The 52980-nt window shown below is 39.6% G+C and overlaps 1 protein-coding gene across 1 annotated transcript; it reads left to right on the top strand.

Moving 5' to 3' along the window:
• Positions 1 to 209: 209 nt before the first annotated feature.
• Positions 210 to 47097, top strand: LOC122889388 (alpha-fetoprotein-like). The gene is made up of 14 exons (XM_044224484.1): positions 210 to 294; positions 1452 to 1503; positions 1643 to 1784; positions 3343 to 3554; positions 9205 to 9337; positions 13195 to 13292; positions 14311 to 14440; positions 20234 to 20448; positions 23990 to 24122; positions 25712 to 25809; positions 28203 to 28341; positions 31194 to 31417; positions 40142 to 40274; positions 47050 to 47097. The coding sequence occupies exons 1-14, from the start codon at positions 210 to 212 to the stop codon at positions 47095 to 47097; spliced, it is 1842 nt and encodes a 613-aa protein (XP_044080419.1).
• The last annotated feature ends 5883 nt before the right edge of the window (positions 47098 to 52980 follow it).

The raw sequence follows: 52980 nt of genomic DNA, 5'->3' as shown, positions 1-52980 counted from the left end.
AACCCAGTATTCATTAATGAATGCCATCCAGTAATGATATTTCTCCATTGTCATGAATTTTTTCAATTTCATCAGGGTCATACTGGCCCAGAAAAAATATTCACCAGGAAAAGGTTAATTATTAATAGTTGTTACTTGAAAAGAGTATAAAAAGGATTCTTCAGTTCTTTGAGATGATAGAACACCTTCTTTAAAGTTTCATCTGGAACATGAAGACTCTTAGACCCATATGTTTTCTTGTTTTCTTCAGCTATGTTCAGTGTCAAACTCTTCAGAGAAGTTTACTAGCTGCAGGTAGGGAACCTATTTATAATCTACACATCCCCTGTGCCAGGACATAAGGCATAATGACTACTAAAATGTAGACTAAAATATAGGGAGTGGCTTGTCTTCCTCAATGCTTATCACTGTCAGCAGAGTCATTGGAAATTGCTAGAAATTGGTTTGTGGAAGGGATGCAGAAAGAGAGCTAATATATTGAGGCAACGCACACAGGAAGATCTCACTTTAGCCTTATTTCCACTCTAGTGAGGGAACGATACATTTCAAACTTGTGTTTAAAACTGGGTAAATGATTTTGGATAAAGCAACTGTGTTCGTAGTAGCAAGAATAATACTACGAGCTGCATTCTTCAGTACCCATTCGGTGCTAGATGCTGTGTTCAGTGCTACACTCATATGTTTCCATTTAATCCGAGCAACTATCCATCGTGGTAGAGTTTATTTATTTTTTCTAGGTAGAGAAACTAAAACTTTGAGAGCTTAAGCTGTTTTCCTAAGGCCACGCTCAGAATCAGAGTTAGAAGTTGAACTCAGAGTAACTGGCTCCAAAGCCTTTCCCTGTAACAGATATGATGATGGTTTCTTTATTTAACAGAAAGCTGCTCAGTTCTTCAGAAGCGGTTAATTTAAGAAGATACTGTTTTCAATAGAGAACTTGTGTGTGTGTGTGTGTGTGTGTGTGTGTGGTGAGTGGAGGTGATAAGAAAGATAAAGTTGATGAGTAAATCCAAAATGCGAGAGATACTGTCTTTGTTGAATGAAGCCTGGCAATGTGCTAATGATTATATGTTTGCTTCCAATGCTTTATTACATGAATTACCCTAATTTTCTTAGTATTCCTTGGATATGCTAGTAACTTCTAATATAAAGAATTAAATAACCAAATCATGTTAATTAATTCAGGTGTGTCAACACAAGTACATGCAACTATTTGTGGGCTAATGACAGATTTCAAGGACACAATATATTTGAACAGAAGAAAGTCATTCACAGAAGGCAGTTGAAACACAAGTGAAGATATAGTCTGGCGATTCATTTTAATTCTTGATGGTAAATAAAATAGATGTGGAAATTTTTAAGTGAATAAATATGTATAACAGAATTATAAAGGGTGATTTCAAATTTGAAAATATCTTCTCATGCAAATAAAATCTCTTTTTGTTTTTCAGCCTTGCGCCACATTAATAGCCAGAATTACCTGCAGGAGAACTTAAGAGACATGTGAGTTCTGTTATCAATATTCTCTTCTCTGAAATTTGAAATCGCAATCATTTTGGAAGGGAGAGGGGGCAGTGATCTAGCTATGGGGTAGGAAGAGTTTGATTTCACCTTTAACAGTCTCACAAGTGTTATGTTTCAGCACCAGCATCATGGTGGCTCAGTTTCTCCAGAAATTAACTTTTGAAGAGGTACAAACCATAGTCGAAGCAGTGGTAGATCTTGCAGACAAGTGCAAGATCCTCAAGGCACACTGGTCACCATCAGAATGCTCTCACCAGTTGGTAGGTGAATCATGTTCTGTCTTTCTCTCTCTTTTTTTAAGCTAAAATTCCAAACAAAAGGTGTTGTTATGAAGTGAGATGTTGAAGAATTAGGTAGAGGAGTTTAAGGCAACAATACGGACATCAACCACACTCAAAATAAAATCTTTGTAAGTTTATAAGCCCAAATTCTTCATGTCATCTCTGGGAGATCAGACTCAGAGAACCAAATGCTCAAGAGAATGGATTACAACCTAGAGGCCAATTTGTTCATTTTGGTTGGTTGCTCTGCCTCTGCCACTGGAGTACCACTGTCTGACATCCTCATATAAAGGTTCCTGGAAACCAGAATACTAATTTTAAAATGTTTCTAAGAGTATCTGAGACAGAAGAAAGAAGTGAATATTATTATGGGCTCTTTCCCTAGTTAGTAAAAAATCTTGGGGATTACTTCTGTCTCATAAAGTATGTGTATCTTACCATGAACCAATTATTCATGAACGCTAACATATTTGTGCAATCTACATATTTTTTGGATCACTTGTCTCATACCAAACATTTTAAACTACAAATTAATAGTTTTCTTCTTTATTGGTAAGTTTATTATTATTATTACTATTCCTTCTTCTTGGGGCTAAACCTACCTATCTTTTACTAGACTCTTAGTAGACATAGAAAAACCATGAGTCTAATTAGAAACACATTTTATTAAATTTTTAAAGATATATTTATTTGAGAGAGAGAGAGAGAGAGAGAGTGGGGGAAGGGGCAGAGGTAGAGGGAGACAGACTCCTCTAGCAGATTTCCTGGCTGAGTGTGGAATCTCATGTGAGGCTCCATCCCAGGATCCTGAGGTCATGACCTGAGCCAAAATCCAGAGTCAGATGTTTTAACTGACTGTACCACCCAGATGTTCCTAGAAACACATTGGAAATGAAGTGCTTCTGCCAGTCACTAATCTTAGTTGTTTTATAGTGATCCCTTTTTATTTCTACCTCAAATGATGTACTTTTTCCTGCCTTTATTCCCTAAATCTGGACATGTATTTTATTTGAGGTTTACCGCATCCCACACACTTACTGCCACTCCGAGGTACTTGAAAACTAACTGAGTTATTACATTTTCATTTGAACATTTGACACTGAATATACACTGCCTGAGAGTTCAGTTCTTAAAATAACTTCCTATGGAAACCAAACTAAAAACAAATAGTGAGCAAGGAAATTAAACTTCATTTATTTCTTGGTGGGTAGTTACCCAAAAAACCTTGATTTCATTAGGCTCTGGAATTTTGGCTTATGTTTACTGTCTCTCAACAGCTGTATGAAAATGAATTTGAAATCACAATTATTTTGGAAAGGAGAGAACAATAAATTCCATTTGGTCCATGTCTAGCATGTGGGAATTTAGACTTAAAAACCTAAAAAAACTTGTGGTCAAAAGAACTATGTCCAGGGATTATTAAATACAGACTATAAGAGCATGTCCTCAGTGGCCTTTTCTTGATAATAATTCTTTAACTTTCCTAGGAAAGTAGATCACACATGCTTCCCCTTTAAAGTATTATTTCCTCCTCCAGATGACTACCTTCCTAGAGCACATTTGTAATAACCAAGGAAAGGCTGACAAAGAAGAGTTTTCTGACTGTTGCAATATAAATAACAAAGCAAGACTCAAGTGCTTCCTATTATACAAAAAAGATGACGCAGGTTACAGTGATATATCCCAAATTCTAAATCCTGAGCAGATCTGTGAGATGGATGAAGAGAATCAAGTGTCAGTGAAGGAGAGGTGAGTCATTTCTCCTTGCCATAGGCTCTGCAGAAGAGTGTTTTCCGATTTTGAAGACAGATCTTTATATATGGGTCTCTAAGAACACCATGCTTTATTACATGAATTTAAGGTAAAAATTTGAGCTACAATATATATTTTGCTCCCTCAGAATGACAATTACAATCTCAGTGAACCTGACAGGACATGGAAATGTCTATGTGTAGAAACATTAAAAGTGACTAGGACAAAAAAAATTAAAAATAAACTTAATGGTTTCACTTATTTGTGGAACATAACAAATAGCATGGAGGACAAGGGGAGATGGAGAGGAGAAGGGAGTTGGGGGAAATTGGAAGGGGAGGTGAACCATGAGAGACTATGGACTCTGAGAAACAATCTGAGGGTTTTGAAGGGGCGGGGGGGGGGGTCGGGGTACCAGGTGGTGGGTATTAGAGAGGGCACGGATTGCATGGAGCACTGGGTGTGGTGCAAAAACAATGAATACTATTACGCTGAAAATAAATTTAAAAAATTAAAAAAAATTAAAAAATAAAAATAAAAATAAACTTAAAAAACGATTAGGACAGTGTTAAGGACCCATCTCCTTAATGTTAGGTTAGTCAGACCAGCAGCAAGTGATGTTGAAAGGTTCAGCAAGTAAGCAGAGCATAATAAACAGAGTATCGGGGACAGAGAGCAGGTAATAGCTCCGACAAGGGCTGGCATTTGGGAGACTCATCAAGGGATAGCAGAGAAGGTATCTGATAGGGCATGGAGAGAGTCGGTCATTGAGAACATAGGAAGAGGTAACACCTGCAGATTTGACAGAGATGAGTTTTCTGCTCATAAATTCTGATTCTATAATTCCCATCTGGAGTGGATAGCATTATAGCAAATGGGTAGGCAAGCTTCTGTTTTGTTTTCCTGGGGAGCACAGAGGTTTATTTGTAAAGAGGTGCAAGCAAGCGGCTTAGGTTTAGAGGCAGGAAACCAATGCCTAGAGAGGTAGAAATGAGAAGAGAAACAAAAAGCTTCAGTTCTCAAGAAAAGCAATTCTAGCCATCTTATCAAGACAGGCTCAGACAATGGGGATAAGGCAAAGATCTGATTGCTGGTTCTAGAGGGCAAGGAGCATGGTAGTGATTTGATTTCAGGTTTTAGACATGAAACTTTAAACCAGAGATGAGTGAGCAGAGAGGGTGACTTGATGCAAAATATGTAAACGCCTTTCATTCACCGATGTGGGGGCAGAATTGCCCCAGACATTACTGAGCCTTCAAGAGGAAATTAATTGGCCCTTACCACTTGGGTAGAAAGGACTGGGGTACCTGCTAGCAGAGTCGATTAAGAGTCCAACTCTTGGTTTCAGCTCAGGTCATGATCTCAGGGTCTGAAGATCAAGCCCAGTGTTGGGTTCTGTGGTCAGAGTGGAGTCTGCTTAAGACTCTCTGCCCCTCCCCCTTGCTTGTGCATACATGCATGTGTGTGTGTGCGTGCACATGTGCATGCCTTCTCCCTTCCCCTCTCTCTCTCTGTCTCAAATAAATAAATACATCTTAAAAAAAAAGAAAAGAGAGGACTAAGGGATGGGAATTGGGCAGGTTCTAATTTGCCTGACATCAGGGGCAACCAAATGGGAACGGAAATAGGACCCAGCTACCTATTTGCTATATTGCTGCTCTAAAGGAGAATTATAAAATCAGGTTTCGACTGAACATTCAGAGATTATAGAATCTAACCAATACTCAGGCAGTGAATCTAATCTCTTCGGGAACATTTACAATGAAGTCAATATTAGGGAGTTATTTTAAATGCTAATCTTAACTTACATGCAGACAACTATAAACATTTTATCATTACTTGTCTCATAATTATAAGGTAACAACTTCATTTAATTCTCAACCAAGGAAACAGTAACATATATCAGAGCTGGGAGGAGAGAGGTCAGCTCTTTCAGATATTTCAAAAGAAAGCATAGTCTATAAATACATAAAACCATGGTTACTGGGGTGCCTGGGTGGCTCAGTGGGTTGGGGCCTTTTCCTTCAGCTCAGGTCATGATCCTGGGATCCTTGGATCGAGCCCCACATTGGGGTCTCTGCTTGGCAGGGAGACTGCCTCCCTCCTTATTTCAGCCTGCCTCTCTGCCTACTTGTGATTTCTGTCTGTCAAATAAATAAATAAAATCTTTAAAAAAAATATATATATAGTTACTGTACCTTTGGATTATCTAAGGAATCTCTAATAGCAGTTTTAATTATTGTAAGCTTCTATTGTATGTCTGACTATAGAACCTGACTTTCAATCAAGCATGACCCTATGTTACCTTACAATAGGGATAGTCCATTTTTTAAATGGCTCTAATTATCAGAAAGCTTTTCCTTATACAAAGTTAAACTTTCGAGATTTGAAATTAGATTGGCTCATATTGAATATCTTCTAAGGGAACTGTTACTGTAGCACAAAAATGAACTCTTAATTCAGCATACACAATAAAGAGCAGAGGTATTGAATGACTTTGGGGAAATTTCATATTGACCAAGAATTTTGCCTTATGTTGGGAGGCAGGTGTATGTTGATAGTATCAGTTCTGTTGTTCTGTTCCGTTTCTACAAGTTGGACTTGAGAAACTCTGCCGATAAAAGCCTACTCACTAAAGTTCCAGGGGTTTGGGGCCCCTTGGTGAGAATGAAGAGCGGCTTTTTTTTGAGAAGCACAGACCTACTTTTCTAAGTCGTGTTAATGAATGATGTTCAGTTCCATTATTTGGTCTGTTCTTTTCCCTCCATCAATTGTGGATGATTTTTTCCTTTATAGGTTTTAATTTAAAAATTTCTTTTTCCCATTCTATCTTATTCCTTTATAGGTTTTTAAAAAGCAAAAGCAATAATCCCAGGATAAGCGAACTTTAGTGTGATGGCAAATAACCTCTAATTTAAGCAGCTCAATATAACAAAAGTTTTTTTTTTTTTTTTTCCTTCTCCCGCTTGTGCTATCTGTCCAGCATAGACTGTAGTCTAGGAGGTCTCCTTATCATGGTCACTTAGGGACTTAGGGACTTAGGTTGACAAAGACACCATCTCAACCCTTGCTTCTTTGATTACTATGGCAAGGGAAGGGGACACTAGTAAATCACGCACTCTTCTTAAGCTTGTTTAGAAACAACATTCGTCATATCTTCTCACACATCATTAACCAGCAAGTCACACTGTCATACCTCACCTCATGGGGTAGGGTGTGAATGCGCAATCCTACCATTTGCCTGAAGGGAAGGGAGTTGGAAATCTCTGATAAACAACTCTAGTGGCCACCACCTCAGTGGTCATCCACCCACAAGAAAAGATTTTGTACTTTTAACTGAAAGGAAATGTTACCACAGGATTGCTACACACCAGTTGTTAAATAAAGTCTCTGTTAATGTTTGGTTAGTGCTTCAGGTCTCCTGCAAATCTCTTGTCTTTCGTTATGACACCACCATTCCCTATCTGGTCAGAGAGCAGCAAGAAATACTCTTCAGATGAAGTCACATATGGGTATTGACCCTAGAAACTCTAGTCATCTTTGTGGACGGGATTTTCTCTTTTAGACTCTGCAGTGCAAGGGGTTTCTATTAAAATATTTTTAATATTTCCTTGGCTATTCATCATGAGATATAATTTAATTGTTCCAGGGAAGGCGATAGTAGCCATTTTTCTTTTGAATTCAGTGGTTTCTGCACCTGTATCCTTCTCTGGGATCCCAAAAGGACTTGGAGTTAGGTCCCAAAGGAGCAGGCATACAGATATGTATTGTATGTATTATCCAAGGAACAGGGGGGGTGGGGAAAGTTAAAACAGGAACCAAGTCCCTATTCTATCAATTCCTCCATTATCTTTTCAGTGTTGAAAACCTGATTTTCTGAGGTCACCATTTTGCTGGTAATATTGGCCTACTTTACAAACACTACATATTAAACTTGCATTAGGGATAGTACTATTATCATTAGGATGGACTAAGCTATGCTGTGGTCATAAGGAAATCCTAAATTTATGAATAAATTCTAAAATCCTAAATTTTGGCTGAGTTCAGTAAAGATTTATTTCTTTTTCATATCATAGTCTAAATTGGGTCATTCCCTTCCGCGACTCTTAAAGAGTCTGGCTTCTGGTTGAATCCTGGGCATGATTTTTTTTTTTCCAGGCCTGACAATAAACAGTTATGGATGACAGGCCTCCGTGGGGCAAGCTGCCCTTGCCACAGCAGAATGGGGCAAAACACATGTTGGTCTCTAAGGAGCTTCAGTCAAGGACTCAGTCCTTCCCTGATACCCACCATGTTTTCGTGCATAGTTTCATTCCTAGCCCAGGGGCCTCTGCAGAGACTTCCTAATTGGGGGAATGGAGGGAGAAACTTTGACAGACTTCTGTGCACTTTGGCTCAGCACTCAGGGCTTTCCCACTCCTGGCCTTTTCTCCTCTCCTTCACCCTGCCCCAGGGTCCTTGAAACCACAGGAGCCTTTTGTTTGGGAAGCCCTCAGGAGGAAGCCGTCCCCAAGTCTCTAGTGCTCTCCTGGGTCCTCAGCTGGTCAGGACCCTGGCGGGCAAGTGTACAGGGGGAGAGGGTGGACAGTAGACACTGTCTCCGGTTTAACCTCTTGCTCATATTATCCCAGTAAGTGACCAAAGTCTCGAGTGTTACTTTCATTTTGTTTTCATTGGCTACTCTGACACTTGGCCTCTCATCGCTCTCTAACTGGCCCCAGCTCCTGACATTCTCCTCCAAGGGGTAACTCAAGATCGCAAGATGTTTCCATCTCTGTATTATCTGAAGCCTGTGTTTCCCAGGTCACTGTGAAACAGAAAAAGAGCAGGAAATGTGCAGAGACATTAATAGCCACACCTCAAAGTAGTGCAGAGGACATTCATTCATTCTTTCAGGACATTTCATCATCCAGAGCTCAGTTACATGTTCTCAACCTAACTGCAAGGGAGTCTGGAAAAGGAGTGTCCCTGTGCCCACAGGAAAAGAAAATGGGTTTCTGTGAGCCTTGAGCCAGTTTTTGCCTGTAATGTCATCTTGTTGAGTATTTTTGCATGTGGGTCTGTGGGGTCTTTTGAGCAAGCTTTGCAAAAGTAGGAGGAGATATGTATTATAAGTGAAAGGTAGACCTGATGTCAGGCTCTATGAGTGCGAGGAATGAATGAACTAGAGAGGAAAAGAAAGACAGAGGACTTAGACTCAGACCAAAATATTGAGGGGCACATCTTGGAGAACAACGACAGAAGTTCTAGAAAGAACTTCTGGATGATCTTGAAAGGAGATCATCCTCTCCCCTAATAGTTTCTAAATTTTATCTTCCTGCACCCGCTGCACAATCGTGGGTTTATAATTCAGATTGGGCTACTGAACTTCCTTTCTTACGTAGAAAGGACAAATTTTAGTTACTTTTTCTTTCCCCACCATCCTGGAAGTTACAGTTGTTCATTTCATGGGCATTCAGTGAACGTCTGACTACACAGTGATCTGTTCAGAGTGACATGAACGTGAGATGTGTTTATGTATCGAACTACCCCATCTCTTTTACCACGAGATTCTAGAAGTTCAGGTCCACAAAACTGGATGAAGAAACTATCTTGGCACATGTTCTTGAATTCTAAATTACACAACTACGTATTTGCCGACTTACAGGTACATTTATGAAACGTCTCGAAAGCATCCGTTTTTGTATGGGCCCACAATTCTGACCATGTCTGCTTGCTATGAAACAGCTATCCAGTCATGCTGTCAAGAAAGAAATAAAACTGAATGCTTCCAGATAAAGGTAAAATATCTATATGTCAACTGTTATTTAGAATCCTGCTCTGCAGAGTGTGGACTGTGGACCAACAGCACAGGCCATGGGCAGCGCGTTGGAAATGCAGAATCTGAAGCTCTTCTCCAGACCTACTAAATAAGACATTATTGTAATGAGATACTGAGGCAATTCATATTGTTACTATAATTCGAAAAGTGAGATTTAGGATAGATATTACTTCATCATATATATCTAATATTCAAGTTATTATTGTTGCATATCAAAACACCCCAAAATGTATTAATTCAAGCCAACAACAATCATTTCACTATCTTTCCATGATTTCTGTGGGTCAGTTCAGGAAGGGCTCATCTGGGCAGTTCTGGCCAATGTGCTTTCTTGTGGTTGCAGTCAGACAATGGCTAGCTCTAGGACTCTGGGGGGCTGAAGCTCCTGGGGGCTAGTTCAACATCGCTTTCTTCTCATAGAATCTCAGGGCCTCTCCATGTGGTCTCTCTGCCTTGGCTATAGCTTGGGTTTCCTCACAGCATGTAGCTTCAGGGCAGCTGGATTGCTTACATATGGCCAAAGTCTTCAAGAATGCATATTCTAGTTTTATGGCCTTTCTATGAGCTAGTCTCAGAAGTTACTTCTGTCACAGGCTGTTGGTTGAAACACTATAAAGCTACAGGGCACCTGGGTGGCTCAGTGGGTTAAAGCCTCTGCCTTCGGCTCAGGTCATGATCCCAGGGTCCTCGGATCAAGCCCTGCATCGGGCTGTCTGCTCAGCAGGGAGCCTTCTTCCTCCTCTCTCTCTCTGACTGCCCCTCTGCCTCCTTGTGATCTCTGTCTGTCAAATAAATAAATAAAATCTTAAAAAAAACCAACACTATAAAACCTCACTGGTTGGAAAGGGTTAGTATATATACTATGTTTCTTGATAGGAAGATTGTCGAAGTCTCATTGTAAGAAGAGCCCGGGATAGAAGCTATCACTATAGCCATCTTTGGAAAATACAATCTATCACATTTAACTTTAACCATGTAGCCTTTTCTCTTTCACTGAAGAGACATAAATCAGTGATTAGTTCTATGATTAAAGTACTTGTCCTGCATGTTCATTAAAGGTTTTAAATGCCAACATAAAACGACTATTTTTAGAGAGGGCACCAGGTGAATTTTCCAAAGGTTGTCCTGAAATGAGTAGTAGTTTGATGAGCATTTTGATGAATCCCTCAAGACTAAACGCAGAGCCGTTTTATTCTCACTGTTTTCTTTGATCTTCTCAGTGCAGATTTATCTCATATTCTCCAAAACCACTATTTCTCTATTCTTCCAAACCTATTTTCCTATTGAGCTCCTTAGCATCTACCTTGAGTAAGAAATTAATGTATCTAAAGAGCTTCTGACATATGCTCAGTACTCAATAATTATAGCTATTATCATTAAAGATATTATCATTATCATATATGTGTGTGTATATATATAGATATATAACCTCCCTCTCCATCTGTCCCCTGGTGACTGCTTCAGAAATCAATTCTGAATTCCTAAGCAGGAGAGTCTTTTTTTTTTTTTTTTTCCCTTTTAGGTTTGTGTTAATTAAAAACAGAAAAACAAATGATCATGCTGACTTATATCTCATTACTTCAAACTTCTAAAGAATGAAACCTTTTGTGAAGGTTAAGCTTTTTTTTTAAATTAACTTGTGCTTACTCTTTTAAGTTAAAAGTTTTCTTAATTTCAACCCTTCTCAGTGGAGAATTTCCCTTAATGTATAATATGCCCTTATAAAGTTAGCCAAGAGTTCTTCCCTCTCCTACCCAACTTTATGATCTCTACAGTATTGCTGCCTCCAGGATACCTATTCCTAATAGTTCTTGCTTCTTTCTCAGAGAAAATGACATAACCAAGTGTGTAAAAATTGTGCCTATGATCAGAGAATGTGGTTTATGAGTTAAATCTTCAAAGGCTCTTGAAGTAGACAACTTGTTTGTACTAGATTTTGAATGAGTGTGCTATAACAAAATCAGGATTAAAGTAATAATTATGTTTAAAATTATAAAATATAATTAGTTATATTTCATAATAATTACTAAATTAAAATTTAATTATTGTGCTCGTTTTGTGGTTTGAATATTGCCTTTGTATATATTTTTTTACTTATTCTTAAAAATAGCACTGTAAGGTACAATTAGCCAAGGTAAAACTAACCTATGGTCATTATAGAGTTTTAAGTCAAAATATAGAGCTGTTCTGAAATTTTAAAATATTACTAGTATTCCTAGTACATAGATACCAATTTTAGTGTATTTCCTTTTATTCATTTTTACATTCACAGATTTTATTTTGTACATTGTTGTGATCACACTGAATATATGGGTTTTTTTTTCCAATTTATTTATTTTCAGAAAAACATTATTCATTATTTTTTCACCACACCCAGTGCTCCATGCAATCCGTGCCCTCTATAATACCCACCACCTGGTACCCCTACCTCCCACCCCCCCGCCACTTCAAACCCTTCAGACTGTTTTTCAGAGTCCATAGTCTCTTATGGTTCACCTCCCCTTCCAATTTACCCAAATTCCCTACTCCTCTCTAATGCCCCTTGTCCTCCATGCTATTTGTTATGCTCCACAAATAAGTGAAACCATAGGATAATTGACTCTCTCTGCTTGACATATTTCACTCAGCATAATCTCTTCCAGTCCCATCCATGTTGCTACAAAAGTTGGGTATTCGTCCTTTCTGATGGAGGCATAATACTCCATAGTGTATATGGACCACATCTTCCTTATCCATTCATCCGTTGAAGGGCACCTTGGTTCTTTCCATAGTTTGGCGACTGTGGCCATTGCTGCTATAAACATTGGGGTACAGATGGCCCTTCTTTTCACGACATCTGTGTCTTTGGGGTAAATACCCAGGAGTGCAATTGCAGGGTCATAGGGAAGCTCTATTTTTAATTTCTTGAGGAATCTCCACACTGTTCTCCAAAGAGGCTGCACCAACTTGCATTCCCACCAACAGTGTAAGAGGGTTCCCCTTTCTCCACATCCTCTCCAACACATGTTGTTTCCTGTTTTGTTAATTTTGGCCATTCTAACTGGTGTAAGGTGATATCTCAATGTGGTTTTAATTTGAATCTCCCTGAGGGCTAATGATGATGAATATATAGTTTTGATTCGAGATTTAAACACGCCTCCTTTTTACTGGAAGTATACTACTTGTCAAAATTAATGTGCTAAAAAAAAAAAAGAAAAATTAATGTGCTATTATCTATTTTACCATCACTCTGTTGAAACATTTTATTTGTCTCCAAAATTTTGCCATCATAACAAAACATGCATGTTCTTCTTTTTGCATAATTATGTTTTTATTTATGTAGAAGAATTTATTTGCAATAATTTCCAAAGTAAAAATCCTGGATTAAAAACTATGAATATATTGGGGGAGGGTGACTTCATTAATGTATTTCACAAAACTGGAGCATATATTGTAGATAAGCAATAGGAAACATGTCCAAGATGACAGAGCTAGTAACTTGAATAAAAACAAATACAACTTTAAGACATCATTGAAATTTATTCTTGTGGTTCTCTGGACCTTTGTTTCCTTGATTTCATGTCTTCTTTTATTCCAAATGTTTGAGGTTTTAGAAGATGTGATCTCTGGGAAATACGATGCTATTTTATAAAACAAAGAAACAAACAAAACAAACCACATTTTGCTTTTGCATTTGGTCTCTTTTAAATAAGAAATAAAGATTTTCTAATTTTGAGGGGATAGACAATTTTTATTTTTCTTTCTTGTTTACTAATGACAAGAATGATTTTTCTGTTACAACCACATTTCTTTGATGAGTTGTTTTTCTAATTACAGCTAGAACCCATCAAAAAATACGTTAAAGAAATATCTTTGAGGCATCACCATTTGTGTGAAATTGGGATTAAGTTCAAGCACCAAGTAGCAAAAGCAGTGTAAGTTACTGATTGAGATATGTGGACCCTGTGGCTGTTGGGTCACCCCATTTGATCAAACTCATTTGAAAAATCATTTTTCTTACATTTAATTATATCTCTCAATGCAAACCTGGTTCTTTTCTGCACACTAATGCTACTTGCCTGTCAACAGGGCACGCAGAGCTGGGCTTGAAACCGCACAATCCTCATCTCTACCCAATGTCTTCTGCCTCAGTTTCTTCTATCTGGTCAGATCTCTTATCTCTGTGTTAGTGCACAGAAGATTCTGTACATGAATATGTAAGCACTTAATTGTTCCACATAACAAAGGCTGGCAGACCAAGTGTATTTGTTTCTCTGGGAGGGTAGGAAAGGTTTTGGCTCCCCGGGTCATGCAGAACAGAAAAACCTAGTGGTGTTTTTTGGGTAGGGATGGAAGAATGTGGAATGAGGAGAATCTGATGTTATTCAGTGTACCTCTTTCCTGGCCCAGATTGTATTTCTGTCCAAGTTTGCCTGTGAAGGGATGTATCCTTCCTTCTGTTACCTTCTTGCCCAGGATGGGACAGCGCTGGGCTGGATGGAAGCTTCGTACTGTTTATAAGGCAGGCCCACTTTCCCTATTGTCGGAGAAATTTGGAGGATGTTGTTCGGTTGTCAATGGGAGAAGCGAGGGAGACCCAAGACTCTTAGAATTATTGTCTTTATGATGAAGAATTTTACTTGGAGAGTCAGGTCAGATAAATTTTCAAATTACCCATTAAAACAACTCAGCTTCATTAAGTGATCATTTCAATGGTGAAAATTTTGAATATTTTGCATGATTATGAATTGAATGGCATTCGTTTTGTGATTTAGATCTTTGTGTGGCTCTGAGTGTTATCCTCGAAGGAACAGGAGGCATTTAACATATACTCTCTTTCTCCTACATCTGCAAATGCGTTTCTATTATTTTGGTTACCCAATGAACTAGAACTGATTTTAGAAAGGATTGAATTCAAAATATGGTTAAAGAAGTACTTACTTTTCTTTTCAGGGAATTGGTTCTGCTGACTAAAAAACTACCAGAAGGTAACTTCTCTGAAATTGCCAGGCTGGCCGTGGATACACAAAATCTACATCAGGCCTGTTGCGAAGGAGACGTCCTCACATGTGTACTCGGCAGGGTGAGAGCCTCTCCTTTCTTAAAACTCACTTCAGCCTTGAAAACACTTGCGATTGCGATTCTTTTTTTTTTTTTTAAGATTTTATGTATTTGACAAAGGGGGGCAGCACAAGCAGGGGGAGGGGAAGAGGGAGAAGCAGGCTCCCCGCTGAGCAGGGATTCCCAACATGGGGCTCAATTCCAGGAACCTGGGATCATGACCTCAGCTAAAGACAGATGCTTAACCGGCTGAGTCACCCAGGTGTCCCCAAACTTGGAATTCTTAAAGAAAGGTGACCATGGTACAGAATGAATCTAAAATAAAGTCATGAGCATTTCTTAATCTTACCAGTAGAATAATCAGTCATGTCTCCCCTCTTGTCTTGTCCCAGCTCAGGCAATGATTTTCTTCTTCCTCCTTCTCCCCCACCTCCCTATTTTTCTCCCTCCATCCCTCCTTTCTTTTCTTTCTTCCTTACTTATCCTGTCTTTCTTCACTTTACTCTGTTATTCTTTTAGAGTTGATCTCTAATTTCCTTCCAAGTTTATATTTCACTCACCTTTGAATCCCAAGCAAGTCCCAAAACTGCAACCCAGATCCCCAGGCCACTTCAGCCTGGAGGAAGAAAAGAAGTGTGAAGACAAAGATGTGGGCCTGGGGTTTGGGAGCGTGAACACCACAGAATTCACCTTCCCCTCATTCAAGTGTAAGTTCTCTAAGTTCCAGAGAAGGAAAAATTCTAACTGTCAAAAACCTGATGAGGCTTTAGTAAATCACAGGTTACAAGTCATGTTCCTACCCATTCTGCAAGTTAGAAAATTGAATAATTGTCATCATGATAAATAAAACCCAGGGACAAAGAAGGACTAGTATCATCATTTCATGGGGATGTCCATGACTCTTATGGACAGAAGCCTCCACTTTCAGCCGTTTTAGCCTCATTCCATGAAAGATTAAGGGATATGAGTAACTATGGGAATGAAAATAAAAAGTCATCACACAGACACTCAATCTAGATGGATTCTATGTCCCCAACTATTTACTTTGCTGGAACAGAGTTGGGGGCAGACTCACAGCTCTTCTTTGGTCACTCTTATGGTTGTCAAGTCAGTGACACAGTCAGCCCCACCATTGAGAGGGGTGGGCACAGCCAGTGGCCCTTCCTACCCGGAGATGGACAGTATAATGTCCTTGAGCTTCTCTCTGTATGGCAGGAATCCCAACCAGTGCTGGAAGGAGCAGTCCCCTGCCTACTTAGAAGAAGTCTTGGCTTTTCAGGACAGGCTATTAGAATGTGATTTGTGTGAAGATTAGGTAAACTTGGGGAAAAGTAAAGAGAAAATGGGGGCCTGACTGACTCAATCATAATTGAAACAAAACAAAGCAAAATCTCTAATATTCTTTAGCACATAAATAATACCTATGCCAGCAACTCCATATAAAATCCTACACTGTATCAGGAACCCCAGAACAATCATTAATGATTTCATTGTGTTGGCTAGTATTCACAAACAACATAAAATAACTATAAATGGTTCTACCATTCCCGTCTTGGTCCAGACTTTCATGGGAACAGGTTTAAAGTTTTTGACTTGAGAAAGATACTGTGTATGTGTTAAGAGATTTTTCAATCTTATTTTAGAGTTTTTTTTTTAAAGATTTTATTTATTTATTTATTTATTTATTTATTTATTTGAGAGAGAGCATGCACATGAAGTGGGGTATAGAGGGAGAAGCTCAAGCAGACTCTGTGGTGAGCACTGAGCCCGGTAAGAGGTTGGATCTCATGACCCTGAGATCATGAGCTGCGCCGAAATCAAGAGTCCCACACTTAATCAGCTGAGCCACCCAGGTGTCCTGAGGTGGTTTTGTTTTTAATTAGGATGGATTCTTTACATTAGTAAATGTTCTTCCGTTTTCTCAGGCTCACCATTGACTTCATATAACTTATTCATTAGTGAATCACATGAAAAGATTTCTTAATTTTTAACCATCTTTAGACTGCTTACACCCATCTCATTTTTCTATATTTCTGGATTTTTATATACATATAATTTTCAAATTTTTGCATTTGTGTTTACATGAACTTTCAGGTTTTGCTATTCAGTTATGCTACCTTCCAAAAATTGCACTGTTTTTCCTTTCAAAATCTTTGAAATAATGTAACAGTATTGAGAATGGCCTGTTTTGTGAAGGTTTGAAAGAGCTTGTCCATGAAACTGGAGCAGGGATTGAGACAGAAACCAGTGGGACAGTTCTCCATTTCTTTGGCTATAGATTTATCTTGACATTTTTCAGTCCATCCTCACTACTTATTAATTCAGCGCTTGTGAATTCACCTGTTTCCAACATTTATCCGTAACCCCCAAGTCAATTCTCATGGCACTTTAGGGGTTGCCCGCAGACTTGGGCACGCTCAGAACAGTGAAGAATTCGGGTTGCTTGACACCCATATTCCCAGCTGGGAAGGAACACGACAAGGCTCTGCCTTCTTGTTTTAGCTCTCGTACTGTAAATAAGTATCCTTTCTGCAGTCTAGGGCCACGTTTTCCACATTTTTGTGTTTTTTTTTGTTGGTGAGTTAGCTGTTTGAAATGGCCCCCGAGATAGTGCTAGGGTGCTGGGAGAAAATAATGTGTTAGACGTATTAGTTCAACATTAATAAATCAATAATATATATTAAATAAGGGGTCTTTAAAAAGAAACACACATAGCACAAGGTTAGGTCTTGATCTGTTGATGACAGAAATGTGACCAGAAACTTGCAAGGAACTAATCCTGGATTCCCCTAGGGCTGATAAGTCAGTATTCACAAATTCAGTGAATTTATAACTATTGTGACTAATGAGCATCAACTGCACCATTTTTGGGTCAGCTTTTATAATACACATTTTTTAAATAAAGTCTCCTTTATCAGCATTTTCTCATTTAGGTATTGAGTTCTAAATAATAATATTATTATTTGATAATTAAAAACATAAAGTATGTAATTATGCTTCCTTTTCTCCTTATATTTTCATGCTCTCCTTTATTTAATTAGCCTTGGAAAGATCCTATTTAATGTCTTGGTCTTCTCCAAGGCAAAGTTCTTAGATTTATTTATTAATTCTACTAGGTTTCTACTTTTAATTTTATTAGTTCTCTTAGGTCTGTTTAACTCTTTGTTGTTGTTGTTGTTGTTATAAACGTAATTGTTTAGTGGACATCCATGAATTTAATACCCAACACAAGGACTAAAACATTCCCAGTCATTTGTATTATGATTGTAAATTTCCATTATTGTTCGTGCTTTCTGTTCAGCTGTTTTTATTTCAGTTGTTTGGGTTGACTTCTTAGTTTTTTGTACTATTTCTTTTTTTAATAACATTGTTAACCAGAATGGTTTCAGTTGAACTATCATTTCTTTAATACACTGTATTCTACTGTTTATTTATTTATGCATTAAAAAAAGTTTTAATTCCTGTATAGTTAACATAGTGTTATGTTAGTTTCAATGTACTGATACAGCAGTTCTGTGCATTGCTCAGTGCTCATCATGAGAAGCACATCCTTTCTACTGTTTATTTTTCATATTGGATTAATTCTCTTATTATTAGAGTATTCCTCCTCATGCTTTTATGAATGGTGTATGGATTATATGCCTTTGAATTGTGTGTCCTGGAAAGTCTTTTAAACACTTATCAGTGCTTATATCATTCCATGTGATGCTTCACAATATCACACCCAATTCAAGAAGCACACAATCTTTATAATAGATGTCAATTTTTAATACCAAATGTACAAATTAATAGGGCTTATCAGTCTGTTATATCACTCAGTCAACATCATTCAATTTTATGTTGTAGGGTTCTCTTTTTTTTTTTTTTACTTCAAGACACTATTAGACCAACATTCTGGGGTTGTATAATAATTGTTATAGTACAAAACTTGAAAATGATTTCTATATGTTAGCCACTAATTCTAAGCATTTCGCTTTTATTCAATACTTTTATAGTACTTAAGCTGGGCCAGGCTCTTTTCTTTGTTCCTAATAATTATTAATATGCTTTGTTCCCACAACCTTAGGAAGTATTCCTTTAACTCTATGTTATGGATGAGGAAAATCGAGTCATCAAGAGACAAAGCAGCTTGCCTAGGTCACAAAGGTGGGAAGCAGCAAAGTCAAGATTAGAACTCAGGAAGTCTGACTTCAGAGCCAAAGCTGTCAACCACTGCACTCGTTTATTTTTCCAGTGATGATGGCAAAGGGGTGTCTAGAAGATGATAGTGGTGGGAGAAGTTTTTCATCTACTTGGAATATCTGTATTCTCACAATTTCTTTCATCAGTTTTCTTCCCGTCTTCTACTATCCTTTAAAAATTGATATTCCCAATTGATCTGTTCTTGGCCTTTTGCTTTTTTATTTTACACATATACTCTGAGATGAATGGCCTTCGGTTTCAGGAGTAGAATTCAGTGGTTCATCACTTATGCTCATCACAAGTGCCTTCTTTAATAACCCTTCACCCTCCTCGCCCATTCTCCACCCATCTCCCCTCCATCAACCCTCAAAAGAAGTTTGTTTTTTGGTTTGCCTCTCTTCCCCTCCTCCTGTTTATCTGTTTCATTTCTTCAATTCCACACATGAGTGAAATCATGTGGTACTTGTCTTTCTCCGACTGACTAATTTCTTTTAGCTTAATACCCTCTAGCTCCATCCATGTCGTTACAAATGCCGAGATTTCATTCCTTCGATGGCTGAGTGATATTCCGTTGCATATATGCCATCCCCTCTTTAGCCATTCATCAGTCAGTGGACACTGGGCTGCTTCCACAGTTTGGCTGTAGTAAATAATGCTGCTGTGAATGTTGGGGTGCATGAGCCCCTCTGAGTTAGTATTTTCGTATTCTTGGGTAAATACATAGAAGTGCACTTGCCGGATGGTAGGGTGGTGCTATTTTTAACTTTCTGAAGAAGCTCCACACTGTTTTGCAGAGTAAGCCCCATCCATCATTTCTCAACTACAGTTTCTCAGTAACCCCCAAATATCCTATATGCCATTTCCTCAAATACATCATAGAGTCTCACTTCCAGGATTTTCTTACATATAAAGATGAATAATTTTGGAATGTTCTTCTTCATTAGTTTCCAAGTAACTTTTATTTGTCCTTCAGGACTAAACTGTGTAACATCTTCACTCCAACCTCCAGCCACCCTGGATTGCCCATCTTTTTTCTTCCAAAGCATCACATATGCACGTCTCCTACAACTTCTGTTATACTGCATTACAATCGTTAATTATTTTATTCTCCAATTAGATTGTGAGTTTCTTAAGTGTAGCGATTAATTTTTTCACACACATGTAATTATTTGTGTATGTGTGTATCAGTAAATATGTTAAATATGTAAGCATAATAGTAATATTATAGCAATATATGTGGTAAATGGCAGAGAAAAAATGTTTTCCACACTGGAATCCTAAAACAGTAACAACAAGAGCAAGACAATAAAACTCTGCATTATATCTTGCGGGGCTAACCATGGAAACAATACTATAGTCTGTCTCCCCTTCAGTTCCTTAAGAGATGAGAAAGGAGCTTGTGACCCTTGAGTGAGGTCAAATAGAGAAGCCTTCTTTATTAGAGCGAATCACTAGATACATGACGTTTTTGGTCTCTCACTCACCAATTGACATTGGTCTCTCACGCAAAGTGTGCCAAAGATAAAGCGATAGAAGATGTCAAGTTTTTCTCTGGTTTTCTGGTAATAACAATAAAAATAAACAAGTTCAGAATGAATTCATCAAACACCAAACTCTTTTCGATGTTTCATAGAGCCAGCTTATGAACTATACCTGCTCCAAACAGTTGAGCCTCTCCAGCAAAATCAGTCCGTGCTGTGCACAGCCAGTGCCGTTCCGAGGGGAGTGCGTGATCAGCTCAGAAAACGAGCAGAAGCCTCATCTTGCATCCTTGCCACTTGGCAGATTTACAGAAGACCGATCTGTGTGTGAACAATTCTCCCACGAGCCAGATGATTTCCTGCAAGAGTAATATAGATTTTTGTAAAATCTTCACAATGGAATACTGTATTTATGAATTTGGTGGGAGGGTTGTAGACTTGAATGATGACAGAGGGGCCCATAATGTAAATGGTGACTCAGATTGTTCAAGAGGAGATTCTTGGTGGGGTCGAAGGTGGCAGCTGCTTACATGGCCTCAGCCACTGGTTAGCATATGGGGATGCAGGCTTGGGCTGGCTGGGTCTGCTGCATTTTTATTTTATTTTATTTTTAAATTTAAATTCAATTAATTAACATATAAATATACTTTTAGTTTCAGAGGTAGAGGTCAGTGATTCATCGGTCTTATATAATACCCAGTGCTCATCACATCACATGTCCTCCTTAATGTCCCTCACCCAATTAACCCATCCCCCCATGGCCCTCCCCTCCAGCAACCCTCAGTATGTTTCCTATGATTAAGAGTCTCTTATGGTTTGTCTCCCTTTCTGATTTCATCTTAAGAGAATATTTTTCTCTCTCTTCTCCTATGATCCTCTGTTTTTTTTTCTTAAATTCCACATAAGAATGAGATCATATGATAATTGTCTTTCTCTGATTGACTTATTTCGCTTAGAAGAATACCTGCTAGTTCCATCCATGTTGTTGCAAATGGAAAGTAGTATTCGATTGTGTGTGTGTCTGTGTGTGTGTCTGTGTGTGTGTGTGTATCACATATATATCCATTCATCTGTTGATGGACAGCTGGGCTCTTTCCACAGTTTGGCTATTGTGGACATCGATGCTGTAAACATTGGGGTGCACGTGCCCCTTGGGGTCACTATGTTTGTATGCTTGGAGTAAATACTTAGTAGGGCAATTGCTGGGTCGTAAGGTCTATTGCATTTTTTCCCCCTATTTTGTAAATATATGTTTTTATTTAGGCATAGAAAAACACTAGAAATAAGTATACCAAGATACTACTACTAATTATCTCTACATGGTGATTTTATGGACAATTTCTATTTTTTAATTTTTATTTATTATTTTTTTAAATTTTTAAAAATTTATTTATTTTCAGCATAACAGTATCATTATTTTTTCACCACACCCAGTGCTCCATGCAATCCGTGCCCTCTAGAATACCCACCACCTGGTACCCCGACCTCCCATCCCCCCGCCACTTCAAACCCCTCAGATTGTTTTTCAGAGTCCATAGTCTCTCATGATTCACCTCCCCTTCCAATTTACCCCAACCCTCTTCTCTCTAACTCCCCATGTCCTCCATGCTTTTTGTTATGCTCCACAAATAAGTGAAACCATATGATAATTGACTCTCTCTGCTTGACTTATTTCACTCAGCATAATCTCTTCCAGTCCCGTCCATGTTGCTACAAAAGTTGGGTATTCGTCCTTTCTGATGGAGGCATCATACCCCATAGTATATATGGACCACATCTTCCTTATCCATTCGTCCGTTGAAGGGCATCTTGGTTCTTTCCACAGTTTGGCGACCGCGGCCATTGCTGCTATAAACACTGGGGTACAGATGGCCCTTCTTTTCACGACATCTGTGTCTTTGGGGTAAATACCCAGTAGTGCAATTGCCGGGTCATAGGGAAGTTCTATTTTTAATTTCTTGAGGAATCTCCACACTGTTCTCCAAAGAGGCTGCACCAACTTGCATTCCCACCAACAGTGTAAGAGGGTTCCCCTTTCTTCACATCCTCTCCAACACATGTTGTTTCCTGTCTTGCTAATTTTGGCCATTCTAACTGGTGTAAGGTGATATCTCAATGTAGTTTTAATTTGAATCTCCCTGATGGCTAGTGATGAAAAAATTTATTTATTTTCTTCAGCATAACAGTATTCATTGTTTTTGCACCACACCCAGTGCTCCATGCAATCCGTGCCCTCCCTAATACCCCCACCTGGTTCCCGCAACTTCCCAGCCCCCACCCCTTCAAAACCCTCAGATTGTTTTTCAGAGTCCATATTCTTTCATGGTTCACCTCCCCTTCCAATTTCTCTCAACTCCCTTCTCCTCTCCATCTCCCCTTGTCCTCCATGCTATTTGCTATGCTCCACAAATAAGTGAAACCATATGATAATCGACTCTCTCTGCTTGACTTATTTCACTGCATTTTTTCAAAAATATTTTATTTATTTATTTGAGAGAGAGACAGTAAGAGAGAACATGAAAGGGGAGGTCAGAGGGCAAAACAGACCCCTTAGAGCTGGGAGCCAATGTGGGACTCGATCCCAGGATTCCGGGATCATGACCTGAGTTGAAGGTAGTTGCTTAACCAACTGAGCCACCCAGGTGCCCGGGTCTACTGCATTTTGAAAGAAGCTGGAAGCCGCTTGATTTTTAAGTGTTGATAACTAATACAGAATTTTTAAAAACACAGCGAGAATCAAGTGTTTGCAAACTTTGCTCCAAGGTATTCATCCCTAAGGAGGGCTTCAGATTGGTAGACATGGTGAGAGCTTCTATTCTAATTAATTTAATACCTATTACTAAAGCGTGGTGTAGCACTTCAAGATTAGATTGATGGAATATTAACATCTCCGGTGTCCATTCCAAAATGCATATTACCTTGTGCAAGACAAACTAATTTCAATATGCAATATTAAAATAATATTGCTGTGTGATTGAAGTATTTCCAAAGTCACCTTGTGAAGCCTTATTTGGAGCAATTAAACTCCAGCAAAGCAAAAGAATTTGAGTTTTCTCCAAAGCTCTTTGTAGAATAACCTGGACAATATTCTGAAATTACATTTGATATGGTTTATGAAAGTAAATGTCACTGCCTGAACCCACTCATTCCTCAACTCACATTTGGTACTGGAAAAGTTGGTAGGCACAACTTCTGGGTGGAAATCACATTAAGCTATTAGTTGGGAGACCAGAGTTCGAAAGACGAGCTTTGTCATGCATAAACTTTGGAATGTAGGTCAAGCCACTTAATTTCCTTAGGCTCTTGTGTTCCAGCTACTCACTGAGGGGTTGGATAAGATCACTTGGAAGGTGCCTCCTGCTACTCTGTGATTCCTTTGTAAACACTCGAGGGTCCAAATTCTCTTTCTTGTGACTCAGAAGAATGTGTACATTATGCTTGAACTACTCAAGCTTCAAAGTTTAGCTGGAAAAGAGGGGAAGATGATGACTTAAGACCTAGCTAGCACTATCTATCAAAAAAATTCCAATACTTATAAAATCTAGCCTCCAAGGTGATTGAGAAAAATGTGCTTTCATCCAAACACTGAAATTAATTTCTCATAAAAGTAAGTTAGTGACCCTGAACCAGAAACTATCAGCTAATTAGATTGTCTTAGTTTCAAGTTCTGAATCTGACCCCACTTCTGTGTGACTTTGGAAAAATCAAGTAATTTTATTGATTCTATTTCCTTATCTCAAAATGTAGTCAATTAAACCTTCCTGCCATACTCCCCAAGTTTCCAAATGTCTAAAAATCAGTGAAAATATTGAATAAATTTCATAGTCGTAAGTGGGTTCTGAAAGAAAATTCATGACTTCTGAATTTTACTGTTAACTTTCTAATATGTTTCATATGGATGGATACAGGTTTCTTTATGAATATTCAAGAAGACACTCAGAATTGGCAGTTCCTGTGATTTTAAGAGTGGATACGGTCTATCAAAATTTATTGGCAAACTGCTGTAAATTAGAAAATCCTCTGGAATGCTATAGCCGTGGGGTAAATGCCTTTTTATTTTTTAACTTGTTACTCATAAGTGATTACCAACATAGGAAAAATTCCAGAGATGTTGGTAGAGCCATATTTTATATAAAATGATTGTGCATCTTCTTGCTAATCACCAATGCTGCACAACAAATATGATTTTCATCTAAACTGAAGGCCACATCATCACACTGTAGCAGCTTTCTATGTGAGTCACTGTCTTACAGATTGTATGTTTCATGAAACCTTCTCTGTGCAATCTTCTCTTTTAATGAGTGTCCACTGGACCGAAGCAAATGCCAGGCAAGCGCAGCACATTAAGGTATGAGAAGGTTGACTATTTCCACTCAGCAGTCCTGGAAACTGTCCCAGCTTCAGGCCAGAAGTCATACTGTTCACGGGCAGCAGCTGTTTGTGCATGTGACATGGAAAAAGCAGGTGACCTTATGTCCCTGACCCGATGATCACTTATCCATGAATTACCAGGAATCAGGTGGTTCTGGCTTCTTGGAAGGCTTACACATTTACAGGGGTGGGGGGGTAGTGGTACAGGTAGAGCCCAGTCCTGTCTGTCATCTACCACCTTTCTGTTCCCAGAAAGAAGGGTCAGTGAAGGTAATTTGTTCCCCTGTGGGTGAGCACCCCTTTTCAGCATCCCCACTGGACCCCCACAATAATCATCATGATAATAGCACCTTACAGGAGCATGGATGTTTCGAGTTCACAAAGCAACTTTACAACCAGTGTCCTATTTGATTGTCACACCAGCACAGTAACATAGGCCAGGCCAGAATTAGTAACTGCCTCTTATAGGTGAGAGTATTCAGTTAAGGTTTAAGAGACTTGCCCAACTTCACACAGACAGTAAGGACAAGGCTAAGGGCTAAGTCTAGGCACAGGTTTGCAAATCTGGTAAAATTTTCACTGTAACAAACACTGCTCAGTAAGATCAAGTATACTGGGTCAGATTAGTTAAGATGATAACCTGTCTTCCTACTGAAAAACTAAGCCTGAAAGGTCACTTGTAGTTTCCCACTGGAATTTTATGTACCCAGTTAAAGAACTCTTTGAACTAGCAGTTAGCTCTGAGAATTCCATTTGCTTTGCTTCAATGTGTATTTGTGGAGTACTTTACTATATTAAAGGCTGCTATATATTTTTATTAAACCGTGACTTCTTAAAACATATCTATATTTCTATGCCAATATCTTATCTATGTATTTGTGCTGCTTATGTAAAAAGGCTGTATTATTAAATATAACCAACACACTCTGACCAATCAAACTTAGATCTGTAAACTACCTTTAATGATCTCTTTGGCTTGATGAATGATTTGCCTTATGCTTATAAAGTACACCGTATCAACCCACAAATGAGTTTATATCACCAGAAACTAAGTATCAGTCTTGTTGTACCACTTCTTTTCTCCACAAAATCCGTGGCCATTCCTGTTTTACCAGAACATGTTTTTCAAGATTTGCAAGCTCACTAAGTAAATAAAGCCCTGGGTTTAGGAAAACGGTTATATTAAACTATCAGGGCTTTGCAATCTTACCTCAAGATATATTGTTACAGTGATAACATTGATTATCTTTATTTTCCAGCAAGAGATGTTCCAAAGAGTGGTTCATGAAAGCCATGAGCGTGTAAAACATCACTGTGATTTGCATGAGAAATTGGGAGAGGCTGACTTCCATGACAGGTAGGCTTCTAGTTGTCCAGATTCATACTTGTTAGTGAGTTTGTGTTAACTCCCGATGCTGAGAGCTGCTAAGAGTGTACATCCAACCTTGAAATCTCAGAAGGCAAGGGAAAAAACAGAATTAACTTAGCTATCTTTGTCTTGATAATACAGATGTCCACATGGCCTTAGGTGTTTCTACATGGCTTTCCAGGCCAGTTTCCCAATTCTGGCCAATGTTCAGAAGCTAGTGAACCAAGCAGACCCTGGCTGCCTTCCTGCAGTCTCTTCGGGAGCTTCTCCCTCCACCTGAATATTTAGTTTGGAGCTTTGCCTGCAGTTGTTGGGTGCCTTTGTCAGAGTCAAGTTAGGTCATATAGTTAATTAATTTATTTATTTATTTTACCAGGGAAGGTAGAGATGAATAGATAGCTGTCTGCTAGAGAGAACACATAAACCTCTTATGTGCAGGGAGACTGGTATTTTAAAGATCACTATATTGACCAAAAGTCAATTTTTAGGCTCTTTCGTGTCTTACTGTCTATTGAGAAGTAGAGTGTTGAGGAAAAATTCAATTTGATATAGTGTCCCATAAATTCAGCTTGAAATGGATGTCCAGTTTTAAGACTCTACTTAAATCACATTTGCTACTGTCTCATTAGCCAAAGTAAGTCATATGGCCAAGCTGAGTCAAGGGGTAGAGAAATAGACTCAATCTCTTCATTGGAAGATTTGCAAAATATTTTATATGGATGTCACACCATGTGACTTGACTTGGCTAATAAAATGTGAAAACTTTGGGGGCAGAAGCTTTAACAACCAATGCATGCTTTCCTATTTTCTCTTCTCCTTCGGACACAACAGTCAGATACATTTGAGATGGCAGCTGATCTATCTGTCTTGGTTCCAGATAAACAGAACCATCACGCCAAATTGCACTGGGCATATGGATTGAACAAGAAATAAGCCATTGTGTTTTGAAGCCATGCAACAAAGTTCCACTTTTTGTTATTGTTACAAAATCTCATCTATCTGAACTAACACAAAAATTGTGCAGGAAATTAAAGTGATATTTTAAAACAATAAAGAAATTACTTAATTAATTAAAAAATTAAATTACTGTTCAGAATAATGGATCCAGAAAAAAATTTTTTTTCAGAAAGAATATTTGGCTTATTATTTCTATATTGTGTTCATTTGCTAATGTCTAGTTTAAGGAGTAGATCGTGGTTCTCAAAATTTAGGGTATATCAAAATTACTTGGGGGACTCATTAAAACACAGCCTCATCCCCAGAGTTTCTCATTACCTAAGTCTGAGATGAGGCCTGAAAATTTGCATTTCTAACAAGTACCCAAGGCTGCTGATAATTGCTGGTCCATGAGTCGCATACTAGACCCGCTGGATTAGGTTGCCTGCTCATTGGATGTTACAGCTAAGTTCTTTCCCCAACTCCATTATAACATAAAAGCAATGGTTGATTCTAATTTTTTGTTGTCTTCAAATCCAGTAGTCTTTCTCCTTAAAATCTCCCTCAGATCCCTCTATTCCCACCACCACTCTCCTAGTTGAGACTATCACTGTCTCTTGCCTGGACTTCTGGAATGGTCTTCAACTTCTTCTTACGTCACGATGCTTCTTGCCCACCTTCATTCATTCTTTATATGGCAACCATAATTATCCTAAAAATAAAGCAAATCTGATTTTCTAACTAAGCTTTCTTTCTCTTTCTGTCTCTAATCCCCAATACCCTCCCCCCGCTAAAAAAAAAAAAAAAACTCCACAAAACAACAATCACATGCAATGGCTCCCCTCCCACTTTCACTCCCCTTCACCTGGCTTATTTTTTGTTATTGTTAGCTCTCAGCCCACATGCCGTTTCCTTTAGGAGGTGTGCCTGACCTCCCTGGGATAGGATCAGATGCTATTGTCTGTGCACCTACAGCACTCTGAATTCCTGTCACTACATTAAGTATACCTGCTATCTCACTCATTAGGGTGTGAGCCCCATGATATCGGGGCCTGTTTGCTGATTGTTGCTGTCCCCCTATTCCTACACTTGTAGACAATCAACAGAAGCTGTAATGGCCTGTGTATACATTTATTTCAGAAGCTGTTTACTAAGTCTGATTTTGTTAGCTCTTAGAGTGTAGCTCTTAGAGTTTCCTTGCTAAGCACCCACCACCCCACCCCACAAAGGATCAGCGTGGAGTAATGTGTGAGGGAGGTGTGAAGGGAATTCTAGGTGTATTGAGTAAGTTATTGGGCCATTGGAACAAGAACTAACAGGAATTAAACCTCGTTTAATGTTTTGTTCAGCCTAAGCTAGAGATTGTCAAATATTGAGGAAACTCTAGAATTCTTCATTTGAGGCACGTGGTCATTACCAGGAGTAAGAGGAAATTATTCTTTCAGGCTCATAATCCTTTATACTAAGAAAGCCCCACAACTATCTGCTCAAGAGTTGGTTATGTTCACAAAGAACATGGCAGCTGCTGCTACCAAATGTTGTCCACTAAGAGATGAGCAACGATTTGCCTGCATGGAGGACTCGGTAAGTCCATCTTGACTTCATGTTTGCCTCTTCATGGTCCTAATCTCCAACATCCAGCAATCAATCTCATGTTCCTGTACACGACTACAAACTGTCAATGGAACTTAATATTTCTGTCCCCAGGAAAACTTCTTTTAGGCCATCTCATGCCAATTGTCTTGATTAGCAGCAGAGGTAAGACTGCTACTTCCCTAAGGGTGGTGATGTCAGGTTCAACAAGTATTTACCTGGATCATACTCCAGGGTCTAATTCTTGGATTTTCAAGCCAACAAAAATGACTTTGTCAACAACTTCAAAGACAATGCTGATTTTAGACGAAGTCATCCTAATCAAATATGTAGGCAAAAAAAACAATAGTCACCATACCTCTGACACTAGATGTTTTTCCTTACAAGAAGCAATTTCTTGGGATACCAGCTGGGTGTCCTATAACTTAACTCATTCTGATAATGTTTATCTGGAGATAGCATCAGATCCCACAGATTAAGGGACCAGTCCTACAAGACTGCTCCCATCCCACTTCAGATAACAATTGCAAGTCCAGGTTGTTCCCTGTGATTCTGACTGACCAGCTGTAAATCTAAGGTTCCCAGGATCTCCTCCTCAGGTTTGATTAATTTGTTAGAACAGCTCACAGAACACAGAGGAACACTTACTTAAGTTTACCAGATAGGTAAAACATTTGAAAAAGGAAATAGGTGAACTTCCAAATGAAGAGATACATAAGGTAAAGTCTGGGAGTGTCCTGAGTTCAGAAGTTTCTGTTCCTGTGGAACTGGGATGTGTTACCCTCTTTGTATGTGGATGGGTTTACCCACCTGGTAGCTCTCCAACCCCCATACTATTGGGATTTTGAAAAGTTTCCTTATGTATACATGATCAATTATTAACTCATTCCCAGCCCATCTTCCCTCTCTGGAGAATGGGGGGTGGGGTGGGGCTGAAATTTCAACCTCCTAGTCATGGCTTGGTCTTTCTGAGAACCAGCCCCCACTCAGAAGTCCACCTAGAATCTCCTTATTAGAAAAAAAGATGTTCCTAGTTCTCTTATCACTTAAGAATTAACAAGGGTTTCAGAAGAACTTTGCCAGGAACTAGTGTCAAAGATCAAATATTTATATTTTTTATTATCTCACATCAAACTCACAAGTTCTAAATTTATTAGACAGAATGCCACCTGTGTGTTCATTTACAATGAAAAATGTCTTTCCAATAATTGGTCCTAATAACTAGACTACACTTTTTCTTGAATCAAAATACTTAGGAAGTTGAATGAAAATATGGATAGTTGTATAAATAGAATCAGAAGAAGGGAAGGGATGGTCTTATGGGATATTTCTTCCAGGCTATCCTGAGGAATGAGAAATTATGTCTTCCTCACAAGGAAGAACATCCCTCTAGGGACCTATATGCTCAAGTCTCCAAGATGTACTCTTTAGGTCTCTCTCAAGTGATATTAGTTTAACACTATGGAACTCTTATTTGGAGACAGCTTTCTCTAACCTCCGTTCTTGACAGAACATCTTGTTTTTGCGAAATTGGTCCTTCTTCTGATAAAATATAATTTTTTTGATAGCAGATTTAAAAAAATTATTACCTAACCCTAACTTTTATTTTATTATAGGTTTTTATTATCTAGTAATGTCTTCCTTGGGGAACTCTTTCAATTAGACTTACATTGTTTCTAAAACCTTATTTTTAGGTGATCTCTATGGTTACAGCACATTTAAAATAGAAAAACTCATACATGAAATGTTGATGCTTACTGGCTTCAATTACTTCATTCCCCAATACATAAATGATTGGGAGTTTGGGGAGTCATACTTGGAAAGGCATATAGGCAGGCTTGCAGGCAACATCAGGATAAGAATCAGACACACAAGGAGCAGGCAAAGTGACAGTTCTAGAAGAAGACAAGGAAATGAAGGAGGTAACTGAAATAGGATCCAAGAATTTCTCTCATCATCAGTTATTCATTCAATAAATATTCATAGACCATCTACCATATGCCAAGTTCCGTGGTCGTTACAGTTGCCCAGTTATAAAAATAGAAACAAATTGGATTTGAGTTTCTTAAGTAAGAGCTCCACTCATCAGTTATACATCTGAGTCAAAGTTGCAGTGCTGTTGACTTGAGGCTTGATTTTAATTTAAAAGTGCATAAGATCCATTCATCTGTTGAGACAAACCATAAGTGACTCTTAATCTCACGAAACAAACTGTGGGTTGCTGGGGGGAGGGGGTTTGGGAGAAGGAGGATAGGGTTATGGACATTGGGGAGGGTATGTCCTTTTGGGTAAATTGGAAGGGGAGATGAACCATGAGAGACTATGGACTCTGAAAAACAATCTGAGGGGTTTGAAGTGGAGGGGGTGTGGGAGGTTGGGGTACCAGGTGGTGGGTATTATAGAGGGCACAGCTTGCATGGAGCACAGGGTGTGGTGAAAAAATAATGAATACTGTTTTTCTGAAAATAAATAAATTGGGAAAAAAAAAGTTGAACATTCCAAAAAAAAAAAAAGTGCATAAGAAACTCCTACCTTAAGTCAACACTAGTCTACAAACTGGAATGGGAAGGAACCTGGAGGTGCAGTCCAAGTGAACTCAACTTGAAAATGGGGGGAAGAGGGAGGAGAAGTCTGGGAACCAGGCTGCATCTGACACTCCTGCTTTTTCCCAAACAGTGAAATCCAGACGAAACTAGCAGAAACCAGAATTTGAGAATATTTATGAGTCTTATTTTCTATGGAGTAAAATATATATATATATAAAAATATATATATATATATATATATATATATATATATGACCAAAACCTTATGACTCTTATTTTAATTCTCTTCTGAGAAAGGTAAAACTAATTCTTGGAGCTTTATGCAGAAGACATGAGGCAGAGCCTATCAATGCTGGTGTGGGCCACTGCTGTGATGACTCCTATGCCTTCAGGAAGCTGTGCTTTGATGATCTACAAGTCGACGGGACCTACATTTCTCCACCTTTATCCTGTGACCAAGTCATCAGCCTTAAAGAGAACTTGTGCAAAGCTCAGGAGGAGTTCCAAACTGAAAAACAGAAGTAAGAATCCTTGTTTAATTTGCTATTTACTTTGTTCTGCTCACAAGGGAGCAGGTATAGAGAACGGTAAAGTGGGCTCAGGTAAAATACTGCAGAATGAATGGATCTGCTCAGTGCTACACTGGAGGTCGGTTAGAACTGAAAATATTCTGAGGTTTTGCAGTATGGCTATCGTGGTTGTTACCCAAATGAGCTCAGTTAGTGAGACTGAAGCCTACTGTTCAAAAAATATTGACAGAGAAGTACATTAATGTATTTTTCCTAACAAGGGAAATTTGGAGCATTTGTGTGTGTATGTGTGTGTGTGTGTGTGTGTGGCTGTGTGTGAGAGATATGCATATGTAATACATATGAAAACTATGAAAACATTTATAACTTAGAAAATTTTATGAATATGAGTTATTACTTCACAAAGTGTTATTCTGATTTGGTTGCTGTTTCTAATACTTTAGACTATTGGTCAGAAATATTGCCAGTAGAATACGATGTCTATAAATGTATATTTAGATGTATATGTATATACATATGCAACATGTGTTCTATGTGAAAAGGGCTTCTGGATGAAGTCAGCAACGGAGCCTGTGGGTTGACTGGCGGAGTCTGTTGACCTGGGCCAGCCCCAGCCATTCTCTGCTGAGCTTGCTCAAGAGTGTATGGTCAGCTGCTAAGTTAGCTGAGAGCTGGCTGGCTGAGGCTGGCCTTGGCTAGGATGGCTTGTCTCTGCTGCATGTGGCCTTCCATTCTCTGGAAGGTTAACCCAGGCTTCTGCTCGTGGTAGCTGGGAGAAGGTAGATGCATGGAGGCCTCGTGAGGCCCAGGTTTGGAACCATGCAATATCACTGCTTCTGTAAGGTAGGTCATAGGGTCAGCCCAGATGAAAATAGGGTATGGAAATAGACTTCATTTCTCGATAGGAAGAGTTGGAACATCACATTGCAAAGGACATGAATACAGAGAAAGATGGATAACTGGTCTATTTTGGTAATCTATCTGCTACCTGTGGATCGTTAATGCAGTTGTTGAAACTATGGAAAATGATAAATGTCAAGATAATGGTGGAAAGCGAGGTGATATGCTGGGTCTCAAGTCATCAAAAATGAGGGAGAATGACCAGATTTTCTATATGGGATAAGTAGGGATGAGGGATGTTAGAGCTGGATAATGTGTACTTCAGAGGAGCAACGGCTTTTCAAAGAGCATGAAGAAGAGATATGCTGGAAGTAAAAGAGACCTAGATACTAAAGTAGATGGAGTTCAGGCAAAAATAGCCTTCTCTTGAAAGGTCCTGGGGGAAGCAGTGTCCTCTGGGGAGCCTCATGTTTTTGTATAGAGCAAGACCGAGAAGTTCCAAAGAGAAGCTGTGGAGAGAGAGAAAGCCTCAAGTGACAAAGGAGACAGAGGACCAGGAGAGAAGGAGATGGATCAGATTAGGGGTGTAGAAACCTCAGCATGAAGAGGGGTGACCTGGGAGACTCAGATTTCTGACTGGACAGCTGCTAAGGTGACTGAGGGTCATGGTCTTGGCTTTGGAAGTACACGTCAGTGCACATGACTTCAGAGCAGCAGACTCTCCGTTTGCCTCTGAGAGCATAAGCTGATTAAGATCTCATAGGTGGTTGGCATTTTCCCCAATTCTCCCCACTCTTGCTTAGGTGGATCAAATGGAACACTTGCTGTCAGCTCTTAGAAAAGAGACTCCTTGTTTGCTGTTGGAGACAAAGAATTGCCTTCTTAGCGGTATCAATCATCCATCTCTTTGCCTGCCTTCTACTCCTGAGCCCGGAGCCAAGATACTCCCATGGCCCAGGCATTTCTCCCTAGAATAAAATTCTGCTTCTGGTAAAATTCTGCTGTCAAAGGCCCCATTTGGCTATGACCAAAGGTGACCATTCTAGGAAAAGCCAAAGGGTGAAATTCTGGTTTCCCTGAATTAGCAGCTCTCCAGCCCCCTGACGGTGGGGCGGCAGTTCCCTTCTACTGTCCCTGTTCCTGTCCTCAGGAGCAAGCAAGGGAGCCCTCGTCCTCATTGCTCCTTCTCCCCCAAGATCATTAGAAGGGGTAGCTTACTGCCTTTCTAATTCATTGATTTACTCGAACACAGGTACTTGCAAGGTCTAAATGTAAGAGACCAGGATTACCATCTTGTTTGTTGTCTCTGGATTGCACACATACTCGCAGGCAGCAAGCACAAGCTGGTGCTTGCTCTGTTTAATCACACCACTTGCCATCTTACGCCAGCTGACCCTTGGAATCCTTTCTGCAGTTGCCAGGGTGAGCCAATCTCAAACTAGACTTTAACACTTCCAGTCAACACCTGAAGACCACTGTCGTGTTCAGTTAGCCATTCTTTTGTTTGCTCAGGCTGGACTCGAGAATGGAGGAGAACGAGGTCTCTGTCACTCCTAGCGTGCATGCTTGGCTTCTCTTGAGGAAGCTCTCTGGGCATAGATAGACACTGCGTTATGTACGGCATCTCACCAAATCCTTACCACAAATGTATGAGGCAGATAACATTATATGCCATTTTAGTTGTAAGGGGCAAGAAGATTGGTATGAGATCACGCAACAGGGGAAAAGGTTGTGGAGCTGGAAAATTCACCCAAGCTATCGGGCTCAAAGCACATACCTTTACCAACATATAGCTTTTAGTGAACCCTAATCAAGGGGTTATAATACTGGTTTTTAAAACACTGAGTTCTTGGAGTGCCTGGATGGCTTGGTTGGTTAAGTGTCCAACTCCTGATTTCAGCTCATGTCATGATTTCAGGATTATGATTTCAAGTCCCCAGTCGGGCTCTGTGCTGGGTGTGGAGATTGAAGATTCCCTGTCTCCTGCTCTCTCCCTCTTCCTCTGCTCCTCCCCTCCTACGCACACCTGCGCTTTCTCTCTCTGCCTCTCAAAAAAAATAAAATAAAGTAAAATAAGTAAATAAAATAAAACAAAGTAAAATAAAACACTGAGTTCTCAGATAAGGGCTAGCTAATAAAAAGTATGAAACATTAGGAATCATCCTTGTTCTAGTGAATTCACTATGTTCTCTGTGTGGAGAAAACAGTAGCATAGAAACACATAATGTAGAGATTTCTGGACTATTCTGGGAGAATGTGTATTGGGAATCAAGAGTCAAATTGGAAAAAAACCCTCTTACTTCCTGGGATAGTGGCAAGGGCTCTCTATGGCTTTTATCCCTTTATAATTCGGGCTGACTATCACAGCATAAATGTAAAAACAAGCAAACAAAAAACCAGTGAAGGGGCTTCTGGAGGAGAAAGTAAAAATTGAGCAAGGTAGAAGAGAAGTTGAGATTATGTAATAAGATAGAAATAATCGAAAGGAAAGAGAAGCTCAAAGTAAAAAAATTTAAAATCCAATTAAAAATATTGAATTGAAATGTGAAGATTTGAGAGAGTATATAAAGACCAGAATGTACTTTAAATGAAATGGTGGATACATTTAATGACAATAAAATATTAATATCATCGCAGTAGAAAACTGAAAAAAAGTTGGTGGTACTGAATTAAAAATAGGATTTAAGATTTTAAAAGGTAAATTAAAAATTCTAAGCTGAAAAATAGAATGAAGGGAAATATTTTTGAATAACAGCCATCAGGTTGGTAGGTAGAGAGATCGGGGTGGGAGAGGGAGGAAATGGGCAGGAGAGGTAAATCAACTGCAAGCAGATCTCAAGTGTTTCAGTTTTTAGGGGGAGGGAGCCAAGCTTCTAAGAGGCACAGAGTCCCCAGGTGTAGAAATGACTGCCTTTATGTATGGAGTTCCAAGGCAGGATAACATGACCTCCTGATACCCCTGTTCTGAATCTCATTCCCAGAACTTCTGTCTTCTCATAAAGGGAGCTTCTTCACCCATCCCTATTCCAGTACAATTCGGATGTTTCTCCTGGTTTCAAATAAGCAGCCGCTGGCTGGTGTTCTGGAAACCCAGCAGTCTTGCTGGTCCTCCCCCTACTGGTCCCTCAGGGGAAGTGCATTTGGAAACCTGCCCACGCAGCAGGAGAAAGCAGAGTGGTCCAGTGTGACCAAAGCACAAGTGAGAGAAGGAAAATAAACTTTTGGGGTGAGACTCGAGGGTTTGGGAGGGGCCGAGCCATGACAGCACTTGGACCCCACAGCTTATAAGTGAGAGAAGAGGAGGGTAGAGACAAGGGAGCTTTCCTGGCTCTCTCATTAAGTTTCTCTATTACTATTGGATCTATAGCTCGGATCCTCAGGGAAATTGTAAAGATGCTCATCAATCTTTGGCTGAATGGAATAAATGAATGAACAGGAGAAGAGCCGTGACAATGTACTATTTATTGTGAGAATCAGGGAAGAAGGAGACCATGGTTGGAAGCAACTGATAATTTGAAACGGAAGTAAGATGTGCTATTATTATTACAGCTATTGATCATTACTATTACCTTTGCCATTATTTACTGCCTGAAGTATGCCACTTACTATACTCAGCCCTTTAATGCGCTATTTTGGGGCCCTTACAAATGCCTTGCAATGTAAGTGTTCAAATTTTCTTTTTATAGATTAAAGTCAGAGGGGTTAAGTGTCTTGCTCACCATCACACTACCTAGTTGAACCAAAGTTAGTTTGACTTCAACGTTTGTGCCCTTTTTATGACATCAGAAGGAAAGAGGAGTCCAGATTTTGCATGAACCAGTAGTAAACTCTGTCTCCATCCTACACCAGCCCCTTCCCTTTCCATGCCGAATGCCCTAAGCCAGACCATAGAAGCCCTAACTACATGTTTGGAGATGAGGTATTTCCGCAGTGTAGGTACCATGACTGGTCGTTTCTATTACCGGGGACTTCTGCAAGCCTATGCTCTCAGGATGGGTCAGTAAATTTCAGCATCATGATTAGTATTGTTTTTGTAGGAAAATACATTCTAAGACAAAGTCCATCAAATTCCAATGGGATATATCCTGTATTTCTCACTTTTACTAAGTAATTTCCTAAAAACTGATAATGATTATTCAAAGGTAGTGGAAACTGGTTTGAGGATATATCTAACCATACAGACTTATATTACGTAGAGACACTTAAAAACAAGTACAGCATTTTCTTTCAAGTGGGATCAAGTTTAGATCTAATTAGAAGACTAACTACAGAACTGTAGGAGAGAAAAAATAATGTTTATACTATTCTATTTCTTTTTAAAATATTGATTTCTGTTACTATTAAAGTAATGCATAATAATTGCAAAAAATTTAGAAAATACAGGAGAGAAGAAAATCAAAATACTTTTATTCCAACACTGCAGAGCTGCCCAGTATAAACATACATGTAGTATAAGAATATATGTCACATACACATACAAGCACACGCTCCCACAATTGCCCTTTGCCCATCAGTCTGTGGTCTAATATTTAATAATACAAGTTTTGCACAATCTTGAGACTAGCTGCTTATACAAAATTTTGGCTCCAGCAATTATCCCTAGAATCCTGAGGGGAGAGCTTAGGAAACTCCCTTCACCCCCAGGAATTCTCCAAACATGCTCTCCCTGACACCACTCCTGGGCCCCTGGGAACGGTCCTGCCCTCCAGCTGCTGCTGTCTCCTGCTCAGCTATAGGATGGATCCCTTGAAATGACAAAGCTGCTTTCTGTTTTGTCGTGAAAAAAAGATCAGTCCTTCCCCCTGACCCCCAGAATTATCCATTTGCGGCAGGTCCCAGGGAAGTTCTGGGTGTGTCCCCATGGTCGGCAGGACTTCAAGGAAAGTTCCCTTACGGCACTTTTTCAAAGTGCGGATCCCGTGTAACTCAGAAATGAGACCAATGAAGGCCCAGATGGGAACCATGAAATCATTCCCCTCTTCCACTGATCAAGCTCTCTTACTGGATGGAGGTCTGCGAGGGTGACTTCTGGTCTCAGGAGGAGTTCTCCCAAGTGGTTCCCAATCCTCTTGCCTTCTGGGAGGGAGGCTGACCTCACTGGTTTGCTGTATATGCCCCAAACTGTAATATTCCCAGGAGGTCTGAAATCACAGATACTAATGCAAAGAGGAGATGACATACAGCCTTATTAAAAAGGTAAGTGACAGTATTACACAGAATAATATAAATTCTCAGCACACTGCCTGGATCATAGTAGATATCCGTACACTCAAAAGATGCTGGCTGTTGCCACTATTCTTTTGTATAGCTTTTAAAAATTGTAATGTATGCATTTTGGTCACGAATTACTCTTTAAAACCACATTTTAATGGCTCTATACTATTCCACCATCTGGGTTCCATAATGAATTTAACCATTTCTTATTGCTGGACATGAAAATTGTTTTCAATTTCTAACCAACATACATTGTGACAATGAGCATTTTTGTACATAAATCTTTGTTCCCGGTGTATGTGATTTTCCCCGCTAGATTCCTAGGACTTAGGAGGCAAACATGGAGGCAGTTAAAAGCTCTTAGCTTCTTTCAGCTCTGTCTGGCAGCTGAGGGGCAACCATGATGTGTTCTTCAAACCAGCCTCCTTTTGAGGTAGTTTCTGAAAAGAAATCATTAGTGGGGCACCTGCGTGGCTCCGATGGCTAAGCATCTTCCTTCCAATCGGATCATGATCCCAGGCTCCTGGGACTGAGTCCCCCATGGGGCTCCTTGCTTCTCCCTCGGCCGGCCACTCCTACTGCTCTTGTGCCCTCTCCCTCTCTCTCTCTGACAAATAAATAAAGTCTTAAAAAAAAAAAAAAAGAAAGAAAGAAATCATTAGCTTCTGCTTTTGTAATATTTTCAGTTCTGCTGTTGCTTTAGCTTTGTGTATCGGCCAGGCAGGCTGGGGGAGTGAGGGTTGGGGGCGGTGGGAGAGGGTGGACTTGAAATGGCAACTTCAAAGAGGCGTGTCCCATGGACGACCATTCAGCGGGAGGTCTTGTTCTCTTGTTTAATGGGAGCAGGCTATGGGCCTGTGGGCGCAGCTGATTTTGTCGGTCCCGAGGGCACTATTTGACTGGGCTACGCTTGAGACCTGCAAAGGTTCAAGTTTGCTCTATCCATGTCCCCCACTTTGCTCCCAGGCCCGCCTTCCTTCAGGTGACCATGCTCGCAGTTGCACAGTGCCTGAGCTGGTGCCCACATATGCTGGCGATGTTGCTGTTGGTCGCTACTGGGCAGCAAAAGGTGGTGGCCTCTTAGTCTAGGAGTCAAATGACTCAGTGAGCAGCTGGGGGTAGCTGGCCGCATTGACACAGCTGGAGAAGAGGACGGCGTGTCGGGGCGGAGAGCGGAACCGGCCCGGTGCGCACCTCCTGTACCTCCTCTCTCCGCCTCGGGTCCCGCCTCTCCATCGTCTCCAGCGGATGGCAGCTGGACACAAACCGTGTCTGCCACCTGTCACGTTGGCAGCCCCCCCCCCCCAGCAAATGGGAGTCTGGAGTCTTCTGTCTTGTGATATAATATTATACTTCTAAGCCTAAAATAATTACTATCTGCAATTGTTTACTAGACCCCTGGTTTAAATTGTCATAGAAATAGCTACTTCGAGTTTTGAGATATTTTCTTTTATACCCATTCAAGGCACAGATAAGGCCACTGGGTATTATCAATGAATTTGAAAATGAAGAATCAGCAAGGGTTTTTGGTTGAACAGTAAAATACCAATTAATGTACATTTTCCTGACCCCTCTTGGTTATTTTCTCTTTGGTTAAATCTGCCTTGGTCTAAAACGGTGAAAAAAAAAGAGAGGGGGGGGCGCCCGGGTGGCTCTGCCTTTGGCTGGGGTCATGATCCCAGAGTCCTGGGATCGAGCCCCACATCCGGCTCTCTGCTTGGCGGGGAGCCTGCTTCCCCCTCTCTCTCTCTGCCTGCCTCTCTGCCTACTTGTGATCTCTCTATCAAATAAATGAATAAAATCTTAAAAAAAAAAGAGAGAAAGGGAAAATATAACACTGGAAGATTTGGAATACTATTTTATTAAGTAGAGAGACAGAAACCAGGTTACACTTTTGAATATTCAAAGTGGTTGAAACTACCGTTGTGGGGGGAACTCTTCGGTGAAGGACGTCAGAGATACTGTCAAGCCATGATAGTTTGAAATTAGCTCATTGGTTTATCATTAATAATGTTGAAATACCCTTAGCTTTCAGGTGTGTCATACTTAACATATTTATTTGGAAGCTGGTTGTTCAGCATAAATGTTCCTAACAAAATATAGGAAAACGATTTAACTTACTATATCCATCTATTTACCAACCAATGCCATAAAAAGAGAAAACAAAAATCTCTATCCTAGTAATAATTATATAAAAATAATTAAATTTAATGTATGAATTATGTAAAAGAGATGTCCTGGAAGAAAAGCATGTTGGGTAAAACACGAAGATGGAGATGGGCGGTGTGACCTGTGAACACATCACCGCGTTTTCAGGGCTTCCAAGCGTCAGAGTGTGGGTGACGAAGAGGCATGGGTCATCCCAGCTTTTTTTCTTTTTTTTTTTAAGATTATTTACTTATTTATTTGACAGAGAGAGATCACAAGTAGATAGAGAAGCAGGCAGAGAGAGAGGGAAGCAGGCTCCCTGCTGAGCAGAGATCCCGATGTGGGACTCGATCCCAGGACCCCGAGATCATGACCTGAGCTGAAGGCAGCGGCTTAACCCACTGAGCCACCCAGGCACCCTGGTCCCAGCTTTAAATCAACAAGGCAGGTGTGCAAGCTGGCCTTCGAGAACTCAGCGGGTACTTGTGTTTTTGCCACTCCTTTCTGACTCAGGCTCCTCAGCCACCTCGTGAAGCAGAAGCCACACGCAGCAGAGATGCAGTTCCGATCCATGACTGACAGCTTTGCCCACGTGGTGGAGAAGTGCTGCCCAGCGGAGACAAGGGAAATGTGTTTCCGAGAAGAGGTATGTTTGTCTGTTCTCGCAGTGCGCTTAGGAGGTACGGAAGTTAAAAAAAAAAAACAGAACTAAACAAAACAAAAACCCTTTCTCCGTCCTAATTGTGGGTGAAGGCAGAGAAAATCGCAGTCCAGATGGATTGGTGGAATCCGTTATATTCGGCTTTAAGATATGTGATTGAGAAAACTAGCGGTTTAGACAGGGATAGGGTGGAATACCAGTCATGACACCAGATGGCGTGGGGATATTTAGGGTTGGGGGTGTGAGGAGGGAGGACAGACTGAAGATTTGGATAATTATAGACAAAGGGTGTCCTTGGAATGTCATGAAATTTTAAAGAAATAACAGTTTAAAAACCTGTCTGGGCAAACTGTAGTTTTGTTCTAGAAATTTCTGGGGGCACAGTCAGGAATAGTCACCAAATGTAGTTTGGGGCTTCACTAAGGAGCCAGTGGAAAGGGTTTCATTTTCTCGGTGGCCAGAAGATCATTATCGGAGAGGTTGAAGAACAGAGAGAGAGGAAGAAACCACGACAGAGAAGAGTCTGTGTGCACACCCACCGAACGGACCACCAGCAGACTGTTTTCTGGAATTCATCTAATTGCATATAGTTAACAAGTAAATGATTTTCATGCTAAGTCGTAGGACTTAAATTTCTAAGAATATCATGGTAGGATGCGGCACAGAAAATTCATGGAGGGGACCCAGGACAAACTGCTGTCCCAGGGACGTGATAGGAGGAGCAGAAACTCAGGTAGAGTAGATTATAGTATCTGAGCGGAGGAATGCAGAGTGTAGGTGTAAAAAAGTAAAGCAGACTTTATAGTGCAAATGGGCTGGGACCATTCGGACCAGGGTTAAGTTTAGCAGTGGCCCAGGGAAATGTTTTCACAGGTAACAATTTTTATGAATCCTTAGTTACCTTCAGTGGCTCTTTTCTACCTATTCAGCTAAACTGTACATGTATTTATGTTAAAAATGAAATGTCTATGGTCTAGTCAAGGGCAAGCAAATGACAGCCCTCAGGCTAATCGACTCCACCTCCTGTTTATGTAAATGAGGTGGTCTGACACACGGTCCTGCCCATCTATTTACATATTCTCTATGGCTGCTTTCTGTCCACAATGGCTGCATTAAACAATTGCAGAATGATGAGTTGTGACAGAGACTGTATGAACGGCAAAGTCCCAAATATTGATTATCAGGCTGTTCACAGAAAAACTGTACTGACTCCCAGACTCGCTAATAACAAAGTCAGAGTAATCACCTACGCTAGAGTCTATTTATTTATTTTAAAGTCTTTTTTGCTTTTTGTAGAGCATTCAGAGAACATATTTCCACCTGAGTAACAACCCCATAGCCACACAGATCAACACACTCAAGAAGGGCCTGTGTCTGCGGATTCCCAATGGAGTTTTCTTGACGTATTCTTGCTTCTACGACTTGCTCCAACTCTCACTGGAGAACAGCATGATAGGGAGAGTTCTGTGGGCTTTTCCCAGGCCTTTCACCTAACAGTGATCTAACTGAATGGTTTAAAAGCCCAACTATTTTCCTTTTTCCTCCCCTCCCCTCTCTACTTTCTTTTAGGATCTCTCCCCCAAATTAAAGGAGAAAATAGAAGCTATCTGAAGAATATATCATGTTAATTAAAGTTGGCCAGAATTACTTCTTCAGATAAAAATGCTTATTATCTGTAATTATGCCTTATCTCTAACGTTTTGTCAAGTTTATCCTTGTCTGATTATTCCAAGGCAGTGATTCTGAAATGTTAGTGTGCATCCAATCAATTCCAGAGCTTGCTGGAAAAAAATCAGCGTTTTCCTCCCACAGGGTGTCTGATTCAGTAGTTCTGGGGTGGGGTCTGATAATTTACATTTCCAACAAGTTCCCAGGTGCTGCTGACGCTGCTCATTTGGGAACCTCTTGAAGAATTATTTTGCTGGGGCACCTGGGTGGCTCAGTGGGTTAAAGCCTCTGCCTTCCGTCATGATCCCAGAGTTCTGGGATCCAGCCCTGCATCGGGCTCTCTGCTCAGCGGGGAGCCTTCTTCCTCCTCTCTCTGTCTGCCTCTCTGTCTACCTGTGATCTCTCTCTGTCAAATAAATAAATAAAATCTTAAAAAAAAAAAAGAATTACTTCGCTAAGGTGCAAGTGGCTAATCATACACTGTTCCCTATCCCCTCCCCATATTTTCATATGCCCACCTCTCAGTGAGAAGCTGGAACCAAGGATAGGAGGGGAAGTAATGTAACAATTGGAAACAACATTTATGAAAGGAAGGGAGAGAATTGGGGGATATTAAATATAAAGCTACGACTGCAATATTTTTAAAAACAGCCGTATAGTATATGAACAGGCTTAACAAAAAAATGTGGGGATAGATGACCAAACTACTTAAGAATTTTATCGCCAAGAATTGGTGTCTTTGTACTTCTACCTTTATGAGAGGGGTCTAGACTCTAGTGCAAAGGAATAAAACCTAGCTACTCTAGGAAGCCCCTTGGAACCAACACCCCAGAAGTGAAGAGGCTCAGCCAAAGGGCAGTCTGTGCTTGTTCCAAGTTAGCTAGAAAAGACTAAGCGCTCCAAGGACCTGCAGGCATGTTCTTTGTTTTCTTTTGAGATTTTAAGAGTCAATTATGGGAACCTGTTCTGCCTGTTAAAAGAGAAAGTAGGCAGGATTGAAGACTGTCTTTCTAGCTATAGCCATTGAGAGGATAAAACCTTTTTAGACAAGATGGAAGACATTTTAAGAAGCAAGCCAAATTCTGAGGAGAAAAAGGATGGACCAAAGTCAATGTTGGAATGTTGGCAAGAGTACAACTGAAATATATAAAAGGGGGAAAAAAAAAAAGAAAAGAAACTCAGCTATACAGGGTGAATTTGGATCATCCAGAGAAAAGGCATCTCAGATTTCATGAAACAATTTGTAGACATCAGCAGGTTCAAAGAGAAAATTCAACTCAGAGAAATTCTCTCTGCCAGGTCAGAGGGGAATGATAATTATAGCCCGAGATATTTCCCTATCAACCAACAGAATATAATATAGAAGAAAGTATTGTTCTTTCTTCATGAAAGCTTATTCATGAATAAGCAGAAATGTGGGCAAGTTAAAACAATGTTTTGAAAATAATATATGAAATTTAACAATGGAAAAAAGGCAAGGTTCTACTGTTAGATGTGACTTAACCCAGGTTCATGTGGAGAGATCTGCTGGTTAAGTCGTCTGTACCTACCAGCTTGTTGCATCTAGTCTCAGAGCTACCACAATCTTGGATGTGTTTCTGAAGAGAAAACAAGGATCAGATGAACCAACATGATAACCCAAACTTATGTGGATCAGGTCATTCCCGGTTACTATGTTCAGTTTCTTACCACAGTTTCTTACAGTTACGCAAGCTTTGAAAATTGTGTAGGTAATGCACGAGCATAGTAAAAGTTCATGCAGAAGACCAGGGTGCATTTCCCATTCCCAAAAGGTAACCAGTTTAAGTTTTCACTTTTAGTTCCAGTGATTACCATCATTGCTGTAGTAGTTTCTTAAAATATTAACATCACATAATGAATTAAGTGTATTTAGGCTAACTTCCAGAAGCCTATCTCTAGATGTTTTCTTAATTTATTTAAAAGTATTTTTAATTCTTTTATTAGTTATATGCTATTTCTTGGCCCTTTAATACCAGTCAGCATCTGGTGATTCTCCAAAAATAGTTACCATGTCTAAACTTCCTTTGACTTCCTTGCCAGATTTTTTTTTTAATTTCATTTTATTTTGTTTTTTGTTTTTTTCCAGCGTTCCAAAACTCATTATTTATGCACCACACCCAGTGCTCCATGCAATACGTGCCCTCCATAATACCCAACACCAGGCTCACCCAACCCTCCACTCACCACCCCTCCAAAACCCTCAGTTTGTTTCTCAGAGTCCACATGGTTTGTCTCCCCCTCCGAAAGCTATATATACTATTATGTTTACATTGTCTGGGTTTATTTATCTGAATATTAAATATAAGGTTCATATGCTTTGTTCATAAGTGGTTGTTAAAAAATGGAAACCATTAAATACTATATTTAATTGTGTGTTTAGTTGGAACACTATTTACATTAGTACCATGAATGGATGGACCAATGGAATGACTTACTCTGTTAAAAGGTGTAGAGATTAAACAAAATCTCTCTTACCTAAGTTGCAGAAAATCACGCCACTTTTATTAGTTTTGCACATTTGGATTACAATTCCCTAGTATATCCTTCTGTTTTTGAGAGTTGTTAATTGTCTCTCTTTTTCTACGTTGGCAAATAAAGCACCTACTTTCGTGACACTGCTGAAATGTTTCAGGTTCTTAATAATAGAGTTTTTGTAACAGAATATTCTGTCTTCTTAAAAGTATATTTCAAAAAGTCCTCTGACTTAATTTTTCAATGGATCTAATTATTTCTAATAATTTCTAATAATCTAACGATTCATGGCTGTCCACATGGGGTTTCATTTTAGTGTAATCCTGGGTAAATTGGACTATTTCTAAAATACTATTTTATGTTTTTTCTTGGACTATTTTGTTTTGCTGGACTACGTTCCTAACACATATGTGCATATGTATGTATTATTTCAGAATGAACAGCTGGGAAATAAACTTTCTGGGTCCTTGCATTTTAAAATATTATTTTGTCTATATATTTGCGCAATATTTTTGCTGATATGTCAATGGGGGTTCTTTGGATATAATGATAGGATTGAATTCTGGCTAAGTAAAGATTAGCTAATTGAAAGGGTAGTGATGGCTACAGAAATCTTTAAGAATTTTATAAAACAGGCTGGGCAGCAGACAAGAACTAAAACCAATTCAAAAGTCAATGACTTTCTGTTCTTTTACTACTGTGACATCTCATCCTTTTATTATCCTGAGTTCCTATTTTTGTACTTTGACATATTAGTCAATATCATACTGATGACTTTTTTTTTTCTCACTCATTTTTTTTCTCATTCCTCGTTCATTATATCTTGTTGCTTTTTTTTCTTTTTAGCATTGATAAAGATTTCTTATTCTTTTTTATTTTTTAAAGATTTTATTTATTTATTTGACAAATAGAGATCACAAGTAGACAGAGAGGTAGGCAGAGAGAGAAAGAGGAGGAAGTGGGCTCTCTGGCTGAGCAGAGAGCCCGATATGGGGCTCCATCCCAGGACCCTGGGATCATGAACCGAGCCGAAGGCAGAGGCTTTAACCCACTGAGCCATGCAGGGCCCCGATTTCTTCTTTTTTTAAAATAATATTTTTACCATTATTGCACTGGGATTTTGGAAGAGATGAGAGACAATACATTTTAAAAGAATATTGGCAAATTGTTATGTCCAGAGAGTATCTATAATTAAAAAAAAAGTAGTGTTGAAAAGCATGTCACAGGGATATGGAGAAATTGACTGGTAATGTTTATTCCAAAGTCTTAAGATGGGTGACATGATAGCGGTCTACCAACATGTCTAGGATTATAGGAAACCAGAGTGACTAATTTGGTGTCAGTGTAAGGAAAATGTCTCCTCTTTCTTTTATCTGATCTCTGACCTCCATCATAAGAGTCCATGTTTTATATTTCAATATCTTCCTTGGACTTTGCCTCAAGATATAATGCTACCATCCCTTATTTCATGCAGAACATTTCTCATTATTATGATAGTTTCTCAGAAGCCTTTCTTCTACCTTACCTTTATCAGAAACGTCCCCCTTACCCCAACATTTGTTATCATTACAAATTAGAAATTTATTGAGGAACTATGAAATAAATACAGTCGAGAGGGACAGATATAGAGAAATATGACTTACTCCACTCTTGTTAGGTTCAGAGCCAATGAACAAGATTAAATATGAGGGTCTTGAGGTTAAGCTTATGGGAACATTTCCCATGAAGATGGATTTAAATCTTTTAAATTTAAAAGGCATTTTCAAGGCACTTCTTAAATCCAAAGTCATGAGTTGCCAAAGAAACGAGGATATGTTAAACTGGGGAGCAATTTTTAAAAACAATCTTAAATAGATTCCAGTCTCCAGAGGATTTAAATGTGGTCTGTTTGAGGGCAGGAAGAAGGACTAAATTAACTGACTTCTAACCATGTCCTACAGGGTGCTAGGAGCTCTTAGGAGTGCAAGCCATCTATCACCTGGGGGGCTGTGTGTGTGTGTGTGTGTGTGTGTTCATCTCAGCAGTGGAGTTCTAGGGTCCCATTCCCACAGTTAACTAAGAGTTAACTTTTATTGATTTCTCTGGGCTTCCACAAATAACTTTTATTTCAATAAAGCCTACCTGGGTAAAAATTGAAGAGAACTTCTGGAGTTAACATCGAGATTGATTTCAGTATGTATGAAGGCAGTAGAGACACTGATAATGTTGGTGATTTTATTCTTCTTAAGTTCTTATACCTGATAATGATTTAGCATGGGATTAGCCTTGGGAAGCTTTAAAATGTAAGGAGAATCTGATGTTGATTGTCTGTTTTCTTACCCTGCAGCAAGAGTCCCATATTTTTGTGAGGAAAAAACAAATTTTTATTTATTCCGAATCTGGGGTCCTGAGCGGGGAGAGACATTGCAGTTAGTAAAGCCCTTAAGCTCAGAGACTAGGCTCTAAGAAATTCCAAGACCTTGAGCTGTGGGCACATTAGAGCCTCTCTCAGGCATATAATAGACAAGTCTTAAAGATTTTCTATTTGTGGATCATAGATATTCAGATGTTTTGTTTTGTTACAGATGTGCTTATTTGCTTTTTCTTTTTCCCCCCCTAGGGGTCCAAACTGATTGAAAAGTGCCAGTCTCTTTTGGGAAGCAAATGATTCCAGAAAATGTCCAAGTGAAGTCTTTGCTGAGCTCTGCCTTTTACTTTTCATGAGTAATAAAACGCATGTCTCCTATCCAAAATACTAATGTTGTTCATCATTTTTAAGCTACTCACAATGTTACTCAAGGATCCTTGCCAGGCTACACTAAATCTCTCCTTCCCTGCTTAGCAGAGAAATCTACTTACCATAACCCTCATACAACCAGCTGACATTCTTCCTTTCTCCCAGAAGCTTCCAGCCTCTCAGGAGCTGCACCAGAAATATGAAATCTCGGGGGCCTTTCAAAACCTCAGATAGAGGTAATGGGCTGCCATATCTCGCTGGGAACTGGCTGCTGGGTTTCCACAGTGTAAAAGACCCAAGTGAAGCTTTGAAGTTTCTGTCTATTCCCCTGCCGAACTGAGTGGAATGTGCTTTATAAGAAGTTACCTTTATAACTGTCTTGGTTTGGTTTCGTTTTGTTTGTTTGTTTGTTTTTGTTTTTGTTTTTTCTTTTTTGAAGGTGTAGAACTGGAAGGTACTTGGAACCACTTACAACATTCATTCATTCAGTAGATTTTTAGTGGGTATCTGCTGGGTACAAGTCATAGTTCTAGGAGCTTGTGACCCACCAGTGACCAAACAGAACAGAAAAAAATTCTTGTCTTCATAAGGTTTACCTTCTGGTGGAACTTGGTGAAAACATGCGTTTCCTTCTTTTTGCCTCTTTCTTTCACCATCAGTTAGACTAGAACTATCAGGACTTTGCCTCATGCCTGTGGCATTGAACACATTATGAAATCAAGAAAATATTTAACATTCTGTTTGCCAAGAGTCTTTGAGTTACTAGCAAAGCTCCAAAAGGTCAGGACTGAGGTGAGGAATAGGTCCTATGGGCGTTACCTTGTCACCTACGTGCTAACTAAGTTTGCTTTTGCAACAACCGGTGTCCTAAAGACACATAGTCAGACGTAATTCCGGCTCGTTGTCTCCGGCTGCGTACTAACAACCAGCATGGGGCTGTGTGCCACGTACTACTGTTAAGTTTTTCCCAGGAAAAATTCATTTGATCCTCATCACAATCTAATGAGGCAGGTGCTATTATTAACCTTGCCATTCTACAGACGAAGACATTGCGTGCAGAGAGGTTAAGTAACTTGCCCAGGCATTCACAGGTGGTTTGGAACCAGGAGGCAAATCTAGACCATTCAGCTCCAGAAACTGGGCTCTTCCCTAGTGCATTAGCGCTCCTCTGGCAAGTCAAGGAACACGATCTGAAAACTCAACTTCACAGTATTGAGGAGATAATGGCTATTTCCTTCCATGAACAGTTAAACAAATATCTAGTGCTGTCTCCTTTAACCATTGACTCTGCAACTAAAGCCTCGGCCTTGGAAGGATGCCTCCCATGTTCATTCAGTTTCTCATTCTTTCCTGTCCATCTCATTCTCTCATCTCTCTTTTCTTGAATATACAGTATATTATATGATCTATAAAATGTACAATATATGTAATATACTATATTATAAATATATAAATACATCAATTATTCATTAATTTATTTGTATATTATTTATTAATTTATTATTAAGTATGATATTATATTATTAATAATTTATTAATACATAATACTATAGTTAATATAGCTTATGTATATATAAAATATATACTTTCTGTATGTGTGCTCCCTTCTTTAAATTTTTAAATTGACCTCTGAGCTCCTTACCCCATTTTCCCTATCCTTCCATCTTTTATCTTTACCCCATATATGTGATGCTGACATTGCAACCCAGGGGTCCTGATATTTATCAACTCAAGATTTCAGTGATGACTTGTAATAGCAGTCTTCTCCCTAGAAATCCTGGCATAAATGACATAATGAACTTATCATTTGGACTTACTTTTGTTTTTCCAGATTTTTTAAATTTTTAGTTTTTTAAAAACTAAGCAGTGATGTTTTAGGGTTTACTACATAAGTGCGTTTATTTTGATTATAGAAAAAATTTAATCCTCATTACAGTTCACTTTATTTAATTAGCTATTTATTTTATTTGAGAGAGAGAGAAAGAGAACACACGCACAGGAATACAAATGGGAGGAGAGAGGGGGAGAGGGAAAGGGACAAGCAGACTCCCTGCTGAGGGTGAATCCCAATGCAGGGCTGGATCTCAGGACACTGAGATCATGACCTGAGCCAAAGTCAGACACTTGACCGACTGAGCCACCCAGACACCCCCAACTTACTTGATTTTAAATACTTTTTCCTCACTCCAGTGATTTTGACACATTCATATACGTCAACAAATTAGACGCAAAGAAATGTTTGTTAAGTTTCTATTGTATTCCATACATGGTTTGGTGCTGTAGAGCATCATATGAATACACTAAAAGCAGATAAATAACGAATTATATGAGACACAGACACATAAGGAATTATAACAAAGGGCAGATTTCAAATTTCCAGGTTCATGAGAGCAGAGCGAACTGATAACGTGATGCACCGGAGTCTAAGATCACACAGTGTCCCAGAGACTGGGAAACGTCACGGAAGGAATGACCCTGGCCAAAGACTCGAAACTGGGCAGGATTTGAACATACAGAGATGCGTTGCGGTGGGATGGGGGGTGAGGTGTTTTGGGGAATGGTGCGTGATTCAGTCTGGCTGGTTTTAAGACAAAAATTAAATAGGGGCACCTGGGTGGTTCAGTGGGTTAAAGCCTCTGCCTTCGGTTCAGACATGATCTCAGGGTCCTGGGATCAAGACCTGCAATGGGCTCTCTGCTCAGCGGGGAGTCTGCTCCTCCTGCCCCCCACCGCCTGCCTCTCTGCCTACTTGTGATCTCTGTCAAATAAATAAATAAAATCCTTAAAAAAAAATTAAGTAGCTGCGGGCGGTAAGACCTAGTGGAGAATAGGGATACAATGGTGGGGGGAGGGGAGCGCACTGTAGTTCAATTACAACAGCAGCTAAGATCCAGCACACCTGTTACGCGTCAAGTGCCAGCCTTCGCATGTGTGATTCCTAGAGCTCTCACAACTGTCTTCGGAAGTGGACTGTCACTACCAGATCGTCACTGTCAGATCTGTCTGACAACTGTCAGACTATCAGCTGTCACTGTCAGATGCACGGAGTGTAGTTGAGCGTGAGGTCACAGATTACAGCGGCGAAGAAGGTGGATTCTGGAGCGTGACTCACATCCTACCTAACTCTTCTCCTAAAGACCTTAGCACATCTCCTAACTTCTCCATGGCTGGCTTTCTACTTCATCCATGACCTTGGGCTGAAAGGGCCATTTCTTTGTGGGACTATAATAAACACGAAATCAGCTAATATACGTAAAGCTTAAAACACTACTTGGTAAATGGCAGTGCCGTTAGTATCATTAGAGTAACCTGAAATCGCTGCTTTTGTAGGTTAAATCTGGACAATTTCAAAGAGCTCTATCTAATAGGTGTTAGCTCTTCTTATTTAGAAGACACATGGATGCCGCTGAGGGTTTTGTCCTAATCGAACGCCTTTCCTTTCACATGTAGACAAAGCCACGTAACAGTTAAACCAGCCATGTTTTCCACCTCATCAAGCCTTGAAAATGGACTTCTTTCTCCTTCACTTCCTGCAACTGACATGAATGACCCTAAACAAAATTCCAGAGCAACATGGCCTAACTGAATACTTCACATAGCCAAGAGATAATAAATTATGCCATTAAATTAGGGGAAACCATTCAGAAAGATTCTATATTTCTTTAGCTACTGGGTCAGATTTGTGAAAAGGAGGCATATATACAGGAGATACTTAGAAAAAAATATTTCCTAATTCATGCACTCATTCTTTTACTCACTGATTCACTAAGTCATTAAGTCTTTTATTCAATTGATTTTTATCAAGCACCTCCTATACACAAGACATAACATTAAGTACAGCGAAGAGTATAACAGGTAACAGGCCCTCTACCATTAGTAAGTATTAACATTATCTGGGATCGAATCTAAACTAATAGGTAACTGGTAGTGAAATATTTGAACCACCTTGAACAAGCATAAAGAGTTTTATAATGAAACTTTATATTCTTATATTATGCAAAGATACTTCTGAAAAATTTTTGTCTTAGAAATTGTATCAGTTGTCTATTGCCATGTAACAAATTACCCTAAAATTTAGTAGCAACAAATATTTCTTATCTCATAGAGTTTCTGAGGATTGGGAATCCAGGAGTGGGTTCGCTGGGTTTTCTGGTTCGGGGTCTCTCGTGAGGCTGTAGTCAAATGGTTACACAGGGCTATGTCATCCGAAGACCTGACTGGGGACAGTTACATGACCCACTCATCTAGCTGGGGACAGGAGGCCTCAGTTGTTGCTGACTTTGGCAAAGGTCTCCATTCCCATCATTCTGACTTTCTGAAGAGCTGCTCCCAGCATGGCAGCTGGCTTTCCCCCAGAGCCTGGGATCCAAGAGAGTGAGGAAGGAGGAGGCCGTAGTGTTATATGACCTAGTACCAGAGTCCCACACTGTCCCTTCTGCTTTCCTCTCTTCATCAGGATTGAGTTACTAGGTCTGGTCCATTTGCAAGGTGAGAAGGATTAGGTCCGACCTCTTGAAAGGAGGAATATCAAAGGCTTTATGAATACATTTTAAAACTACCACAGAAGTGAAGTTAATATCTTACTAAATACTCTGATGTTTTGGCATCTAGTAGGACTCTGTGCTTACATGCACTTGCTACTTTGTGTTAGTAACTTTCTTTTTTTAAAGATTTATTTATTTAGTAGAGAGAGGGAGAGAGAGAACCTGTGAGCAGGGGAGGAGCAGAGGAGGAGGAAGAAGGAAAGGGAGAGAATCTCAAGCAGATTCCACACTGAACGCAGAGCCCAATGTGAGGCTCCATCTCACGCCCTTTTATCACGACCTGAGTGGAAACCAAGAGTCAGATGTTTAGCCCATTGAGCCACTCAGGCACCCCTGGTTGGTAACTTTTTAATCATAATTTCTCTATTCCTAATTTGGAAAGTGTTTATTATAAAATAATAAGCATGGAAAAATAAGGAACAATTCACCCAAAATTCTTTAACCCAGATATAACCACATTTAATGTGTTTTTGGTTTGTGTGGATACAAATATTAGTGTGCACACACACAGAAACCTATTTTACAGATAAAATATTTTGAATATTTGTATGTATATCCTTAGCTAGATATGTAAGAAGAATTTTCTTCTATAAAGTTTATTTGGAAACATAATTCTAATAGCTGCATACCATTCTCTGGGTAATTTTTTTTTCCTTCTCTAATCATTTGCTTTCTATTGTTGATCATTTAGGCTATTTAGTTCCTTTTACCACAAAACCAATATAATAAGTATCTTTGCATAATGTCTTTCTATGTCTGATTATTTTACTATAAGATTCTATAGGTTGAATTACAAGATGAATTTGCCACCAAATTGCTTTCAAGAAAAGTTACATCCATCTGTATTTCTACCTGGGGTCTGATTGTCATTTGTTGAGTATTTAATATCATTTCTTAATCTTTGCGAATAGATCAAAAAGTGCGTTTTGCTTTTTTTAAACTTGGTATTTTGTTGACCTCTTAGTTATTTTATTACTCTGGGCTCCCAATTCGTTCACTGTTGGTTCTGTGAAAACGGTTATGGACCTTGAAGGGAGTTTCTTTTGCATTTTGCACGAAGTCGTGCTTTGTCAGTAGAGGGCGCCGGAGAAACGCTGCGGGAGGGCGTTTGGGCTTCCCCGCCGCTAGGGGCGGACTGGCCAGGCTTGGGGAGCTGGGCTTCTTTGTCCACCGCTTTGCCCAGAGGCCTGCCGCAGGGCTCATCGCCTGTAGGTGCAGCTTTCTTTCCCATGTGTGTCCCCAGCCCCTTCTCCCGCCTTTGCTTTGGTTT

This window comes from Neovison vison, chromosome 11 (assembly GCF_020171115.1).
Source record: "Neovison vison isolate M4711 chromosome 11, ASM_NN_V1, whole genome shotgun sequence".
In the NCBI taxonomy this organism is placed as follows: domain Eukaryota; kingdom Metazoa; phylum Chordata; class Mammalia; order Carnivora; family Mustelidae; genus Neogale; species Neogale vison.
The sequence above is the reverse complement of the archived record's forward strand: the minus strand, read 5'-3'. Positions and strand labels throughout refer to the sequence as shown.

Excerpts from the sequence above, each read along its gene's own strand:
- LOC122889388 (XM_044224484.1), top strand. The coding sequence starts at position 210 with ATGAAGACTCTTAGACCCATATGTTTTCTTGTTTTCTTCAGCTATGTT. Across the intron at positions 1,504-1,642 it reads CAGGAGAACTTAAGAGACAT|CACCAGCATCATGGTGGCTC; the intron begins GTGAGTTCTGTT and ends GTTATGTTTCAG. Across the intron at positions 9,338-13,194 it reads CTGAATGCTTCCAGATAAAG|CTAGAACCCATCAAAAAATA; the intron begins GTAAAATATCTA and ends TTCTAATTACAG.